Raw genomic sequence first — 72,089 nt, 5'->3', positions numbered from 1 at the left:
GTTGGTTGTTTTAAAAAAAATAAACAAATAATTTTATACCTATTAATTGAAAAATAATATAGCATAATATATCTCCTTTTAATGTTGTTGTTGTTGTTATTGTTGTTGTTGTGGTTGTTATTATTATTATTATTATTATTATTAAAAAATAAAGGGGGAAGCAAAGTTGTTGGAAATTCCGCCTTTATTCTGGTCCGCCCCTAGTCACCTAAATTGCGGCCTTTGGTTTGCCTTCATTGCAGCCTCCAATACCTTCATTGTGTTGGCTTTGACGGGGTGGACTTAGTCCCACATCGGATAGATAGCACTCTTGAGAAGAGTTTATAAAGAGGAGACACTCCTAACCTTACAAACCGGTTTTGTAAGGATGAGTTAGGCCCCAAATTTCAACAGTTATTGTATGTAAAACCAAAAAGAACATATATATCAAATGTAATTTCTAGGTGGTTGAAATGGAGAGGAGCCTCGAGTGTTTTAAGTGATACGAAAGTACCACTAAGTTGAAAGGGAAATTTTATCGAACAGAGGTAAGACCAGTGATGATGTATGGAACGAAGTGTTGGGCAGCGAAGAACTAACACGAGAATAAACTAAGCATAGCAGAGATGAGAATGTTGTGTTGGATGTGTGGCAAGACAAGATGATATAGAATTAGAAATGACAATATTAGAGAGAGAATTGAGGTACGACCTATAGTAGAAAAGATGGTGGAAAATAGGCTTACGGGGTTTCGGCACGTAGAGAAAAGAACTATAAATTCCGTAATAAGGAGAGCAAATCAGGTATAGGATAGTCAGATCACTAGAGGCATAGGAAGACCTACAAAAACTATAATATAAAATATTAGGAAAGTTTAGAAATTAATGAGTTGGATCGAAATGTGATTCATAATAGAACATTATGGCATAATCTGATCCATGTAGCCGACCCCACTTAGTGAGAAAAGGCTTGGTTGTTGTTGTTTGTTGTTGTATTGTCTCGAATAGAGGAAAAAGCAAAGTGGAAAATGAAAAACCAAAAAAACAAAGTGAAACAGCAACGTATCATAATGTCCCTTTTTAGGGTTTCTTAATGCCAAGCTGCCGCTTTCAAGGAAGCAGGTCACAGGCTGGACCCGGAAACAATTATTGTGATGGACAGAATCGAGCCATGGCGGGTATCAAACCTTCATGAACGGCGCAAGAGAAGGGTGTCGTGCCTACAATTTCACATGTTTGCTTGTCGCGCCACCTCAACCAACAATCTGTCACACACAGTATGGCTCTCAGCCATAATTTGCTTGTCACGCACATGACAATTTCACAGGTTTTATTGTCATATTGGATTATGGTGGATCCCGTCATATAGGAAAAAATTAGGCATGGTGGAGAGCCCAAAAACCGGCACGGATTTCCGCCATGGCCGATATTCGATAAAATTGGTCACGCAATCCCAACAACCATGCTTGTGATCACGGTCTTTTGCAATGTGAAAGATTGTAAGAATTTAAGATCATACATCGATCACGATTTTAGCTACCATGATTATTAGGATAATAAGATCTAACACCAAAACACTAAACCCTAGCATTAAAAGTTGAAGTAATCAGCTTCCTTAATTTAGGCTTATAAAACAGTTGGAAACATTGCTTCTCTCAAACAAAATCACCAAATGATAATTCCAAAATCATTGCAGCACAAATGTCAAACATATGTATAAACAATCAAAACTATGGTGTTAGTGACAGCTAAATCTATCCACAAAATGAGGATTAGCAATCTCCTAAGAACATTTTAGGGTAAAAAAGCTTAGTATAACATTTCATATCCACTCAGCATTTCATTTTCTCTAAACCCTTCAATCCAAACATTCCCTAATGCAAAATTAAGCATCTTAGATCTTATTATCCCAAATCAAGCCAAAAAAGGGAATCACCAATCTCCTAAGAACATCTTAGGGTAACATTTCATTCCACTCAACATACCACTTCCTCTAAACCCATCAATCCATACAGACCCTAAAGCAAAATTTAATCAAAAAACAAACAAAAAGAAGAATCATGTACCACAGTTAGGATAATAAGATCTAACGCCACAACATTAAACCCTAGTGTTCAACGGTAAAGTAATCAATTTCCTCAATTTTAAAAATGGAATTGGCGTTAGTGACAGCTAAATATATCCAAAATAAAATTATTAACACCTTTAAAGGTAATATGGAAAATGCTAATGAGTGCCCCGGGGCACTCTTTAAACACCTTTAAAGGTAAGTTTCTATGAAAATTTGTGTATTAAATGCATTGAAAATTGAATTATTTGACGTTTTTAAAGAATATTTTCATAATATAGAATGCTTCAAGAGTGCCCCAGAGCCTTATAATACTTCATCTCCACTAAACCAATGAATCCAAACATGCCTTAAACCCAAATTTCAAACAAAAAATCTTCATTCAAAACAACAACAGCAGATTGAGGCATCAAATTATTTCGGCACATTAATTTGCATCATCATCAACAACATAATAATTCACTTCCATTAAACCCACTAATCCAAACATACCCTAAACCAAAATTCAGTAAAAAAAAAACAAACAAAAAGCAAGACTCTTGAAGCATCGAATTATTCACACACCTCCATGAATTTGCATCAAAAATAGCAACAATAATCATGATGAAAGAGAAAGATAATAAATTGCACGAAACAAACAACAATTAAGCATGAAATTGATTGATTGGGAAGAAAAGGGGGAAACGAACCGTAGTCAGGGCGGGGACGTTTGTGCAGGCCGGAATGGGGGAGAAGAGACTGCTGGCGGTTCCAGTAGCCATCTGCCATGGCGAGTAGAAACCCTAATTTGAAAATTTGGGAAATCGGAGAAACCCTAATTTGATGTTGGTGGTGGTGACGACTGATGGTGGTTTGCTGTTGTGCCACTGATGCTTACTTCACTCGAGGACTTGCTGCTAACACCACCTCAATTGGATCTCTTGATCAGAGGATTTACGTCGGTATATTTATCTTACAATCAAACTTCGGATTAATATAGTTACTTGCCAATTGATGGGATAAAAAAAGTTATCTTTAGTTTTAGTCACTTAATTTTTTTTGTTTGGAGTAAACCTTCTTTTATAGAGCGTTTTAGATAGGTCGATGATTTTATGAATATTTTAAAAAGATTTTTAATTTTGTCAAATTATACTTTAAATAGGTCGATGTTGTTATAAATACTTCAAAAAGGTTATTAATTTCGTCAAATTATATTTTAAATAGATCGATAACGTTATGAATATTTCAAAAAAAGTTTTTAATTTCTTCAAGCTATACGTATATTATTTGAACATTTTAACCATTTGAAAGATATGTTGATCTTCCCTCAAAAAAAAAAGATATGTTGGTCTTTGATGAATGGCTAAAGTGTATAAAGTTGGTAACTTAAATAATGTTTGTAAGCTAAGTGACTAAAGTGCAAGGGAAAAAAATTAAGAGTCCAAATAAAATAAAAACATTTAAGAAATTAGAGAAAAATCTAAAAGGCTCTGTTTGATAAAAATAAGCTATAAGCTAGTTGATAGCTGATAAGTAAGCTGATAGCTGATGATTGATAGCTGATAGTTTATAGCTGAAAAACTTGTTTATTAAAAATAATGTGTTTGGTAAAATTAGTTGTTGAAGTGGCTGATAAGTATAAAATGACATAAAAGAACATGTTTTTTTTTTTTTAATATACATATAGACACACACATTTTTTTTTGTAATGTATTTATTTTTTAATATTTTTAATTATAGTTAAATATGTTTTTGGTCCCTATAAATATTCAAACTTTTGGTCTTAGTCTCCATAAAAAAATTCTTCGACCTTTAACCCTAAAAAAATATTCACCGACCATTTTAATCTCTGCTTTATGAATCCTAAAAATAAGAGAAAGGTGGAAACAAAATGTGAGCTAGAATATATAAAATTTTACAACGTACAATAGATTAGTTATTTTTTCCTTTAAAAAAAAATAGGCTAGTTATTTTTTTTGTGGTGTACGGCAGGTTAGTTATAGCAAAATATAAAGCATTTCCTTAAAAAAAAAAAAAATATATATATATATATATATAGTACTCCTTAAAAAAAAACAACGTGGCATTTTTTTTAAGGGACAAAATGGGGCAGTTATAAAGATGAATATGGATAGTTGTTTAATTAAAAAATAATTAATTTAAATTAATAGGGTTAAAGTTGGAAGAAAATATAAAAAGCTACCAGCTATAAGCTAAAAAGCTACTTGAAATAGCTTTTCAAAAAACGCTATAAGCTCATGAAAAAAGTTTGTTACCAAACACGCCACGTTTTCATCTAACAAATTTATAAGCTAATCCAACAAGCTATAAGCTAACTTTTTTGTGTTACCAAACACAGCCTTAATTTAAGAAAAATATTTAAGTTATATTTTTCGTGAAGGCAGTGATGATTGTGCTGATAAACCTGTGAATCATGGACACTCGATTCAATGTGTTGGTGGTCAGTTTCTTGAGCCTTTCTCTATATACCATTTTGGTTGGCCTATCTATCGATTTCCCCGATTTTTTTTTCTTTTTGCTTTGAGGGTCAGGTCCCTCTCCTGTGTACACACTTTTCCTCTTTTTAATATTTTATGAAGTCGGCAACAGAGAACATGGATTTTCAGAGGTGCCAACCTAGTTGGAATGTTTGAAAGATTCTAAGAAGCATATCCCCCTTGATTCAACCAAAATAAAAATATAATTTAACTTTCACTAGTTTTATCTACAAAAATGCATTTTAAATTAACTTCATGAAATTGTAAGCACTAGCAGAAAGACGGTTATTGTATTGTGTCAATATTAAATTTATGTGATGACACTGTTTATTGATGCAGGGTGACATTATTTATTGATGCGGTATCTAACTCTACTCTCATGGTCAACATGGCTTTTCTTTAAAATTAAAAATTAAAAACATCAAAAAGTTGAAAACTTGAATTACAACTCTCTCTTTCTCTCTCATTTATTGGATAATTTTGAGTCTAATGTCAATAATTATGTCACATCACCATGAGGTTTAGAGAAAATTGGGAGGGGATTATTAAATTAAAAAGAGAGAAAATATAAATTAACGTAGTGAAAAACAAAAGAAAGAGGACCTGTAACCAAAAAAAAAAAAAAAAAAAGAGGACTTGATTTGGATTTTCTACTAATTAAGGGAAAAAAAGACAAGCATAGAAAATTTATACTAGTTCAAAGTTAATCTGATAACTAATTCAATCCTTTTAATCCGAAGAATTTCTACTAAATGGTCTCAATGACCAACAACTGTCAAGGTACACTCAAACCTTTAAAAATCACGTCATTATTAGGGGAAGTTATTTTTCTTTTTTTTTAATTGCAAAATATATTATAAATAGGGGATTAGATCCCAAGTATTACACCGAAAAGAAAATAAAAATACACCAAAAAATTAACAACAATCAATTTTTCAACACCACCAACGGAGATAAAAAAAGCAGTCGATGATGATAAGTTGCATCAAACGATCAGAATCGCCCACCACTCAACTTCCGATAAGTCAGAGGAGTCACCAAAAAAGTCTAAAAGAACTTGCATAAAAAAAGTAGTCCCCGATCTCGAATCAAAAGTGATCGGACCATCAGACTCTGACACAAATTAATAAGGCACCCATCAACTCACGACCCACCAGAGAAGACACCTAAACTTGTCCAAACTCGGCCCACCATTATCCCGATGCCAAATTCGAAGACGGAGAAAAGGTGGAACAGTGGCGCAAATCAAACCAGCTCGAACAAAAACAAATCAAAACAAGCCACAAGCTCAACCACCACAAGCACTGCCCCGAACACCTTACCAGCGCCACCCTCAGGACCACTGTACCAACTGTACTAGCTAAAAGTACAATAATCGTATTAGGGTTTGTATTGTATTGCTCATGCTTGAGAAGGCTCTCAAGGGTTGTATTTATAGCCATATATGGGCCTGATTTATGGTTACTTGGTCAGCAGGTAATGAGGTTATTTAGGTAATTAGGCGGCTTCTAGAAGCAGCCTAAGGCGCCGTCCTGAAGGGAACGCGTTTTGGGCCTAAAAGCTCATCTGAAGAGCGTTTTAGGCTTTAATAAGGGCGTTGAGGCCTTAAAGAGGGCCTAAGAGTGCTTCTGAGGGTCTCTTAGGCTTTTAGGAATATTATGACGGTCCACCGTCTTTCTACATGGAAGAGAAAAATCTTAAATCATCCAGAGACTGGATCCACCACAACTGCACGGCCCTTTACAGACCTAAAGGACACCGTCGACCAAAGACCGACGACAAAGGGGATAAGATTTATAAAAGTTTGTGAAATACAAGTGTTTATCTCTCTATAAGATAATATAAAACTGAAGTTCAAAATTCAAGTAAGTAACTTTCAAAAGAAAGAGCATAGAAGTTAAAACACGTTCCTTGGCTCTTCGAACATATTCTCAAAACTTGATAGGTTGCACAATGCATTTTGTTATTTGAGAATTTTAGCAAGCCTTGTAAGAACTTTTGAAGTGAGCAACATTTCTTTAGTGATGCAAGTCTTCTAGTCATAGTCTTGAGAAATATTCCTTTAGGGCACAAATATGACTATTGTTGGTACATTGCATGCATATGCATATGGTTTTGCCAATTATTGTATGATTCACATGAGTCCTTGTGTGATTTACAGAGTGTGTTCCTAATATGCCAAAATGTCCTCGTACTATTTTACCATTAATAATTAATATCTCTAAACTAGAGGCATTGAGTGTACGACGGTCCAAATGTATATTGTTAGTATGGTCATTATAATATGCTCGTTTTTACAAGAATGAGATTAATTAGAAACATAACAATCTGGTCTCGTGAGCATAGCTCAGTTGGTAGGACAATGCATTATTATATGCAGGGGTCGGAATTCGAACCCCGGACACGCCACTTATTCACCTTATAAGGTGAATTCTAGCCACTAGACTACCTGACTAAAAAAAAAACATAACAATCCGATGGTCTGCCTTAGTGCCTTTGTTCCTTCAAAATGTTGATCTATACACTCAAACAAACACTTCCTTCAAAACGGTCTGCCTTTTCTTCAAATGTATATTTGTTTTCTCACCTTCCCAAACTTCTCGCTTGTTCGATTTCTGATTCTAGAATCTAAACAATGGAGGGTTTATAAAGAGTTTTCTTTTAATGTTTTTACGTACCACTCAGATTATATAATCTAAAATGTCATAGGACGCGCTAGAAACAAGTATGGTGAAATTAGTAGGGGTGGGCAAAAAAGTTGAACTGAACTAAGAAAGAAACCGAACCATTACTAACAATTCTGAAACTGAACTAAACAATTCGGTTCGGTTCAGTTCAATTTTGTTCGAAACAGTTTGGTTCGGTTCAAAACAGTTCGGTTTTGTTTTAAAAGTTCTAAAATTTAATTTTGTTTGTTTTTATATATATTTTTTCAATGGTGCCAATAATTACAATTCGGTTCAGTTTAAAACAGTTCAGTTCGATTCAAAATGTAAACAATTTGATTTGGTTTAGTTATTTTGAATTTCGCAAACAGTTCAGTTTAGTTCGGTTAAGTTTTCATCCCGAACCAAACCATACCCACCCCTACAAATTAGAAACTCTCTTATTCATTCTGTGGTTCTAGACATGTAGTTTTTGGTCTTTATGAATTTTTAAATTTAATTCCTACAAAAACTATATTCAATTTTAGTTGTTATTTAGCTTTTATAGAGAATAAATGCAGAAGACTAAACAAATTTTATTTTATATTTTTATAAAAATTAATAAAACTAAGAATTAAAATTGAATTAATTTTTTTGTATGGATTAAATTAAAAATTCGTAATCTTACAAAGATCAAGAATTTTGGAGGTTTAATCATTCTTGAATTAATGGTGCAATGAAAGAAATTGCATAGAAGAAAGAAAGACCTAAGTTTCTTTTCTTTTTTTTTTTTTACAAAAGCCAAAGTACTTAATAAACTAACACTCTAGATAGTTACACTTCACGTGTTCTTACCACTTCAATGTTTGAACTTTGAGTTCAACTTTGTTTCCATTCTTCCATAAACTAGAACATAGATTTTTCCTACATTTACAACATAAAATCTAACCTATCCTCTCATGCATCAATCATATCTGTCTCAATGTCCATACACAACGTGGGGACCAAATTTACATGTCTCAAAGTGTTAGATATGATTTCACCAAAAATACAATAAAATAAAAATGTTAGATATGTAATTTCATGGGACCCTATCTACTATACCCAACTATTAATTATGTCATGAAAACCTTACGTTATATGGTCTATCCACTCACTCATGCAGTACACGCCTCATTCATCAATTCTCTGTTGTTATGTGTGGACCGAGTAGTAGGGTTGGATTCAAGCTTTCAATTTTAATGTATAAAGTAGTTTTAATATTAATATAATGGGAATGTTTCCCCCCATCTCCTTTCTCACCATTTATTTCAAAATATGCTCTTTCTTTTTAACACCTTAGGGTTTGTTTGGTTGTGCGTCAGAGATAATAGGTTTTGATAGAATTGATTTTGTGGAATTGATTTGGTTAAAAGTAATTATAATTGTAAGTTATTTGTATTTGAATATGTAAAAGTTAGTTGATCTGTAAATTTTTGTATGAAAATCAATTCTAAAATCAAAAGCTGCAAATTTCAGCTTCAAATAAAATCATTTCTGAAAGGTGAATCAACTCTGCATGACACTAATCAAACATGTTAGAATCAATTTTACACCTTCAAAATCAATTTTGATCCCTCTAAAAGGGGAACAACCAAACATACACTAAGTAAATATACAACATACAAAATGATTTAAACATATCATAGTGTCACAAAATATTATTTGTTAAAAAATACATATAAATATTAGATTTGGATTTGTAATCAAACATTGGATACATGACGGTACATCATCATAGACATGGAAGCTAGCATGAGATGAGGCTACATGTGCTAATTCATGAGCCACTTCATTAGCTTGCCTCATATTGAATTGAACATGAGAATTCTGAAAACTATCGATAAACAACTGCCTACAAGCAGACATAATCAACCAAATTCACTATAATCAACTATTTTTGACTTAAAATAATCTACGACTCCTTTAGAATTAAGAGCAAAAATCACATTATCATTGAAGCATAACCATCCATTGCAACCCCGTGTGAATCGTACAATCTAGATGTTAGGGCATGTTTTGATTATAAAAAATAATAACGAGTTTAAAAATTGGACAATCTCATTCAATCCAATCACTAATAACATGATGATTTGGAGAATCAAACATTAGACTCTAAGAGAAGTACATTTTAAGATCACGGTTAAAACCAACTAGGTTAGCCTAAATGAGTTATGAATTTATGAAAGTTAAATTAACTTAACTAATTAGAATTCATAATTTGTTCACAGACATCATTATTTTTATCATACTATGAGTACGAAATTTTCACTAAATCTTACGTTGTTTGTCAGTTAGACCAATCTTGATGTTTATAGATAGTAAATTGGATTATAGTTGAGCATAAAAAGAGCATTTTATCTAGAGTGCACAGAGCTTTTAATATAGTAATAAATTTCAATCTTGCAGTAAGACTTTGCACTATAGTTTTAGACTTTCTTTACTCATCCATTATTTTCCATGCTGGCCCACAAACTCACCTAACCAAACGACAACTTCCATTTTTTGCTCTCAAGATACTATTGCACAACAAATATTTTAAATAAGAAGGTACAATTTCTCTCCTTTTTCTTCATTTTCTAATTTCTAACTCATTAACTTGGCAATATCCTCTTGTCTGCTATGTGTATTCATCATCACTTTTATGACTATGAAGTTATTGGGAAAAATCCAAATTACACATCGGATAGATGAAACTCTTGATAACAGTGAGACACTCATCACCTTACAAGTCGGTTTTGTAAGGATAAGTTAGGCCCCAAATTTCAGCATGATATCAGAGCATGTCGAATTCAAGGGCCACCTACCTATTCACGCACAAGCCCAAAGAGTGTTGGGCGTGAAAGGATGTATTGGGAAAAACCTAAGTCCCACATCAGATAGATGAGACTATTGATAAGATTGAGACACTCCTCATCTTACAAGCTGATTTTGTAAGGATGAGTTAGGCCCCAAATTTCAACCGAAGACACTCTCTAATGCTTGAAAATTGATACCATATAGTTGAAATATCTAAAATAATGTGTTTGAAATTTGGACCTTCTTATCTTTATATAATGATGACTTATGACGACATAGATTAAACATATTCTAATTGAAGAAAATCTTGATCGTCTGTGACTCGTTCAAGGCATGTCGGTTTATCAATGATATTAGAAATTCATCGTTAATAGTCTTTCAACAACTTTAAAACACAAATAGTGATAAATGATGAACTTTTTTGGTTTGCGATTCTTCCTCAATTGAGAATCCTTGTGCCAAAAAAAAAAACTTGCAAATGATAATAAGAGACAATATGTAATTATTTTGAGATATTAAAAATCATAGTTTTTATATAATGTGATGATCAATTAAAATTTAAAATACCGCCCGTAAAACCTACCAGTATCTCAACTGACAATGTCAAAATCGTTAGGTTGAACACCTTCATCCGAGTTTAAACGTGAGATCTTGTAACGCATGTATAAGCTTCGGTGGTCATTACCACTTCATCTATAGACGAAAATAAATATCCAAAACACCAAGATTGAAATTAGGGTACCCTAAGTGCATAAAATCATTATCCTAATGACCCATTTAAGTCCTCTTAAACAGGCTTTCCTTGTCTCTATAGACAAAAGAACTATTGACTCATGTTGTCTCATTTAATGGTAGAAGCCAAAAAAAAACATTACACACAAATTTGATTCCTACCTCCAAATCTTAAATCGCATGATCTTGCATTTATTTTCCCCGTGTGTTCCGCATACACTCTTCCTTCATTACCGGTATCCTTTAAATTCTTCCAATAATTTATAACTGTCACAAAAATTAAGTCACTCACTCTTACCCCTAAAAAGCACCCTATAACTTCTACTTTGCATCATTCATTGTTCTTTTCACACAACCCTCTTCTCTCTCTTTCTCTCACTTTTTTTCTCTTCATCCTATCTTTCTCTTCTTGTGGTATTTTCTTAGGGTAAAAGGCTTGCTCACTTGGCAACAATCTGCATTTGCAGTGAAACTAGGAATACCAGCTTCTTAAAATCACTTTGAACTTGCATAAGGACGCAAGAATATATCACCAGACACCAATCCAAACAAGCCATTAGTTGTGCTAAATGGGTAGGAAGTATCTTCATGTATTGCTAATTCTACTTTTTTTGCTTATATATTTTGTTGGTCCTAGCAATTGTGCTAGACACACTCAAGCTTTATATGTGAAGGCTAAGTCTCAAGGTTTACATCAAAGTTTCTTAGACTCAAAGCCAAAAGCAATGTCAAGGCCACCTTCAGGTCCTTCAAGGGAGCATAATGGTATTGAATTACACAACTCAAAGGGGAAACCATAGAGAATTATCATACTTCTTTCTACCAACATAGAAAATGTACATGTAATTAGTGTTTTTCTTTTTGTCCTCAATCTTGATTAATTTTGGTTTAAATTTTTGTGTATTATTTTCCCTTCATTTTGGGATACTTTTGAGGCACTTTTAAGGGAAGAAACAGTTACATAAGCAGCTCAAAGGAAACACATGAAAATCAAGAATTGCTACTAGCATACTACATAGCATGCATGATATACATGTGTATTGTATTATCCGGGATGATGATTTTAATTTGTCGAAAAACATGGTCGATACGGTTGAAATTGCAGTTGTGTTACTATTGCGGAAAATTCAGAATCATTTATATTGCAACTGCGGTTGTAGACCGCAATTTAAATCCATGTCAAGGATTTATCCCCATGACTAGTAGTTGTAGGGCTAATTCGAGAAGTTCGAGTATTAGGTAAGAGGCAAATACTCACCCAATAGATTTAGTTTATTTTTCACCACCATGATTAATCGAACGAAATACGCGTTTTAAGTGATTTATATTGCCAACATTGTGTGACACAAATGGTAGAGGCTTGAATCGTTTCACCATTTGATTCAAAGTTCGATCTTTGGTCGATACGCATGGAAAAACATGTGTTGGAAGTAGTCAGTTCTTTAAATGGATCTCAATTATCTCGAAGAATTGGCATTTACATTTGTACGTCAAAGATACCTAGTTTACCAACCAAAAAGTTGATTCATACTTGTTTGTACTGAGATGTATTGTGTGGTTTAGCTTAAACTTAGAGATGTACTTGTACATGAAAGTAAAGAGAAATTGGTGACAACTTCCGTGAATTCTGTTACGTATCTGGTCCTATTGATGCTCAAATGTATTGTAATTTGAAACTTGTAAGATTTTTGTTTGGTTAGATATACAAAGTGCATACTATTACATTAGACGGACCCGGATTCTCTGCTGCCGCATGACGGTGATGCGCGATCTGGACCATTAATTTCAGTCAACTATGAGCAATCAACAACACAAATTAATTGATGGATGGTTCAGATCAAGAGCAGGACAAAAGGCATGAGAGGCAAGAGAGGATCTGCTTCCTACATTAGACAACATTCCTTCAAAAATGAAATATAATGCAATTGCTAATTGCACGGATTTGGATCCTCTACTACCGTTCTCTACTATCCTTCCTACTACACTTCAAAAATGAAATATAATGCAATTGCTAATTGTATGGATTTGGATCCTCTATTTCCATTCTTTCCTGCCCTCGCAACTACATTTTATGTTTATCTCTCTCATCATTTCCCTCTCTCTTTCTCATTCTCATTTTAAACTTTCAGTTTATCTCTCTTCACTTTCAAAAATTACATGGTTGCAATCATGTAATAGTAGGTGATCAAATTCCCTCACGGATAATTTTTTTTTCCTTTTATTTTCTCTTTTTAATTTAAGTTATTTGTAGAAATTCAACTTTGGATTAGATGTCGATCATGTAAAATGAACGGCCCGGATCTCTTCGGACCAACATAAGCACCATTATCAAATTTTCATGAAAAGGATTTGTTAGAAATTGATTTGGATCGTTAGAAAATTACGAGGGACTAAAATGAGTCCTCACTCATAATTATGAGTTCAGATATTTTTGTCAATTTTGATTCTCCTTTGTATGACAATGTGGTGGTGTTGGGTTAGGATCTTGGACTATGCTCCTCTTAGAATCTAAAATTTGATTTTTTCGATGGACTATTTTAACTTCTTTAAAAAAAAGAGTTTTTTTTTATTTTTTTATTTTTTATCAACGTCCTAACCTAAGGTTTCTACATGTATGACAACAAGGTAGCTTAGGAGTGAGTTTCGTCCCTCTCACATGCCCTTTTCTCAACCCCAACAATCTTGCCCCAGAAAAAATCATGTAATAGCACAAGCAGATCAAACACATACAATGTCATCTAATATATAATTTTATTTTTATTTTTTTGAGGTAGGTCTTTAATATACAGATCATTACCAAATAAATATTGTGAGAAATCAACCACTTAAATCAACATTAGGTTCTTTAATTGATTAACCTCAACAGTTTTACATTTAATATTTTTCTAAGAATCGAATATAGGACCTTGAGAGTCGAGAAGAGTTGTACGTTTGATACTTTAGTTTATCCAAAACTATATATAATACGATTTAGTTTTCTTTGACTTCAATTTTTTCCAAATAATATATGACCAAGGGTCATGTCTAGTTGTCTACTACAGTTATATACTAAAAATATGCAAGACATGTTCCACATGGTCACAAGTCACAACTCACAAGACATGTCTGGTTCTTGTGAATGTTTTAACTTCTTATTTTGTTTATGTAGGTACATACAACGATTGAAGTTAATTGGTTCCTGAAAATGATAACTTTGTTGGTTTGGTTAAGCTGTCCCAACTCTCATGTAATGTCTTGATTTCAAAATCCACATGTGAACATGTGATATTATTACTAATGGTCATTTTCAAAGACAAACCCTAAGTCAAAGGTGGATTATTAATATTAATTTTCATAGATTTGATGGAGGCAAATTTCAACCTTTCAATGAAATTTAGAGGTGTTATACATGTGGCTTCATAACATAGGATGTATTAGTTTATAATGTTTTGACTTTATAAGACTCATTTTGTAGAGTTACTTTCACAATGATATTAAATTATCTAGTAATTAACCTAGACTAACTCTGGTTTGGTTGGAAGTATCTTAGAATTATTTGAAGCATGACTCATTAATTTCATGTATCATATCATATACTCTATCCTTGAATATCTTTAAGATGTCGACAGTTGAATTAACAAACAAAATTACATTGACACAATCGCTCATAATCAAACTTTTACTATATGTACCATATCTTGATGTGAATGTCCAAATCAAAAACTTGGAAACAATTATTTTCAATTAATCAAAAGTAATTAGAGTTAAAAAAAAGTAAAACTAGCATGTTTCTTTGGACGATTTATCAATCAAACTGCATCACCAAATTAGCTCTCAATCTCAATCTATCATCTAAGTAAATGATCACAAGTTGATAATTGCTTTTTTAACATTATAAACTTCCTAAAAACACAAGTAAAATATTAAAATACCCCAGCGGTAGTTAACTACCGCTAGCTTATAACTAGAAAACCGATAGGAGTTAACTACCGCTAGGTTTTTTAGTCATTTGCTTGTGTTTCCAAGACATATTGGATGTCAGAAAAGCAACGGTCAAAGTCTCACAAGTTTCTATAACTCATAAGAACCTAGCATTATTTCAATCATTCAAAGTTTCACATGAATATTAAAATTGCACCAAAAGACATCTTTACAAATATTTTGGGAACAATTTATTTTGCAGTTGTGTAATTTAAACATCAAAATATAGACACCATTTGTGACATTTTATAAATTTATCTATATCTCTCTCTTACTTTTTATCTTCTATTGGTTACACATATTTCAAAAATACACAAAAATTAAAAGACATTGTATTTGACGTCAAAACTTTGATATCAACTACTTAAACAAATCTCATGTGTACATATCAGTCATTTATAATTTTTTAACAGTAGTCTTTAATAAGCACCGATTCAAATATGATTTTTAATAGAACATTATGACGTCATTTGATCCATGTAGCCGACCCCCACTTAGTGGGATAAGGCTTGGTTGTTATTGTAGTCTTTAATAAGCACTCAATTCTTTCAATCCAGCATCTCACACGAATTTCTTAAACAGGATATATATCATTACATTCTATTTTTTAATATTAAAGATATGTGGGACATGCATATAAAGTAAGGTCTTAATTGAGACCTTCAATCCATTAAGTACTCAAAAAACATTTCCCCCAAGAGTAGTACCTATTAAGTACCAAGTCTTATGGAGATAGATACTACCATTAGAGATGGTCTCATTTCTCTTTATTTTGTTTAGAAAAGGGTTGCAATGATCAATCAATTATGCAACACCAAGTACAATATTACCTCTTTAGGGAAAAAATTGAATGAATGATATAACTATCATCATGTATACATTTGAATCCATAGAACATTCATAAGGCAATAAAATGTACAGGCAGAGAAAATAAAAAAGGTTAAATAAGTAGGGGTGGTTCCTGCACCAAAATTATGTGAACTAGTTATTTTATTTTATATACACTGCACTACAACAAATATATAAATGGCATCTGCCTAAAATAAATAAGATTGAGAAGAAAACTAGGTAGACATAACCATGATTGTTAAACTCAAGTCAACTAGTAAAATTGTCCGAGTCTGGGTCGAATCTAATATCAATTGAAGCTCCACGAGTTTATGCAGACTTCCGAATTTGATAGCTTTGAACATAATTACGCAAGAGGAAGGATTCAAGGTTTCTTCATATTAATCTGTGCTTCTCTACAACTTCCTCGTTGCGATAAAAGGGGTTAATGTATAAGTTTCCTTCCTCTACTTTACCTATGTTTGGGAAGCAGGAGAACCAGCACCCTCTGCCTTATGCGCTCCTTGGCTAGAAGACTTGTCCACGCTACGAACGTTGTATTTTTCGTATACCTTGTCTTTGTTCTCTGACCACCAATTCTCGGCTTGGTTCTCTCCAAATCTCCTCCGGCTGCAGTTACATTTACCATCAAATATGTTAGATGTAAAGTTCAACTGATACAAAACAATTAAACATCTTACTGGGAAGCAAAATATAGTTGTCAAAATGGATAAAGATAACTTGGTCGTGCGGAAAATATTTCTTACCTAAATCGCACTCGTTTCAGATCTCTTGTTCCATCATGCATGGCCACCAGTGTTATATAGACACCAGGTTCATACTGTTCAATCCATTCTGCATCAACTTGATTATTACTACTAGTAGCCAATGCAGCATTTGTCGATTTCACACCACTCTCGTCATCACGGAAATTCCCAGAATCCCTCCCTTCAACAATATCCGACAAGCTACTACTGCTTGGCTGAATCACATTGCCCCCACTCGGCAATTTCACATCTGGATGATTACTGGTCCCGTTAGAGGTTACGACACCCCGGATTTGCTGGTGGAGATTAGTTCCATAGGCTCCAGGCAAATCACGGGCTGTTCTGTTGAACAGAGAGGATTCAAGTCCTATGGAGGCCAAACTTGAGCCACTGATTGATTCCGCCCTCAAGTCCTGCTCCCCATTTGTATCCGGATAGTGGATGCCGTTCGACTCGAGACCATTTGGTAGGTAAGCTGGTCTAATGTTCTCAGCATCATAAGCTTCAGGTGGAAGCTTCTCAGCTAGATCTTTGAGCTGAAATAATGTTAATGTGTCAAACAGCCATACTATACAGTGCATGAGAGAAAAAGAACGAAACAAATGTATTCTGAATACGACAAGGGTGTTAATTACAGTCATAATTAAAATTATTCTCTCTAATTAACATTGTTGATTAAATTTCCTTTGATTCAATTTACATCCCCTTTGTGTAATGCAAGTTAATCATTCAAAACTATTCAATTTGGTATCAGAGCTTGGTCTGCATAGGTCTCAACAATAAAATGATGTAATTTTTAATATATCAGTTAACTGACTGAAACGTAAAGAAACCGAATGAAAATCAAGTTTTAAATCTATGAAACAAGATGATGAATGATAACACTATTCCTCAAGAACTGAGTTCTAAATATTTGGTTACCGATAGAAAAGATATAGACGTAACTTCCATATTTTATACATGGTTTCATCAGGATGTTAAATTTTTTATTTTTTTTGGTTCTAGGATGTTCATTCTATTCAAATGAAAATGACGAAAATATTAAAATGAAGCTGCAAATAAGAAATCATTGCATCACAATACACCATTTGAAAGACTCGAAAAGAAGAAAATTGAACAGAAAACAAACCTGAGCTGTAAGTGACTTTATAACTTGTTTTGCAGCTTTGCATTTAGTAGACTCCTCGGTAGCTAGTGCTATAGCTTCTTGAGTCTTTTTTGCTGACCTTTGAACCTCTAATTCTTGCCGTTCACATTTGTTTTTCAGGCTCTCGACCTAGCGATATCTATGATTAGACTTTTCTTGAAACTATAGAAAGTACGAAAGAATATACAACATAAATAAAAGAAATGGAATTTTGACACACAAATTTGACATCAAACTTCAACAACAATTTATATGGTTAATGTAGTTCAAATATCAATTAAATCATGTTAAGTGGATGTTATTGAATATAGTAAGGTATCGCAAGTCATTAACAATCCATTGAACAAAATTTACCACAATTTTGAACATCCTTAACCACGATCTTCAAATCAAGGCACACTAAGATATCAATGTTAATGAAGAGAAATTCAACTACTTGATGTGGCACCAAAAGGAAAACAAAAATTGTACCTGAGCATGTAACTTCTGCACTTCTTTATTCAAAAGTTCATTTGTTTTCTTCAAACTATCAGCAATATTTTTGGAAAACGAAAGACCAGACATTGTTGGAATAGGCGTAGCTGAACGAGGAGGGCTTGATCTTCTAGAGAAAGGGGATGCGGATCTAGTACTTACTCCCGACGGTGCAATCACCGGTCTTGGAGTTGTTCGTCTCAGATCAGCAGCAGTGGCGAAGACAACATCTTTCAGCTGTAGCAAAGGTGTCTGTGAGTTGCGAGCAAGCGAGAATGTATCGGATTTCTTTCCTTGTTTTGCTGCCTTATTATCTAGCTGCTTTATCAAATCCATGTTTGAAGGAATAAGAGCCTTGGACACTCTTAGCTCAGACTTGTCTAACCTGTCCTTGTTTTCACCCGAAAGACGCGGCAAAGCATTCCTCCGATTACTATTGTTAGCTTCTGCAACCTTGCTCAATTTGGCGTAACAAGAATCACACACACGGTAGTGCTTGTCAGGATTGGGAGCAAGTGCTGCTCTTAATGCTTTCTTTGAACTGCATGAATGGCAGTGCACAAGCCCACAATTATAACAATTGTGCCGCTTTCGAGTGAAACCGAATGCTTGCCTACAAGTAGAACACTGAGACTGCTCAGCACCAGAGACCCACTTATGAAGGCAAATGGCGGCAGAGTAATTTGAAGCACATGCAATATATTTCACATGTCGATCCTTCAACGCTTCAACCAAAGTTGGCGTTTTTCTATCTTCAAGATCTCCATGACCTAATCTCCCATTTGAACCTTTACCCCAAGTATAAACTTCATTTTTGGATGTTAAAACAGCCACATGATATGCACCACAAGAAATTTCTTCAACGGATTCCAACGCAATCTTATCACCAACCAAGCACGGAAGCTTTCCATCGGACTGAGGATTCCCGAGCTGACCGTAAACAGTACTTCCCATGGTAAAAACACGACCGGTTGTTGTCAGTCCTACTGTCAAACTGTGTCCACAAGCAATTTTTTTAAAATCGTAATCAATAATTGCAGGCACGCAAGTTGGATTAAGCCGTGACTCCTTGTCCCCATGCCCGAGGCGATTTTTGTCTCCGTCTCCCCAAGTAAACAATTTACCTGATGATAAACTAGCAATAGATTGTGTTGCGATAACCTCTACAACAGCTGCAGTATGCCACACTCCACATGCAACGGCTATTGTTCTCAACCCTAATAATGAGTCCACTTCTCTAGGATATGAAACATTTTCCCTATCTCCGTGTCCCAAGACACCGAAAGTTCCATCGCCGAATGTAAACAGCTTCCCAGTTGAAGTAATCAAGGCTGTGTGCCATGGACCGCAAGCAACAAAGGAAACTTGAAGCCCATCTAACGGACCTCCAATTCTCTTCGGTATCCAATGACTAGCATTAGAGCCATGACCAAGCAACCCAGCATTATGAGTACCATCACCCCATGTATATAGTTCCCCGGTCATCGTAACAGCACAGGAATGAAACTCCCCACATGCAACAAAGTCAACAGTTGTAGAAGTCAACGCTTCAACTAGACGCGGTTGAACCACATTCTTCCCAACACCATGGCCAAGACGTCCTCCTGATTCCTCGCCCCACGTAAAAACTTCACCTTGCCTAGTGACTAACGAAGCATGTCTAACACCACATGCTATATGTTGTACGTCTAAAACTACATTTGATTCCAGTGGTCTCGGGAGAAGAACATCTGCCCTTGGGCAGAAATGGACACTTTTATCTGCACCAACTTTGATGTTTTCGCAGATAATTTCCCCCCATATATACACATCCGCAAGAGCGTCGTAGTCATCTGGTGCTGATCCATGACTAGATGTAGCACTTGAAACACTAACACGAACAGTATCAGTACCAGATCCTTTTATTTGCATATTTGTTGACTCTGATCGTGCATGTGATCTTTCGGAATTCAAGGTATTGTCAGGCCGATAGGAGTTCGGTGATGTGCTTGGAAGACTCACAGAAATGTCAGGAGAACTGATGTCTAGTGACGCACTAGCTGAACTTCCACTTGGACTATTGGATGTTAAATCTTTGCTATCCTGAAATTAATTGAGAAAAAATGGATTATAAGCAAACTTTACATCAAGATTGAGATCATAGATAAGTAGAAAAAACATGACAAGGTACACTACTAAAAATGAATTTTAACAAGTTGGTGTGTATTTACATCAAGATTGAGGCCACCATCACTCCATCCATCAATTTTGGACCGACCACCTTGACCTGAGGATATCAGTTTTTTGAGACCAGAAATCCACACATCTGCCTCAACTTTATCTTTGCAAATCTGAAAACAACACAGAAATTATTATAATGGAAAATACAGAAAATGAAAAAACAACAATAATGATGTAGTTCTTTAAAAAAAATAAAAAATAATGAGTTAACCATGGAGTCACATAAACTGTCACTAACCAAATCAAGGGACCGCTTTCCGTTATTATAAATAAGTGAAAAAGACACATAATCCTTTTCAGGACGCAGGTACCGTTGGAAAACAGCCTGCATTAAGATTAACAAATTTAAAATAGAAAAAAGAGGAGTATAAGCTTATGGAACAATTGATCTAATCACTTCATTAATTACAAAGAAGTCTATGCATGGTATGATATTAACTATATATAAGTACAGAAATCTTACAGTTCTTTGTCCAGGAATGATTCTTGAGACAGAAGATAACTTCAGTTTTTTTTCACCGCCACTTGAAATCCAGATTAAAGATGATCCATCCTGCCGTTGTAGATTAAAGATTATTGTATGCAGGGAATATAATATTTAAAACACAAATTAAAAGAATCTGCGTACTATATTACTCAAATAATTATAACATCAGAGAACATCAAAAGAACCTATCTTTCCTAGAGTATTAATGAAACACAATCAGTATGTTCGAAAGGAAACAAAATAGAGAATCCAAAAACAAATTATTAGAAAAGCTTTCATTTAACTCACAGGAGAGAGTCTAAATGGACAAAATTTTGGCTTTCCCTTACGACCATATTTAAGAAGTTGAGCACCCTTTTTCAAAGCAATCAGTGCCTGCAGGATGAAAAAATAGTATTATAAACCAGAAAAAAGGAACAAAATAATAGAGCAGAGTTAATGTAAGATAGACATTAATTAGGGCGGAGGAATGAAGAAAAGGAAGTGTTTAAGAAGCCCTTTTATATATATTGTAAATGTTGTGAAATTCCATAAACAATCCAGTAAATTACAACGTTGATTCAATCTCCATGAAAAGTATGTGTCCCTTCTTAATACTGTGACCTAATCTAAAGGTCGGAAATGTTGTACTGACTACAGATATTTCATGTAAACAAACATGTCTGACTCAATTTGACTAGATAATTATATTATTTAACTTCAACTTAGAACTAGGTGATAAAAGGTCCGGTTAGCACAATCATTTCTTCAGTTACAGGCAAGGTAGACAAACTCGAGATCCTAAGTAAGATCGGGTAGGACCCATAAGATCGTGAATCGGGGGATCGTAACACGGATCGTAAGATCCTACCAAATTTAGAAATTCATATATATTGCATATAAATTCATACATACTCACATGAAGCAACATAATTTAATAGAAAAAAAACTTTAAATAAAACTCAAATTCATTAATAGAAAAAGAAAAAAAAAACACTTAAAAACTTCAAAACAGTACTCATACAACTCCATAACAACAATAAAACTTAATCATAATTATCTTAATGGTTAATAATTTCCAAACAATTCATGTTGAAGTAATAGGTAGAAGACTGATTAAATAGTAACGTAAGAGAGGAAGTTGAGTGCTATGAATATGGAAATTGCATTGGTAAGGTTCCATGATTTATGGGTTTATTGAAAATTTCCCTAATTATTGATAGTGGCTGTATTGGGAAGATCTTCAATAATCAATGGGTTCAATGATAAGATTTGAGACCGTTTAAGAGATTAAGAAGGGTGAAAAACGTTTTTTTTTTTACTTTCTGATTAGGGAAATGCGTTTTGGCGAACCGGGCCACGAACCCGACCCGATAAACCCGGATTTTTGGCAAACGAAACACTACCCGGGCCGCAAAACGACCTGCGAACCCGGTTTTCCACCCTAACTCGGCTGGATCTACGTTACCACCGCGTCCACGTCTTTGCGCGGCGATCCAAGCCGTTCTTACCATTTTCCGATTCCGGCCACCTATGAGCACGAAGAGGTCAGGCAAGATCGTGGAACCGTACGATTCTACGGTCCAGATCGCGAGTTTGTCTACCATGGTTATAGGGAATTCAATTTGCCAAAAGTGAATACAATAACATTGATGTAAAGTTAAGTATCCCGTTTGAAACAACCCAAGATAACAATAAAATTCAGCACCAAAACGTTTTATCATTGTTCTCAAACTCTAGTTAGCTCAGAGTCACGAGTTTAAAACTCCAGATATCAAAATTGAGTTAACTTACTTACAAAACTGTTTCTGTATAAACTCGAGAAGAGTTGGTGACTTGCATAGAATCATTAGTTTGAATTTGAGGATGATTGAATGAGTTGTTAGCAGGTCCAACATAGTTTATTTACATGTATTAAATAGAATAAGGATGGACATTTAGTATTATTCAGTTGTTTTACTATGTTGGTTGGATTAGGAGAGACGAGGAGGCTCTCTAAATCTCAGAGGATTGTTTAATTTCCAGCAGTTATTTGTACATTTCTGACAGTCATCAATTATGTCTTGTTTGTAACCTAGCGTTGGTATTGTACTTCATCAATAAACATTATCCTACAGTATCATTATCCCATTACAGTATCCTATAACAGATTCCGATTACAGTGTCCTAGCTTTACGAAGTTGAAACCAGCTCAAATGAGGGGAAGGGGAACTCAGTCCCACCATTCTTCACTTTTTGATAAATTTCACCCTTATGATTTGTCAACTAATTCATTACTTTTGAACCTGTCATGATTTGTGAACTTAACTTGTAATTTATGTAGTTGTTCATCATTTTGAATCGTGTATATGTAAGTACAGTATGGTAAGCTTCATAACATTATTTTGTATTAGAGACTCTATGACTTTACGAGTAGAGTTTACAAGTCTGAGTTTCACCGGTATACATTGACTCTCAAGTGTGGCAACTTCGAATTTTATCATTATAATTTGAACATTATGATATGGCATCAAAAGACATCTATTTCCGTAACCGTGTCGTATCACACCCGTACATGTACTACGTGTTCGTGCTTCATAATTTAAAACCATGCTACTCAAATACACCTATCTGCTTTCCATTCAAACACAAACATACATGCCAGTATCTCTTTACTTAATAAAACAAAAAACAAAAAATAGGAACACTCTTCATTTGTGCTCCTCCGTACTATCCTACAGTCCTGTCAATGGCAAATAATACCGGTTTGTTCAAATTCCACTACATGATAGTGCTATAGTCGCTATTTGACAACTTTTTGTACTAAATAAAATATCACGAAGCAATAATGACTTAATAAATTCTACTAAGCTATAGCCGCTATGTAACAACACTGTTCTTCTATCCTTCAAAGCCCCCATGTATTATTCCAAACAAGCAACACACACACACATACATAATCAAAACATTCATAGCCAACAAAAAACATCAACCATTCGCGTATAACTACAAAAACTGAAACAAAAATTCCTATTTGGACACAAATTGGTAACTTACACACCTAAATGTGTGAGGCACTGTCACTATAGTCCCTCCCTGTACTTTTCTCCACAGAATTCTTTGAATGTATTAAATTACAATTACAAAAACATCAGAGTATGGGCCTATTTGGATTGACTTATTTGAGCTTATCTACTAGCATAAGCACTTGCGAGACTTTGGGGAACTCATGAAAACAGCTTATAATAAGCACTTATACTATAAGATGCAAATTAAGCTGTTTATTCAAACATGAACTATATCTTCTGATAGTGATTTGATGGGTTAAACCAACTAATTAAACCCGAGTTCGATTCCTGAATGACTTTACTTACCTCTCGGTCGAACTCCAAATTATTGGGCCCCTTCCGAGGGTTAACGCCAAAACTAGTTGAAGACAACAATCAATGACAAAACTAATTAACGGAAAAGACATCAAACTATACACACATTCAAATATGTTTTTTTATAAGTTTGCTAAATTTGAGGTTTATAGCATTGGCGTCTAACACATTCAAGGACTGAAATGACTCTTTACTCCGAACCAACAACCTTTTTGAGAAACGAAAAACACATTTGATAATCAATATCAATATAACTAACAAAAGACACATCCAAATATATTTTGGTAAATCCAAGGACTATACTTTCAGAAATTCAAGCACCCAAATGACTGCAAACTAATAACAAGAGTCCCTAGCGCCTAGCTCGACTAGAAAAGCCGACTTTGCTACACTCGACTATAGCATTAGCGTCTGACATATTCACAAACCAAAATAACTACTTACTCCAAACTAATAACCTTTCTAAAGGGTCTGTAAGACCTAACTCAACTGACAACGCTGGTATTGATAGATTGAACCCTGTCACCATCACCCAGGTTCAAACCTAAGACCTCGTAGTTGTGTGAGTTTTAGGTGGTAATTGTCACTTCGTCTACGGAAAAAAACAAAATAACCATTTAGAGAGAGAAAAGAAAAACTTACTTGCTCAATGTTACGATCAGCAGCATTCCCTAAGTTAACAAGATCTGCCATTCAATGCAAAATCTTCACCGAAACACCGCCACCGTCTCCGATCCCTAACCGGACCTCCGGTCATCATAAACAACAACTCCAACCACTTCTTCTTCTCTGCACAACCATTCAACCAAAACCTCTCTCTCTCTCTCTCTAAAAATCAAAACCCACTTTTTTTCTCTCTCTAGAACACAATGAAACGTTGAAAAATCACTCTTTTTTGGAAAAATCAAAACTTGAGAAACTTTGTTGATGATTCCAAGTCAAACCCAGTTCATGAAATTGACTTGGATTGGTGAAAAAGATGAATTTTGAACCGGGTATTGCTAAAGGGTTGTTGGGTGTGGGTTGGTGAGGAAAGGGGGTGGGAATAGGAAGAATTCCGGTGAGGAAAGGAAGCTCCGGTGAAGGGAACAAAAAAAGACAGAAAAAAAATTAAAATGAAAATGAAAAGACACAGACAGAGGTTATGAAAGAGAGATTGTAAAAAGTGTAACTAGTCAAAGTTGAAGAAAATTCTGTCCAATTTTTTTTTTTAAGAAAAAAGAACACACACAAATAAATAAATGACAAAATTAATTTTAGAATAAACTTAAAAATTTATATGAAAATGGATTAAAAGGATAAAATTGAAATTCAAAAAGATAAATGACATTTCTGTCAAAAAAAGAAGATAAATGACCAAATTATTATTTTAAATTAAGTTAAGAAACTAAACGTAAAACTGCAATTTTACCTAAATAAATAAATGGATACGAGGTACACTATTAATAGACTCTTTATTTTCTTCCTTAGTAAGGTGGTTTCAGATCAATAAATTGATATGAGGGACACTTGTTAAGAAATTATAAAAGAAAATATTTTTTTGGAAATTGGCTATTCAACTTTTTAAAGTTGAAAAGGTGTTCTTTTTAATGCAAAAGTTTATCTTTCTTTCTACTTTTAGTTTGTTAATTAATGTCTTTGGAGGCACCGATTAACAAGACATTTGTTATAAATCTGGAGACATGTGTATTACGGTCACTCTGATTTTATCATATTTATTTGTAGACATTTTATCATTGTATACTTGTATACATTTTTTTTTTTGAAGAGGCAAAAATGAAACTTATATTAACAACAAAGGCTTCGTTCCTTCCGCACAAGGAGTGCTAGAGAGGAACAACCATGATTACAACAGAGTTCAGTCAAAAGACACAGAGCAAAAGAACAAGAAACAACTAACCTATACCCAAACACAGTAAAGGGCAAGCAAACCAATTGTGAACCCCAGACACAAGAACAACGTTAGCTGCCTTCATCCACCAATATGAACGAATTTGAACCTTTTCAACCAATTGGTGAATAGAACTTTCTGTATTGTTGAAATGCTTATTATTACGTTCAGTCCACAACACCAACACACAAGCTAACCATAAAAGTTGCATAAAAGAACGGTTTTTTGTTGCAGATCCTACCAAGTAAGAAAACTGAACAAAGTTATCGTTAGTGTCAAAGGGATCAACCCCACTAACCCCAATCTAGGGTGTTCGCGGTGCAATTTGGTTCGGTTTTCAGACTAAAAGTCATATGAATCGCAAGGTAAATAAAACATGCGGTTTGTTTTGGTTCAGTTGACTTTTAAAATATAGTTTGAACCAAACCAAACCAATGTGGTTTGCGTTAGATCGGTTGGTGCAGTTTTTTTGAGACAATACAATTTTTTTTGTTTCCAACATTAAAATTAAGTTAAAAAGGTAAAACACAACATATTTTCAACTATGTTATCGACAGTGTTTATAATTTCATTCCACATTACATTTTCATTTTCACAAAACAACATAAACCAAATTAAAAATGTGGACACAAATTAAAATACTAAGATTTTATCATTCTCTAAAAGTTCAAGTGGCATATAAATACATTTTTTGACATAAAAATCAAAGAAGAAACTTAACAAGAGAAAAAATATGTCATTTTATAAAATTTTCATTGAGTTTCTATGAGTATTGGTCTAGGTTACATAAATTTAATTTGTGTTTTTATTATGTTGCGGTTTGGTTTGGTTGATAAAATGAAAACCGCAAACCAAATCAAACCATAAGGTTGAGGGAAAAAGTGATCCGAATACTTCCAAATCAAATGTGGTTTTTTGCGGTTTCAATTTGGGTTGGTTCGGTTTGCGGTTTTTCTATTGGATTGGTTTGGTTTAGAACACCCCTACCCTAATCCACGCACGAACATGCTGCCATAAGTCTCTGAATATAGGGTAGAAAACAAATAAGTGTTGAGTTGTCTCCACTTCCCCACAACTAGAAACACAAAGATGCACATCTTGAGCCAATATACCACGAGCCGCCAAATTTGTCTTTGTTAGCAACCGATTGCGAAGTAGCCTCCAAGCAAGAATAGAAACCTTTTAGCGGGACATGCCCTATATTCAGAGACTTATGGCAGCATGTTCGTGCGTGGATTAGGGTAGGGGTGTTCAAAACCAAACCAATCCAATAGAAAAACCACAAACCGAACCAACCGAAACTGAAACCGCATTTGATTTGTTTGTGCCACACTAAAGTTGAGGCCTCATCCACAATAGAATTACCACCTGAAGTCAACAAATCATAAACAGAACGAACATAATATTTTGTTGAATTGTCAAGTCGCCATCTCCATTCATCGAACTTTGTGACCTGCAAAGTAACGTTAGCAAGCATTGCCCGACACTCCCCAACTAACTCCTTCTCCCAATCCCATAATCTCCTCCGCCATTGCCACGCCTCACCACCCTCCTCCCACCCCAACACATACATATCCTCCACCGTGCAGTGTTTTATTGACACTTAAATCGTACAAGCATCTAGACCGCATCGATAAAGCGATACCACCTAACCACGGATCAGTCCAAAAATAAGTATTCCTCCCATTCCCCACCACTTTTGTAACACAGTCGCTAAACCACTCTCCTCCCACTCCCCCACCACCATCACACACGCGCACGAGCTCACACTACCAACCTGAAGCCCGCCACCCTCCTTCATTCAAAACACCATCGTCCTCATCATAACGAGTCACCAACACTCTATACCACAAACCATTTCTATCTACTAACATTTTTCAACACCATTTCTCTAATAGAGCCAAATTAAACTCTCTCATTCTTCTCACCCCCAAATCTCCTTCCTTCTTACGAACGCAAATATAATTCCAACTAATCCAGAAGATTTTCCTATGATCCTCCCACCCAAAAAAAAATCATGAAACATAGTATACTTTGTATACAATTAATTTGGGTCATGTGAGTTTGTTCCATATTCATCTTTTAAGTTTTCTTTTTAGAGGATCGTTTACATTCTTAATGATAGCAAATAGATGTATTTGATATACTTTATGAATTTAAATGAATGTTATTTTATTTTTGTAAAGAATAATCAAAAAGGTTTTTTTAGTCATTTTAGTGGTCGAGACAATGACATTAGTTTTAATTCTACAAATATTTTAAATTTAGTTTTTAGTTCTAAAAAATACATCACAAAGTTTTAGTTCTTGCTCTTCATTACAACTTTTGATATCTACTTTTAAAGTAACTTATAGGTAACTTTCATATTTTTAAATGAATTTTTATAAAAATATTTAAAATATTATTACAATCTCTCCCATAAAAATTTAGAATTTTTTAACAAAAACTAAAATAAATATAATTTTTTAAGTGCTAAAAACTTTAAAAATTTTATTTAATTTTTAACTTGAAAAAAAATAAAGATTTCTATAATTTATTATGTATGCAAAGAGTCATTCAAAATTTTAAAAAAATAAAATACTTATTTGTAGATAAGGACCAAAAGTACTAACGAAAAAATTGAAGAACCAAAATTTGCTGAAATTTTTTAAAGGAATTAAAATGAAATTTAAGATATACATAGTGACAAAAAACTTATTTAACTTATTTTTATCAAATAGTTTGACGGCTAGAAATTCACCTCTTAAAATAAATAATTAAAGAATTTAATGTTTGAACTATGATACCCCACTTATATAATATGTGTCGCTACCAATTGAGATAAACTCACTCTAACTTTAACCTTAGTTTTTAAATATTTCTATTCTAAACCTCTCTTTTCAAATTAATGTTTGAATGCAATTACTGTTACTCTCTCCGTCCCTAATTATAAGACCTTTTTGAGAATTTTTTTTGTCCCTTTTTATAAGACCCCTTTGTTATTTCCAACTAAATTAATTATTTCTTTACATACACGCCCCTATTTATTATACATCTTTTTCTTCAATCAACAATAAATAACATGTTGAAAACATAAACTAACCTTCTTTCTTAAAGAATAAAATTGTAAAAATAATAGTGATTACAAACAACTTTAATATAAATATCCACTATCTTAATTCCCGTGATTTTGGCAAAAGAGTCTTATATATAGAGACGGAGGGAGTATTAAAATATAAACTTTTTTAACCTCCTAGTTCTTGTAATAAAGGGTCATTGGTAAACTACAGTAAAAATAAAACAAATTGGGATTTTCTTTTTGGCAAAAATTTGGTATTTCTAATGTACCTCTTTGACAATTTTAATTCTAGTTCATTTATTAGCTTCTTTGACAATTTTTAACAAACGTTTATTAACTCCCCTAAAACAAACGTTTATTAATTAGTGATTAAGTCTAACTATTTGATCAAATTAAAGTACAGTTTACTTTGTACAAAAAAGGTACCGTTTTCTTGATAAAGAATGAAAGTACCTCTTAGTTGGTAGGGTTCTTTGTCTTTATTTTATTCACGTGAAACCTAACATTGTTCCCCAAGACTTGTCTCCCTTTGTAAATGGAATTGCCTTAAAATAAACATCAACAACAACAAAAAAAGAATTTTTTTTTTTAGACAAAAAAAAAAGAATTTTATTTGTTCAATTTATTGAGTGTAATACTTTCTCTATTCTTTTTTAATTGTTATTTTATATTTTATATTTTTTTATTTATCATTTTCAAAGTTTGAAATAGTTGCCAAAATTATCTTTAACAATTTATTGCAAAGAGAAAAATATCTAAAATAATAAAAAGTTCAATAATTATAGACTTTAGTGTTTCTAAAAAGAATTTGCAGTTGGGAGGGAGGCACGTAGGGTAGAATAGGATGATTGGGTAGACCCATGGGAAGGTGGCAGAGCATTTAACTTGAGATGTCATGCAATGAAACAAAGTCATGTTTTCATCAAGGTTGAAATAAATGAGAAAATGACAAAGATTCTATAATTTTTTAGGTAGAAAGGAAAAAATAAACTTAGCAAAAGAAAAAGCAACTTTATTCATGCAGAATATATTTTGCAATGCTTTTAACTTTTTTTAATTAGTATATCATCTGGTCAGTATTATAAGCAAAAATTAACATTTTAGATTTATTTATTAAATCATATATATAGTCTTTATTATAAATCACATACATCATTTAATAAATGAATTTAAAATGTTGATTTTTGCTTATAATAGTGACCGGAAGATGTAAATTACACTTCTTTCCCTGAAAGTTGTTTGAATTACATTCCCCTCCCTCAAAGTTGTTTGAATTACACTCTCCCTTTCTTATGAATTTACTTTTTTTTTTTAATTTATTAAACTATATAAATTGTTTAAGTATGTCGGGATCAAGGTAAAGCCGCTAAAACACTCTTTTTAAGTCTTCCAAAAAAAAAAATATTTTCATTACATTTTATAAGTAAAAACGCCTCATATGTAAACAAAAAAGTCTTTATATAACAAAATTTGATTTAGGTCTCACTTACTTTTGAAGATTAGTGAGATGACCCTAAAATATATGATTGGTTTCAATTTTTTTAGGTTTAGAAATGACTATAGAAGTCGTAGAATTGATTTTATCTTGTATGGATGATTAAACTTTTTTTTTTCAACGAAAAGTCTATAATACTTAAGTTAGAATTTATAACTTTTGACCTTTTTTTTTTAGCAGTATATAACTTTTGACTTTTTTTAAGCAATATATAACTTTTGACTTGTACAATTGATTTTAGCCTTAAATCTATCGTAAAATCCATTTTTACATAAATTATTTTATATTCAACTCACTTTTATCTCAAATCAATTTTATAGAATCAATCCTGTTAAAACCAATCCACTCAAACATAAATGGCTTTGCATTTCTGCGTTTTTTGTGCGGTCTGATCATGGGATTGTAGAGGCTTTGAGCTGCAACTCTGCAATTTTTTCAGCTCAGTTTAGATTTCGCGGTTGCAGTTAGATTTCGCTTGAAGCCGTAATCGGCATGGGCAGAAGGTCTCATTCTAAAGTGACTAACTAACTAACTGTTTTCTGTTATGGAGTTTGTTAGGATAGTTAAGATCAATAACTGATTCTTGTTGCAATTGTATAGATCTGTTATATAAGTACTCTACCATAATGTACAAACTAAATTTGGTAAAATACAATTTTATAGTTAAAACAGTGCTCACTTAATAATCAAATCTTTGCTCAAAAGTTCTGACGATACAGTTCCCGATAACATATTGTTCTCGACATACCTGCATCGGTTATAAGCATATAATCTAATATCAAAACAAATGAGTAATTAGCATGATAACTCTACTAATATTTGTGTGCACGCACACGCACATACGATATTTCTATGATGATGTATAAGTGATATTTAGATGTATCAAAATATGCCGATTTACAATTTGATAAAGCAATTCATGTACAATTGAGATATCTTACAATTCCTTCAAATTCGGAAGGTTCCCGAGAGTCGCTGGGAGCACACCTGTCAACTGATTGTTCTCAAGATGACTGCGAAAGGTAGGCATGCATTCATAATACTAATACTAGGCTCATACAAAAACGGTAGGGATGCATACATAAATCCTGGTTGATACATACGATATTTTCCTCGAGCAATCTCTTTGATATTTACAATGGCTTTACTAACACTAGGCTGGCCCGGAAGTACTAGCCTGAATTTTCGAGATTCATTTTGCAGAAAATCTTCTATCTCTGCAAGATAGCTGAATGCACATCCAACAGCAGGAAAACCATCTAAGTTCAACCGGTATTTTAGAAATCCACTCGTACCTACTACAGCTGTCTGCATTACTTTCACTGGTGGCATTTCGTCTCCGTTAACATCAATGGATACATTGGTCGCAATTTTCTCAGTTCCATCAGCAAAATCGACGAGGTAAATTGCTTTCTTAACAGAATCCGACTCCCAAATTCTATCAAACAGGTCATGTGGATACCTGATATGGTAGAAACATACACACTTCCAAAGTAATGCAGTTTATGGAAACTATTTATAGCTCATACAAAAACATATATGAAAACAGTTTGACATATTATCCTTTGCTATAGATATAGCTAATAAATAAGCACTTATTTGATAAGCTTAATTAAGTTGTTTGTCCAATCAGCAGGGCCTAATTTGCAATGGAAGAAGCAACAGAGAGTCGGCTCATTACCTGACCGGAGCATCACTCTTGAGGTCCTTGTACATAATAATATTCTCATTTCGGGCTCACTTTTGAGTTATTTTGGGCAAATCACATATTAATCTTGTCCCAAGCACTTCTGCGGCAAAAGTTCTCTTTACAGTTTACATTGTCCATCAAAGCATTGAGATTCTTGATTGTTGTGCTCGTCTCTAGAAACAATGTGTTCCATTGTCATCTAAATATTGTATCATGTTAATATTTTGTACAGCATTTTTTCTCTTGTTTTTGGCGAGTTTAAATTTATCTAAATCTCGCATTAGAGGTCTTCATCGCGCATTGGATGAAACATCATCGCTTACCAGAAATTCTGAAAGAGTCTGAATTGGCAGAAAATCACTAGAGCTAGTCACTATAGTGGCGCAAAAGTGAAACTGCATGGATTGAACTTTGAAGTTCCCAAACTGGAGGTGTTGAACTTGTCACATACATGAGTTGATAACGAAGAACTCTATCTGATTTCAAAGAGTTGATAACAAAGAACTACATGGATCATGTGGTAGAAAACTGCACACAACTGAGAGAGAGCAATCTGAAGAACTGCTATAAAGTGCTTCATAATGTTGTTGACTCGATGATATTATCACTGTTCCACCTCGTTATCGTTTCAACAACAAAAAGAGGGAACTCAATATGAAGGGTTATATGAGAAATATGAAGGATGGCTTACTTTCTATATGCAATTAATCCACAATAGACTTAAGATAACCAATAACAAAGTAAAAATTATTATTATTTTTTTTGTCAGGTAATCTAGTGCTAGAATTCACCTTATAAGGTGAATAAGTAGGGTGTCCGGGGTTCGAACGCCGGCCCCTGCATATAATAATGTATTGTCCTACCAACTGTCCTATGTTCCCGAGACAACAAAGTAAAAATTATACCCCTTCCCTTTTTGTTTTTTTTGACAATTGTCCTTTTTTAAAACATTTTTTTTAAAATTTTTTTAATAAAAATCTTTATACATTTTTATTTAGGCTTAATAGCAGTTTGTCCCTTAAGTATCAGAAAGTTGTGATTTTGGCCTCCTAACAAAATAAAATACAATCCAGCCCCCTAAGTACTGCCCTTTTTGCAGTTTTGGCTCTTAAGACTAATTTTGACCAAGTCAATGTTGATGTGGACGCCACGTGTGTAATTTTTTTATTTTTTAATTATTAAAAAAATAAAAAATAAAATTATGTGCTCCATACGCATTGGACAAAGAGTTCAACTCACTTTTACACAGACCATACGCTCCGCGCATACACTTATCTGTGAAAATTCAGCTATGTGCTCATTTCTCCTCTGGTACTAGCTTTGTGTTGAGTTGTTCCATGGAGACACCAACCTGAGAATCACTTTCCACCCACAAGCTAAACCAGTCCATTTCTAGAGCCTTTTTCAAAAACAAAATCATAGCAAAGTACTCAGCGACTAAATCATTATGTTTGGTTTAGCGAAGAAAGTTAAAAGGAAAGAAAGTGAAAGGATAGATAGTAGAAGGAAAGAATGGTTGAAGAAAGTGAGATGATTATTTGAGTTGTTTGGTATAAAAGAAAGTGAATAGGTTGTGAGAGGAAAGAAAGATATGTATATTTGCAAAATGACGATTATAACCTTAAAAGGTTCTAACTAAATGTGTTTATTTTAAATTAATTATACTATCTACACATTTAAATATATTTTATTAATAATTTTTAATTTACCTAATATTTGTTAAATTTTTTGTTCAAAACATCACGCTAAACAATTCAGAATCACAACTTGTCTTACAATGGTTGTTCAACAAAGTAATATAATTATTATAGCAAGGGTATTTTTGACTTTTCTTTCAAAAAGTTGGTGTTTCTTCATCTTTCTGTCCAAAATAGTGAGGAAAGGTTTTGAGTGTGGGTCCCACCTCAAAACTTTTTTTCCTCTTCTTTTTGAGTTGTTGCCAAAGGGTGGAAAACTAATCTTTCCACACACTTTCTTACCTTCTTCTATCTTTCTTTAATCTTTCTCTAGATCCAAACACAGCCTAAAGGTTGCCCTTATATCTGCAACATTAGCAAAACAAATTAAAGATCAATCGATATTGACCTTTATCCACCCCATACGAGAAGGCTTCCAATACATTGCAAAAAAAAAAAAAAAAAAAGAACCACAAAATCCTCCATAATAGAGGACATACAACCTTTGGATAGAGTACTCCTATGTCTAACCTCAGCAATGATCTTATCAATAATCCTTTAAAATATTAATGAATATGAGATATTGATAAATACTAATAGTAAAATATTACCCTTCAAATAATACAAATTTATTACTAATATTATAATAGTACTTAAATACAATAATAAGAAATTTTGGGGATGTTACATTGGAGATGTAATTAAAAAGGTGGGCCTTGTCTAAACAAGATATGAAGGAGTCCATATATCATATATACTTCTTAGACTAGTAAAGCCCATCAATGAAACTTAACCTAATTACATCAACAAGTCTTCATGTGAGCTCTTTATAAATGTGTTTTTAATATCTTTCTATCACTCATCTATATATAATACAAGTTCATACGTATCTACCTGTACGGTTGAAGTGGTTATGATATGTAAGGGGGGATATATCATTTGTGATATCATTTTAGTCAAATCAATTATATGTATGTTTGTGTTCGGTCTATATATTTTATCTTATTTTGTCATATATCGATTTTTTTATTGATTAGTTCTTTTCTCTTGTTTAATCTTGTGTTTTTTTTTACCAGATCTACGGTGAGGCAAGAAACCCAGATCGATGGGATATCCTTCCCTTCTTGATCGAATTCAAATCAATGATTTTGTTTTGGACTTCTACACATTATCGATTATGATTTGTTGCTACACACTTAGTTTTGCAATGTCCACAACAAATCTGTGACGGGTGTGATTTCTTTGATTAAATATGGAGAAAAGGTAAGCTTGGAAGAAACATAATTTTCTTTTAATTTTTAATGATTATTAAATTAATATAATAAATATATTATATTTTATTGTCAATTATTTGATTTTATTCTAATGAGTAAGATTTTATATAATTTATTTATTGGATATTATTTATTATGTTTTTCATCTTTTGCTGAGAGTGTTTTAAAAATTATGATAAATTTAAAAGGAGTAATTCTTTGGTTAAATTTGTAATTTTGTTGGTCTAATTTTGAATCGATAGTGTGCATTTCAATTTTTTGTTTTAGATCCGGTTTTATATAAAGGCAAATTCCACGAGTTTATGTTGAGATCAAACATATGAATGCGTGAATATGTAAGAAATCATTTTATGTTAGGTTTGATCGTTGGTTATTCTTGATTCCACCCAGATATTGGACGTTCTTATTTGGTTTTGAATAGTAATTTCAACTCTAATTTGAAATTTTGTACATAAATTTCTTTTCTTTTTTATTTTTCATTCCTCCAATTTAAAAATTATAAAGTTAAATTATAAAAAAATTAGTTATAGAGAAATTTTTTTTTTTAAACTTGAGACAATTATTATTTGTCATTTCTCTGCCTCATTCTTAAAGAAAAAAAAAAATCATTTCTCTGCCTCTAAATTTTGTTGTGCTAATATAACTTTCTTTGTCAATAAGAGTTGATTATTGAGTCTAATTTACATTTGATTGCTACCACTGTAGGAGCTTGAAACTTTTGATAAGAAATTCATTCGCAGAGATACAAAGACGTTGTGTGGGTTTGCAGTTGTTGATGCGAAGCTTCAACTTAATCATTTGCATAATCTATCATGAGATATTTCTCACACAAGAAGATCTCCCTATGGTTTGTCATGATTATAAAATTTTTAATTGATGTCCTTAACTTTTACAACACAATTTCTTTTGAAAAGATATTGTAGCATATGACTAGTCATCCACAAGAGAAGGAATGTTGCATTGTTTAATTACATCCATTTCATAACGATAGGCCTTGAAATATTACTAGTTATGGTTTTGGGGCCTCAAGTTCTTCGATATTATGAGATATTGGACGATTGCTTGGATATCTTGGATTCTTATGACTCAAAAATATTATGATTGTGATGTAGATGAGTATGATTATTATGATGATGAAAGTGATTATGGCATATCGTATTTTGAAGGAGGGATTGATTATGCCTTGATTTATTTTTATTTTTCAATCAAAACATGCAAAATAGCCATTTGTTCCGAGTAAGCATATACTCAAGGATCAAATTTCATTCCCTTGTTTTTTAGACATGGTTTGAACATCAAAAAAACCTTTACCATGAAATTTTAAAGTTTTTAAATGCGGGACAAATTAATTATGAATTATTTAAGAAATTCATAATTATGGGGAACGAAAATTTATAATTAATTCGTCCGCTGTTGAAAAAATCAATATTTTTTTGTAAAGACATATTTTAACCTTCTAAGTATTTTTTTTTTTTTTTTTTTGCAAAAAATCATAAATAAATTATTCTTCTATATCACTTTTTTGGATTTCGCGTATATTACAAGGTTAAAAATAGGAAGAATATTAAATTATAGGGTTAGAATATGAGTATTTTGTTTAACATGATCATTTTTCAGACTTTACGCATATTATAGGGTCAATTTGAATAATAATAATAATAATAATAATAATAATAATAATAATAATTTTGTCAAATCCTCTGCTTTTTGAAAATAAATTCGTTTACATTCCAAATAATTTCTATCAAATCCTTTTCTAGTGTCCCTATTAGAGTAGATCTTTTCGCAAACTCGAGACCTAACAACATGATGTATTTACTGCGATTTTGAAACGCAATGTCAAGGCAGACAAACACAAACAAAAAATGGGTGAGTTTTGAAAACATTTAACAGTATAAAATAATTGAGAAAAAAACTGAAAGTTGTCAAGTAAGAACCCTATCATGAAAAATCACATTTATTATAAATCAATAAGCATAAGTAACATTACAAAGAACACATAAGACCCAAAAAGTCAAGTTACCATTCAAGAATTATATGCATGTTTTCTAGACTCTAAGCATCTCTTCTATCCTCGTTACTATTCTACACTAAAGTGTTCAATTGTCTTATATCATATTTCGAAACGTCTCAACAACACCTTCAGAGTCTAAAGATTCTCCACCGTTGCCTTTCCAATACAAAACATAGCATCAACCTTTAATATGTTTCACATAATAGGATAGGAGAGTGTATATTTTAAGGAGTATAATGTAATTTAAACATCTCCGAATGAGAGTGTAATTTACTCAAACTCATCATCTGCGACAAACACATCAGGCATCGTGATCGTTACTTGACTTTGAATTCTCTCTCTTTAGTCTCCAAACAATTTCTCTTCATCAGAGACCGTCTTCGATTTTCACTTACTATCTGTACTCCAACAGTCCCTTTCCTTGATCATCACCTCTTCAAAAGGTTCACCAATCTCTCCTACCTCTATCTCTCGAGCTTCCGCGGTGACGTCGATGCACTTATCTCTCAAATTTTTAGTTTCCAATTGAACATCACAAGGCTCATTCTTTGCGACAAACCCGCAAATCTGTTCCTCATTGCTAATTGTTTCCCCAATTTGCAACAACTTAATTTGAGTCATTTTAAGGATATGTTGTAACATTACACATTTGAACTTAACCGCCTGTAAAAATGTGAAGCTAAAGCCAAGTCCACCGTCTTTCTTAGGTTTTCACTTTTCATAGATAGATATGATTATTTCGTTTGGTGTTCATACATTGAGTTTATTTGGTCGTAAAAAAAATCAAATAATTTTTGAGATTTATTTGAATGAAAAAACGGCGATCACATTGAAGTATTTTAAAAAGATAGAAATCATATATTAAATTAAAATATTAAAAAGTAAGTTGAAATTTCAAAGAAACTTTGACGATCAAATATACAGCTTTTTCTAGAAATATATAATACGAAGTGCGAAGTTTTCAATGATCAAAGAAAAAAGTATATATATTCTAGTTGCCATGCATTCCTCAGAAAATAATTAATTAATAAGCACATTAGTTCCACATGAAATAGAAAAATAAAAAATTAATGGAAGTCACGTGCAAAATAGAGGGAATTATTTATTTCTCTAAGTAGTATTGCTCAAATCAATCATTCACACTTCTCCTTTGGTCAAAACAACAAAATAGATTATTGTTGTGAATTCGAACAAATAAGAAAAAAAGATGTGAAGTAGATAACCTAACGATTTTTCTGGTTCGCCTCGCGATCTCATGAGATTTTAAGGCGCACACAACATGGATTAAAATTATAATAAAACACCTTCAAGTTTTTTTGAAGTTCTATTATTTGGAAAATGGATCCCATGAAAAGATATTTACAAATTTAACTAATTAAACGAGATTTATAAAATAATTATCCAAAGTCAGAGAGTTCATTTGAAATATGTTAAAATAACATATGCGCTTTGTCACATATCATTAAAAAATTAACCAAAAGATTGTATCATTAGCACTACTAATCTCTGCTGTCACATTATTACCAAACACGTTTTCACTTTATTCCTCTACTTATACATTTGTTTCCACATCCATCAAAGCATAAAACTTCACTGAGAAACCAATTAACAAGTATGTTACTTAACACCTTTTCTTTTTTATCCATTTAAATTTGCTACTTTTTTCTTCTTTGTGTTGCTTGCATTGCTACTAACTTTTTTTCATTATTATTGTTGTGGTATGAAATGCTTCAGGGTTTTTTTTCTTCCTTCAACTGAGTTCAATGCATGCACTTGCTACTCTTTCATTTATATTTTTTTATGGCATTTTTACTTCAATTTTGTTAACTTAAATGTTGTGATCTTAGTGGTAAGAGTTTGACAACAATGTTTCGTGATCGCAACATTGCCGAAGTTATTTGTTGGATTTTAGTCGAAATTTCTTAAAATCTTTTTGCTCTATGATTAATGTTCACACATTATGAACTATAGAAAAAGCAAATATTAGACCTTTATTTTTCTGGAATTTAGCTTTTAATGATGTTTTTGTTTTACAAAGCTTCTAAGGATGTTAACTTTTATTCAGTTTGCTTTTTATTGATGGTTGAATTTATGACTTAGTATGCTTCAAGTTTTTTGCACAAAGTTTTCATTCTAAACAAATGATTATTATGTTACAGATTATATTTTTTTTACCACAAAATAGAAAGTAAAGATAAAATGGAAGATTTTTGGAACGTGATTTGTGGCGATGATGATTCAGCTTGTTCTTTACTCGGAGGAAAACCTTTCTGTTTCAATTTGGAGGTTCTGACGAATCCTTCTTCATGCATCAACCATTTGTTGATCATTTTTCTTAATCTGTTGTTGCTAATAATGTTGACATTTGTTACGATCCAAAAGTCTTTGGTGAAGTCAATTCAAGGTCAGAATAGAGTGGAAAGTTATTCAAAGTTGCAGCTAGTTTCTGCAATAACCAATGGCTCTCTTGGTTTGTTGCATTTGTTCTTAGGCATTTGGATTTTAGAGGAGAAGTTAAGGAAAAACCTCACTGTTTTTCCTCTTACTTGGTGGCCGCTAGAGTTTTTTCACGGATTCACATGGATCTTAGTTGGTTTAACTATAAATCTTGTGCCGAAACAACTTCCAAGAACATGGTGGCGAATGTTTTCTATTCTTATATTCTTTGTTTCTGGTATTTTCTGTGCATTGTCATTATCTTATGCATTTAGTAGCAAAGAAATGTCCCTTAAGGTAGCTTTAGATGTTCTATCTTTTTTGGGAGTAATTTTGCTGCTCTTTTGCACATACAAAGTATGTAAAGATGAAGATGTCGACAAGGAAATAAATGGAAGTCTATATGCTTCTTTAAATAGCCAGATCCATGATGTTGATCCTCTTGGCCGTATAAGTGTAACCCCATTTTCCAAAGCCGGACTCCTTAGTCGGATGTCATTTTGGTGGTTGAATCCACTAATGAAAAAGGGTCAAAATAAAACACTTGAGGACGAGGACATCCCAAAGTTGCAAGAGCCGGATAGAGCAGAAGTATGTTATTCGTTATTTATAGAACAATCGAATAGAAAAAAGCAGAAGGATCCATCATCTCGATCATCGGTGTTATGGACAATCGTTTTGTGCCACCGGAGAGAGATTTTGATATCTGGATTTTTTGCATTTCTCAAGGTACTCACTCTTTCTTCTTGTCCTATAATTTTGAATGCCTTTATACTGGTGGCTGAGGGTAATCAAAGTTTCAAATTTGAAGGTTATTTTTTGGCCATCTCACTTTTGTTTATCAAGATTTTAGAGTCCCTATCTCAAAGGCAATGGTATTTTCGCTCAAGGGTTATTGGTATGAAAGTTAGATCGTTACTTACTGCATCTATTTATAGGAAACAACTGAAATTATCCAATGCTGCTAGATTGATTCACTCTAGCGGTGAGATAATGAACTATGTGAATGTGGATGCGTATAGAATCGGAGAATTTCCGTTCTGGTTTCACCAGACATGGACAACAGTCCTCCAACTATCAATTGCATTAGTAATTCTTTTTCGTGCTATTGGATTGGCAACAATTGCGTCATTGGTGGTGATAGTTTTGACCGTGTTTTTGAATGCTCCACTAGCAAAGTTACAACATAAGTATCTTAGTAAACTTCTGGTGGCCCAAGATGAAAGGTTGAAGGCTAGTTCTGAGGCTCTGGTGAATATGAAAGTGCTAAAGTTATATGCATGGGAAATGCATTTTAAAAATTCCATTGAAATCCTAAGAATTGTTGAACAAAAATTGTTATCTTCAGTGTTATTACAAAAGGCATACAGCCTTATTCTCTTTTGGTTTTCACCTACTTTGGTCTCTGCTGCTACCTTTTTGGCTTGTTACCTCTTGAAAGTTCCTCTCCATGCAAATAATGTTTTCACATTTATCACAACCGTGCGCCTTGTGCAAGATCCTATTTCAACCATCGGAGATGTTATTGGAGTGATCATTCAAGCAAAGGTTGCTTTTTCTCGGGTTGTGAAATTTCTCGAGGCACCTGAGCTTCAAACTACTAGTGTCAGAAAGAGCTGCTACGATGAGAAGTTAAAGGGCTCAATAAAAATCAAGTCTGCAGATTTTTCATGGGAATATAATATATTGAAGCCAACAATACGAAATATTAATTTAACGATTAGAGCAGGGCAAAAGATAGCTATTTGTGGAGAAGTTGGCTCAGGAAAATCAACTTTATTAGCAGCAATTCTCGGAGAAGTACCGAATACTAAGGGAAAAGTAAGCTTTTAATCCTTCTATTTTAATCCTTCGATAACATTCCTATACTTTGTTATACTTTAATTTATTATAACTAGATTAAATTGGAGTGTATTTTCATGTCTTTTATTCATTGGTGTTGAATTCTCTTTTGTAATTTACAGATTGAAGTTTATGGAAAGTTTGCTTATGTTTCTCAAACAGCTTGGATTCAAACTGGAACAATACAGGAAAATGTTCTGTTTGGATCACCTTTGGATACTCAAAGGTATGAAGAATCACTTCATAGGTCTTCACTGATGAAGGACCTTGAGTTGTTTCCGTATGGTGATCTAACCGAGATAGGAGAGAGAGGTGTTAATCTAAGTGGGGGTCAAAAGCAGCGAATTCAACTTGCTCGAGCTCTTTATCAGAATTCTGATGTATATCTCTTGGATGATCCTTTCAGTGCTGTTGATGCGCACACTGCAAAAAAATTGTTTAATGTAATCACTTCTTCCTTTCTTAAAAAACCGCGATTACATCATAAGATTCATTCTTTATTGAAAAATGACATTGAAACTTGATAGGAATACATATTGGAAGGACTCGCCGGAAAGACAGTCCTTTTTGTTACTCATCAAGTTGACTTTCTCCCATCATTTGATTCCATTTTGGTAATTTCTTGTATCTTAAGGAATGTTTGTTTGTTATATATCTTTTTTCAATCTATGGTTTGCATATCACTTCTTGTTACACAATGTTGATCTTTTCTGCCTCAATTACGGTACGAAACCTAGAGGAATGTGAATAGGGTTTTCTAGAAATTATTGTAAATCGTTTCCTTTTAATTTGCGCCCTTTGGTTCTTCTAATTTTCAATTCTTTGAACTAGCAATTATATTTTAGTGCTCAAAAAACCAGGCTCTTATACCATTCAGTGTTGTGTGCAAGGGTGTGTTAGATGTCCCACATCGGATAGAAAAGTGGAGGTTGAGCACTTTATAAGTGAGAGGATCCATAAACTCATTGCCTTAAGGTTTTGAGTAAGACTGTGGTGTCTCTCTCACTTGTGAGGTTGCTCTGGCCTGGATGTGGGTGGTCCCCTTGGCCCCCCTCGTGTCCCAACTCTGGTATTAGAGCCGCGGTTTGACGAAGGGTTCGACCGGCTCCCCCTCGTGTCCCAACAGTGGTATCAGAGCCGCGGTTTGTTGAAGGGTTCAACCGGCTCCTTGTATCGAAAGTCCTCCTGACCAAGGGTGTTCAGGCGGCGGGTTCCGTTGTGTGTGGAGACAACGGCGGTACAAGTATAAGTGTGTGTGGATGAAAGAGCTTCCGCTAGAGGGGGGTGAGCATGATGAATTGATGGACTCACACTTGAGGGGGAGGTTATTCTGGCCTGGATGCGGGCGATCCCTTTGGCTCCCCTCGTGTCCCAACATTCAGATCCATATAATGATTTACCTCTCTCCTTTTATCATCGCTCAGATTCAGTGTTTTTATCAGATCACTTACCATGTTTCTACTTTTTCAAGCCTCCTTGTACTATTTCAAGGCTTTTTGAAGAAAAATATTTGATTTGATCATAAATATTGATATTTGACCTTTTAATACTTATTTATTGTTCAGACATTTTTCTGTCCTTAATGTCATCTTTGACATGTGTACTCAAAATTCTTAATGAACAATTCATTTTTTCTCACCACAGTTGATGTCAGATGGGAAAATCCAACAAGCTTCTACGTATCATGATCTACTAACCTTTAGCCAAGAATTTAAGGATCTTGTTAATGCACACAAAAAGATTGGCAACCCTAATCATCTTTTAGATCTTACTTCAACACCAATACATTCAAAGTCTAGTCGAGAGATGAAACAATATTCCATAGAGAACTCGTCTAATGCTAAAAATGGTGATCAATTAATTGAGCAAGAAGAGAGAGAAAAAGGAGACACAGGATTGAAGCCTTACTTACAGTATCTGAATCAGAAAAGCGGATACATATACTACTTTGTCGGTTCTCTTTCTTATGTGATATTTGTGATCTGCCAGATATCGCAAAACTCATGGATGGCCGCTAATGTTGACAATCCTCAAGTCAGCACATTGCAATTGATTACAGTTTACTTGTTGATTGGAGTTAGTTCTATGGTTTTCATTATAATCAGAGCTCTACTTGCAGCTGCTTTGGGAATTCAATCATCGAAGGTTTTATTTGGACAATTAATAAATTCTCTTTTTCATGCACCAATGTCTTTCTATGACACCACACCATTGGGAAGGATACTTAGTAGGGTAAGCTTATTAAATTATTTTTACCATACATATGTAATCGACGAAATAATATATTTTGACTAATGTTTAATTAACTTCTTTTTTTTTTCTTTTAGGTATCATTAGATCTGAGCATTGTGGATCTTGATATCTCTTTTAACCTCACATATTGTATATCATCCAATATAACTTACTATTCAGGTCTAATAGTTTTAACATCGGTCGCTTGGCAAGTCTTGTTTGTGTGTATACCAATGGCTTATGTTATTATTCGTTTACAGGTAAACAACATATCCAATTTAAATCATACTGTCGTGATGAAATGGTGTATTCATTTTGTAATGTGCTTTTATTAACTTTTGGCATTCCTTTATATTGTAATAGAAACACTACTATGCATGTGCAAAAGAACTTATGCGGATGAATGGCACAACAAAATCGTCCGTTGCTAATCATGTAGCTGAAACTGTTGCTGGAGCTATGACAATAAGAGCTTTTGAGGAAGAAGATCGGTTTTTCAACAAGAATCTTGATTTAATTGATGTCAATGCTACTGCTTTCTTCCATAGTTTTGCCTCAAATGAATGGCTGATCCAACGGGTAGAAACAGCGTACGCCGTTGTTCTTGCCTCTGCAGCACTATCCATCGCTATGCTTCCATTAGGGACTTTATCATCTGGTGAGACTTTTCTTATATTCATGAAAATCATATGCTTTTATCATATCAATGCATTTTATATCTTATTATGCAAGTTTCTTATTTTCATCAACCATTGCTCCAGGTTTTATTGGTATGGCCCTTTCTTATGGCCTTGCATTAAACAGTGCCTTAGTATATAGCACTCAATACCGATGCATTCTAGAAAATTATATAGTATCAGTAGAAAGGATAAATCAATACTCTCATATACCAAGTGAGGCCCAAGAAGTGAGTGAAGGAAATCATCCTCCAATCAATTGGCCAGATGTCGGAAAAGTTGAAATAAAAGACTTGAAGGTAATTCGAAAATATTTTAAAAATGTGAATCGTATTGTTCAGAAAAAATGTGAGATGAAATGAAATTATAATTTCTTTGTTTATATAATTCCAGATACAATACAGGCCTAATGCACCACTTGTACTACATGGTATCAATTGCACCTTTGAAGGAGGGCACAAGATTGGTATTGTCGGTAGAACTGGCAGCGGAAAATCAACTCTGATTGGTGCTTTGTTTCGTCTTGTGGAGCCGACGGGAGGCAAAATTATAGTCGATGGAATAGACATATCATCTATTGGCCTTCATGACTTGAGGTCAAGTTTTGGTATTATACCTCAGGATCCTACCCTTTTCATCGGGACAGTTAGATATAACTTGGATCCTTTATCTCAACATTCTGATCAAGAAATATGGGAGGTAATTATAATTGATATCTAAATGTTTTAATAGTTTTCTTATCTTAGCAAATATGGATTAATAGTTACTTCCATGTGAAGGTTCTTCGAAAGTGTCAGTTACGAGAGTCTGTCAAAGATAAAGGTGGATTAGATTCCTCAGGTACTCTTTCTAGTTCAAACTTTGAATGTTGCAACTAAATTTGATGCAAGAACTTGTTTTGAGGTGAATTAAAATGTTATACAGTCGTCGAAGATGGATCGAACTGGAGCATTGGACAAAGGCAACTATTCTGTTTAGGGCGCGCTCTTTTGAGGAGAAGTAGGATATTGGTGCTAGATGAAGCAACTGCATCAATTGATAATGCGACCGATTTAATTCTTCAAAATACCATTAGAAAAGAGTTTGCAGATTGTACAGTGATAACAGTAGCGCACAGGATACCAACTGTGATGGATTGCAATATGGTTCTTTCCATAAGTGATGGTACGTTCATATCGAATGTCGAGTAAATAATTAGATTAATCCTTAAATGACACTTTCATATGATTCTTTATTTGTTTTCCTTAAATAAAATGAAATGTTTGATTATTTTACAGGAAAGTTGGCTGAGTATGATGAACCAATGAAGTTAATGAAGAAGGAAACATCGTTGTTTGGACAACTTGTAAAGGAATATTGGTCTCATTTTCAGTAGGGAAGACTGATTTTTTTTCTTTTTTGGTCAGGTATCCTAGTGGCTAGAATTCACCTTATAAGGTGAATAAGTGGGGTGTCCGGGGTTCGAACTCCGGCCCCTGCATATAATAATGCATTGTCCTACCAACTGAGCTATGCTCACGGGACAGGGAAGACTGATTTTAGTACCAACATACTTGTTATCTTTTATATATCATGATCTATACTTTTTGAATCAAATCAAAGTATAATAATGCTATACATTTCTCGTTCATCCATATGATTAAATATTCGACCAAAACTGCACAAATGTTACACGGTCAATAAGCGTGTTAAATTCGTCAAGAAATAGAAAGAATCAAAATCATCTATCAAAACCCTACAACTCCATTTCTGTTGTTGCGTCTTGTATTCCAAAAATGCCTCTGACAAACGGATTCATCACGAATCATGGACAATCATCAACATCCATTTTATTCAAAACAAACTCAAAATTCCTTCCATATTTAATATCTGAGTAAGCATCCACAACACAACAATAAGTAAGCAAATCAGGAACAACCTTTTCACTCCTCATATGCTCAACACTAAGATAAAGATCTTAAAATAACGTCATCCTCGAAAACTCCAAAGCGCGAATATTAATCTTTGTAACACCTGCACGAAAACCTAATTCAACCATCCTAGCAAACTCTTCATCTTAAAATTATCAGCACAAGAAAGCAACAAAATATTCCACAAAACATTACGTTCACTTCTCCTACCTAAACCAAAGTCTCTAACAAACTCTTTATATTCCATGAACTCTTCACATAGTGTGCTGACATCTGATGCAATCAGTACATGTTATCAGCAAAGTAGTGGTGACCCCTATCACGAGGACATTGGCGATTGTAGTTAAACCGTCCCCAACTGAAATCATCGAATGTCATATCATTCCAACCACCTCTATAATTTTTTTGAAATATTATCCATGTCTATGATCCCTAGTCCCAACAATTTGTTTTGACATTTTGACATGTAGCACAAGCATCATCACTTACATATTATGATATTGTCATTTTTTGTATACACACAGACAAAGTCAACCAGTTTCAAATAGAGCAATTTTGGTTAACATAAAACCTTTGATGAATTCAACTATACAACCAACTTGCTGTAATTTGCTTTCGTTACACAAAATCGAGCACAAGATAAGAAAGAACACTTTAAAGTGATAGAAAACAATAGTTGCAACATGTGCAAATCCCTTTTATAATTTTTTTCAACTAAGAACATTCTTCTCGTACAATCCGAAACCTCTCAGATAATTCTTCAAACCTCTAGAATTTCAGCTCGGCACCGGCAGCAAGCCAGCAACCACCTTATTGGCGAGAAGGAATGGCATTCATTTCACGCTATCGGCTACTGCCCCTTGCCTTCATTAATGTCCAATAACTACTCCAATAGTCTTCTGCATCACCACTTTCCAAACCTGCTACCAGATTGAACTCGATCCATTAATAAAAATCAGAGATGAAAAACTGAATTCGAAATTGATCCGGCACAGAATTTAGCCAAACCGACATCGCATCAGGACAGTCACGACGAGCATGTAATGATGTTTCCACTTCCTCGCTACACCTGCTACAAAAAGGAGCTCCAAGATGCATAAAATTCTTCTGATAGTTAGCGAGAATCCTGCCATGATACCATTGCAATATGAAACATTGAACTCTCTCTTGCACCTACAACAAAAGAGCTAAAACAGAGCTAAATTTGATGTGGCTAGAACCAAAAAATAGTTAAAACAATACAACCATAGAATAGCAATTTCAAACTCAATGAGAGGCAATAGTGCCGATATCTGAACAATATAAAAATATTTTTTAAATCAGTGTATACTACATAATTCATTCATCTCCTTTTTGAAAGCTTCCACGCACGACATGTGTGTTCCTGAAACACGAGCCGGCCAGCGCTTAGAAATTTATATATTCATGAATCATGATATTGTAGGATTTGTAGTAATGATTCCCTTACCATTAATCCACACGAGCATTTTCTATTCTTGAAATGGTGAAACCTTTTGTTATCTCTAACAATTGATTCCCGCCCTACAATCCTAGACATGATCTTGATGGCATTGTGACAGTCAACTTAGACACGAACCTTTTTGATAATCCTAAGAGGTGTTCTAGGAGGAGTACTAATAAGAGCCATATGCAATTGCAAGACGCTCACTGTGGTAGAGCAAGGCCTGCTCCTTTGCTTTCTGATCAATGTCATGAAGAACATATCTGGCGTCTTTCATGCTACGCCTTCAACTTTTCATCATCCTTGTAAAGAGTAGGATTCTTATACTCTCAATGATTTTGGTCCTGCCATCCATCATGCTAATTGCAGTATACTTTTTGGTAGGTGGGCTAGGGATCTTGTAGACAACGGCCTTTGATGGATCAAGACTAACAATCAACTCCTCAACATGGTCTTCAAGATCAACATGTCCATGAATTTGAGCATAACCCTTGAGGGTCTACAATACTGTCACAATGGGCTCAAATGGCAGTTTCTCAATAAACTCCTCAGCTTCTATGAGGTATCCAGATTCCCCGAGAACATCCAAAAGCCCCATGTATTTGTAAGTATATTTCTTCACAAGAAAGTGACTATTTAATCCATAGTTCCAGGATAAATGTGTGCATGTGCAGTAGACATGTATAATACAAATTCAGATGCAGAAACTTATACCAAAATCAACCAATTATATGTTTAAGTTAATAAATTCAATTATTAATGAACAACATATCATAGTATTCTCTTTCAGCTTATGAAGCACGAACACATACACTAGACACGACAGACACCTACACGTCGACACGGATAATAATTTGAGATAATGACATAATTCAGTTTAATCATAGGTGTCGTGTCGGATACCGACACACCTAATCCGAATGTTCGTGCTCCATAGCTTTCCGCCCAAGTAAACCTGATAAAGAAGATTTTCAATTTGAGTAGCTAGCTAGCTCATCCTCTGCCGAGTAGGGTCAATTTTTTTTTTTTTACATTTACACTTCCAAAGTGGAAACTCGACCATCATTTTGGCATAAGAATGGATTGCATCTTCTAAACCAAGTTTAATGTGATATTTTTACTGTTTGATATGCTAAAACAAATGACAAACTGAAATACAGTAGTTTCTTTCAATCCTAATGTAGAATATAAGCAAAAGGATAAATCAATTCATATTCCAGTAATTTTGAATATTTGGTTAGGAAGTACGAGATTAAAGTTTCTTTCAACTTAATAGCACCCACATCATCTTCTTGAGATCCATAGATTATCTTCTCTGATTCTATATTAACAGCCGCAGCCTGACATCATTGACTAACTCAAGAAAAGGATCTACCTGTGAATTTCCAACTGTTGTGTCCAAGTGTGAGTTGTATGTTAAACACTTTATAAATGAGAAGACCGGGAGCATGTAGGATTCCAAGGTAAAAAGAGACCTATGATTATAAACCTCTATAACGGCCACACATAGAATGAACATGTCACAAACTTAGCCAGCAGAAACAATATTTAACCCAACAAGTGTAAAACAAAATAATAAAAATTACAGCATACATTTTTTTTTCTAAACCAGGAGCTTGGACAAGCATCAAAGCGAAGCAACGACATCCCAACTATGTTGGCATCCAATGAACCTCCATCCTATGCCGCCAAACTCAAATTATTAAAAAAAGAGAAAAATATATACAAGAGAGGGGGAACTAAGCCAAAACCCTCCAAGAGTAAAAAAAGAAAATGAAAACTGAAAAAAATAACAGCCTAAGCAAACCTGTATACCACAACGATCCATAAAGAAGTCAACCTTTAAGTCGGGAGGCAACACCAACAACCGGACCGCAACCTAGATCGAATGATCCATAGAAGCCAACTTAAAACAATGGGAGTGACCTCAGAACCCCAAAGAGCCCAAAGATCAATAAATTACCTCAGGAATTTGAACAATATTGTGTAACACTAATACTATGACAATACAAAGAAGGAACTTGCGCAAAACTAATCAGCATATATGTTTTGTGCAAGTGTGAGTTATATGTCCTGCATCAGATAGAAAGTGGAGTTTGAACACTTTATAATAGAAAGGACTCATAAAACCATGGCCTTAAGGTTTTGGGTAAGAGTGTGGCGTCTCTCTCACTTGTGTGGTTGTTCTAGCCTCGATGCGAACGGTCTCCTAAGCTCCCCTCATGACCCACAGTGGTATCAGAGTCCCGGTTTGATGAAGAGTACGACTGAGGCAGCCGATCCGTTGCGGAGAAACTTGCAACAGTGGTGCAAGCTCCTTGTGTCGGTCCGTTGCGGAGATAGCAACAACGGCGATACAAGCAAGTAAGAGCGCTTGAGGGGGGAGCACAATACATAGATAAACGTACATACACCATTTTAGAATAACAAGCCATGAAATTCTCTAAATCAATAATGTGGATTTGTACCCATTTAAAGTAACCAGAGGTTAACATTTTTTTGTAAAAGTCTACTAACTATGTCACTTGGAATAAAGTTGGTTATATTTTGTGAGTGAATTTTTTAGAATTCGCACTTTACCGAAAGGATGATCGTCAAGTTGAAATTGCTAAAGGATGTGTGCAGCGCAAGCATTTTCGGTATTCATGGTGGATTTCAAATCGAACACGATGATCGGAGATTTGAAAATCTACTAAACTATATAGGACAATCTTTGTCCTTTTTTTTTTCCCATTTTGCCCTTATGGAAAGGCATTTTCGTAAATTAGTAATTTCTCCTTTTCACCTATATATATGTGTAGTTGTGCCATTTCAATTTCAGTTGTTCCCACTACTTCATAACTTCATTGATATCGTTCACTTGAGTCCGGTTCCGTTTCATCTCATCCTAACTTTCTGGGTCCGCTTCATTGTTCTTCAGAGGTTGTTGTTGGTTCATCGTTTTGCATGTCTCTGTTTTATAACTTTTTTTTAGTTTTTTTTTTTGCTTTGGTTATGTTCTGAACCTGTTTTTCATCTTCTTATTCAGGTTTCTTTGGGATCAAGCATCAAGGTTTCTGTTTTGTTTTTAATTGTTTTGCATGTGCTTTTTTTGTTCGATTTTTTTTTTTTTTTGTGTTTTTGTTCTGTTTTTTAATGGTTGTTGATGTCTTTGCTTTTGATTGTAGTTTCATTTTTTTTTTTTTCAGTATAGTTTTCTTTTCTTTCCTGCGGTTTGTTCTTATGCAAGTAGAAAGTTTTTTGAGTTTGGTTTGATCATCAGCATGTTGTTTCTTTGTGTTCTGTTTTTGGTTTTTTGTTGTTTTGTTTTTTTAATGAGTGTTGGTTAATGTTTTTTAAAATTGACTTATATTTTTTGGGTTTTTTTTTTTTTTTTAAATTTGATTTTGGTTGCATGTTTGAGACAATTGCAAGATGTTGAGACAAAAGTAATAAGCTGTGATTAAGTTGCAAATAAACAAATTATAAGCCATTTGAATCAGTGTTTGTGATCAATTGATGTTAAAGATGACCATAGATATCATTTGCTTGATCCAGGGGCGTCCTTGAGGGGGTGCAAACAGCTCAAACGAGCTGGGCCTTCCTCAAGGATGGGCCTCAAAAAAATATTAAAGCCCAGTTAATAAGTAATAAAATCAACTAGCGTGATTATTTTATAGAGTTTGCTGAAGTGGCGTAGTGGTTTAAAAGCAAGTTGGGATCATGGATCTTGGGTTCAACACTTTCACCTATGATTTTCCTTTTTTCTTCTTTTCTTTTCCTTTTTGTTTCTTTAATTAATATTTTTACTAATCAAAACATACTATAATTTTTTTTCTTCTTCTTTTGTTAGAACACATCTTGTAATTTTTTGTCCACGATTATTGTATAAGGTAGTTAAAATCTAACAACAAATATTATAAATTTTTTATTTGAAAGAACAAACATAATAATTATTCTCTAAAAAACAGTATAAACCTTTTATTATCGGCTTTGTACAAACTAAGGAAATATATAACATAGAAAATCAATATAGATATTCGCTTAAATTGTAGTTTTATATTATTGATATTTTATGTGTTAGTTACAATAAAGGCTTTTATTTTTTATCTTTACGGTTCTTATTTTAAATTTAAATAGATAATTTCTCTTTTAAAAATTTACGTTTTTATTTTTTTAAGGGCCTATTTTAACATGAGAGCCGAGCCTCCGAATACTTAGGGACGGCCCTGGCTTGATCATTAAGTAATTTTAAGAATTTGGTTGCTGTTTGTGTTATTTTTGTTTGCTATTGAATCATGATTTTGTTATTTCCTTTTGAAACCAGTTAGATTTTTGCTAACTTCTTTGGAATATTGAACTGATTTCATTAGGTGCAGGACTCATAAATATGGCTACGTGTGAAATTTGAATGATAATAACCTTTGGTTCTCCCATCATTGCATCATTCCATAAAATAAGTTTGCATACATTGAACTGATATAAACTTCTGATGCAAAATTTGCAATGGATGATGCGATTGGATCACTTTGGTTGCATGAAATTGATTGATTTGAATTGTTAAAATCTGATGCTTAAGATTGGTGACTTTGAGAGCAAGTAACTGAACACATATTTGTTACACCGGTACTTTCGATCTTTGGTTAGCTTTTCCATTAACATCAGATTGATTGAGGTGATTCTTACTTGAAAGTTTGTTAATATGGTGTTGGTTAACTTTGTCTTATACATTGACGTTATTCTTAGTTGAAAATTTCGTAAGCGCGTTACCGCAGGACCTGTTGGTTTATATGTTTATCGTTTTGACACTGTAATGAATTTTTGCATTTTTGTTGTGTCCGTTTTGCTGTATTTTTGTACAGAATTCTCGATGTTTAGGGGATTTGGCTTTATCAAAGATTTGAAAAAGGACGTAGATGTTTGTAAAGTTGGTTTTAGAGTTTCTTGACTTATGGACTGTCACTGCTAGCAATGGTCGTCAGCATCTCGAACTTATAATCAATGATGGAAAGGTTAGGGAAATTACCTTGAATTTGCTGAGTGGTCATTTTTTTATTGTTTCTTTTTGTTGTTTGATTTTGTTGATTTGAATTGAAATGTATCTTTTCTTTTTCTCTGTGAATTTAGGGTGACAGAGCTCATGCGATAACTCGACAGGCCGACTTTCAGCGTTTGAAGTCATCAATCGAAGAAAACCAGACCTATGTTTTGCACAATTATCTTGTGTTCGATAATGATGTTTTGTTTAAGCCTGTGGATTATCCATTTAAGTTGGTATTTGGTGCTGGTACAAAGGTCACAAGGAGTGATAACCTCACTGATATTCCTTCTCATGAGTTTAGATTTAAGTCATTTAAGGAGATTGGAGAAGGGGTATTTAAAGCTGATGTTTTATATGGTATATTTTTGCTTTGTTATTGTCTAAATTACTTCTCTTTCTTTTTTCGATCTTGAGATTACTGATTATTCCCTAATTTTTTTTAAGAAATCATTGGTGTTATCCATGAGATTGGTAAGACAACAATGATTGGTGATGGGAAAAAACCTTGCACTAATATTGTGCTGAGAGATGAGAGGTATGACTTTCTGATTTTTTGATGCTAGATTATAGGTCGTTTTGTTATTGCATTAATTTTGTATTAATTTGAAAGTGTCCATGATGATGCAGTGGAAATTTGGTGGATGTGACCTTATGGGATAGATATTCTGTGCAACTGATGACATTTCTTACTGAGTGGAAAGATAGAGGGTCATTTGTTTTGATACTAACTCACGCTCAATGCAAGCTTGCGGGTTATTGTTTTGCACATTTGTAATTTTTGTTGTTTTTTGATGTGTGCCATTTTGTTTTTGTTAATTATTTTCTAGATAATGGTAAGCCAAATCTTTGCAACAATTGGTCGGGTTCTAAGTTGCTTATTAATTTAAAGCATCCAGTTGTTGAGGCGTTTAGATCTAGGTAAGCTTCTTTTCTTATGTGAATGATGTTTATAGCATCTTGTAGTCAATCTTGTTTGATTTAGTAGTTCTATTGCATTCTTTTTTTTTTCTTCAAGATGATGGTTTTTTATTTTAAAGATTCTTAAATTATTTTTTTCTTGCATAGAAATTATGTGTTTGATAAGTAAATTTTATTTTGTCGAATATATTGTCGTTGGTTTTTTTATTTTTTTTATGTTGTTTTTTAATATTTTTTAGGCTTAAATATGTATTTCATCCTTGCAATTAGGAGTCGTTTAAAAATTTGTCCCTGTATTCGCTAATCCTTGCAAACTAGTCTTGCAATCATTAATCATTTAAAATTTCGTCCTTTGACCAACTTAATTACTGTCATGTCACTAATTCGATGACGTGACAATCACTACCACACATGAAATTCCAATTTTGCCCTTAAGAAGAGGACAAAATATTGAAGAAAGAATTGGAAACACAGGGGTAAAATTGGAATTTCATATATGACAGTGATTGCCACATCATCAAATTAGTGACATGGCAGTGATTAAGTGGGGAGAGGGACGAAATTTTAAATGATTAAACAATGCAGGGGTAAATTGCCATGATTAGCGATTACAGGGAGCAATTTTTAAACGACCCCTAATTGCAAGGATGAAATACAAATTTAAGACTATTTTTTATGTACTTTGTAGTCTTCAAGCTCAAGGCCATAGCTTTGATCAGAGCTTATGTCAGGTTTCATCCTCTTCTCAACGTGTCAACTATGATGAGTTTTCGAATCTCTCTGGTGTTAAATCTATTGCTGAGTTTAGAGATTTCGATAAGGTAAGTTTTATTTAAAGATGAGTATATTTTTACATGTTTGATTAATAATAATTTTTTTTTAATTTGATTTTTTTGATTTATGTTAGGATACCTTTTGCATTATTGTTGCGAAGACACTTAAGTTCAATCCTAATCGATATGGATGGTATTATGAAACCTGCACTAAGTGTACCAAAGCTTCAAGGTCGGGTGGTGCGAGTTACAAATGCTCATGTGGGAGGAAGTTGAGGTTCCTCTGACTAGGTTGTCCGTATAATTTTTTTTGTTATTAACTGATGATTTTTTGTTCAATGTATTTGAGTAATATTTATAAATGTATTTGTTCTATTAGGTATAAGGTCGTTGTGATAATGGAGTATCGTGATCATAAGGCTGAATTTTTATTCTGAGACAAGGAATGCTTTCAAATTCTTGAAATTGCTGCTTATACTCTTAGAAAGACAATGCAACAGGTCAATCTATTTGTATTATTTAGTCTTAGTTCTTCTTTTAATGTTGTTTATAGGTTTTATAAATTTTGATATTGTGTTTGTTTATGAAGGCTGGTGAGGATGATCCTCATATATATCCTGAAGTTCTAGACAAGTTGCTTAAGATTGAATTTGCATTGCGTGTAAAGTATCAGCCGTATTATCATCAGGCATCTGTGAATGAGTTTTCACGTGATGAAATTGTTATTAAGAATATTAAGGCTCGTCTTCATCCTGATGAGATACGGCCAGAGGTGCAGAAGGTTAACCAGGTTCGTTACGGTTGCCTTTTGTGTAATTGCATCTATTATTGTTTGGTCTATTTATTCATTTTCGGCTTTTGTTTCGTTAATGACTGCGTTGTTATTGAGTATTGTTCGTAATAATACAACCCTTCCATCTGATCCTGAAAAAATGAGTGGTCCTGGTGAATGTTCGAGAGTTATTCTTCTTCCTCAAACAGTGAAAGTTGAGAATGTTGTTTCTTCTGCTGAATGTTTGAACTCAGATCCCACTGTTACGGTATGTCCAATTTATTCTTTGAAGTGATTTTAATTTATGCATAGAATAGCAGACAAATAGACGTGTAAGTTATTTAAGTGAGGATAGGATGAGGTTTCTTGACGAAGGGGTCCCGAATCAAGAAGGTGCAAACATTACATCATAACTTCTATTAAAATATAAGATATCATAAATAAGAGATTAATTGTTGTATTCATGAATCAAAATAAAATCTCAATCAATTCATCGACTTTTTCTCTCAGATGTTGATCTTGTGATAACCTAAATTCATTATTTTGGTATCTTACTTCAATGCTGTGAATATGATATAAGAGTTGGTTTGTTGGAGTTTTGTAATTTATGATAGCTATTTGGTTTGTATCAGGTTGGAAGTTGTGGTGTTGCGAATTGTTTGTCTGTTGGGAAATGTGAATGTCATCCAGCCAAACGCATGAAGAAGGAGTGGTCCGTTTTATGTTTGGCTTTCTTTTTGAAGAATTGCCACTGTATTTAGCAAAGTAGTGTGATCCATGGTCTATAATGATTTTAAGATTCGTGGGGTGGCTGGAGCTTCTTTATGATTATTTACTTAATAATAACGTTTATAGGGAGAGCAAGAAGCAGCCATCAAGCAGATGAGAAAGAACTTAGTAATTAAAGCAAAGCCGGTACCAAGTTTCTACTATGAGGCTCCTCCGCCTAAGGCTGAACTCGGGATGGTATGTGTCTATTCTTGATCTCGGGTTGCAAAACAAAAAGAGTATTTGGCAAAATACATAACAAAATTGGATTATATTTTATGATCGTAGCTTTTTGGATATCATTATTATGTTATCATATAATTTTTTGGTCTATTACTGATCCTGATTGGATATTGTATTCTTTCTTGAGCATATTTGAAATTTCTTTGTGAAATCCTCTATGATCTTCAGCTGTATGTGCATAGATCCAAAGTGTACTAACTTTATAATATGGAATCACTGTTTGATGGAATCTAAGCTGTCATGTGAAGTCTTTTCCAGGGTTATCTCAAATTATAATAACAATCAATTTGATTTTTTTGTGAATATTTAATGGCTAGGAGATCATAGAGTATTCTTATTGTCTGTATAATGGGCCCGTTATGAAGTTAATGTGAAGTCTGATGTTAGATTATCTTTCTTGGCCTCTCTGTGGTGTTATGTTGTTAGTTTGATTATAGTTTAAAGATCATGAATTAATCTCTCTTTCTTTCTCTGATTGTCTATGCTTTGTTATTTTGTTTGTAACCCTTTCCCCATCTCACATAAATAAGGAAGAATAAATTTTGGCCAAGAACCTATTCATTGTATGGTTTTGGTTGAACCATTATTGGTTTCCAAAAGAGAATTTGATTCCATTATTTGCAGATTTTGACAGAGATAATCTGAAGCTGAATATGTATAACCTACAACGTTTGAATTGAAATATTATTGTGAAACTAAATTCTACTTCAATGAATCTCTGTTGTTTTTCCATTGATTGCATGTAATTAATGTTATCATCACATTTTAGATTGTAATTTTTCTCACTCTCTATTCATATCTTTTAGTGTCTTTCCTAATACTTTATACTCACTAAAACCTGCAAACAATTGAATACACAATTTGTTAAAAACCGTTTTAGTTCAATAAGCATAAATTTTCCATCATGACAAAGAAAGGGGAAAAGGAATTATCTACTAACTATTTATAAAAATTTTGCAGGGCTGTTTTACAATTTTGCAAATAACACTTTATCGACCAAGAAAAGGCTATCTTTGAGAAAGTAAAACCATCGATGTTTGTTTATATAAAATTCAAAATTTGATTGTAGGAATTTTGGATGATGCCATTTGGTTTCTCTACATGAGAGAAGAAATGGTGTGAATTTGTAGAACCTGTTACAGGGAATCAACTGAATTTTTGCGAATTTTTGCACTGAAGTATAACATGGTGATTATAAGCCCATTTCTTGAGAGGGATATGAACCACGAAGAGGTTATTTGGAACACTGCCGTTGTGATTGGGAATCACGACAATATAATTGGGATACACAGGAAGGTAAATTCTCTAAACTTTCTACTTCCACTTCTAATGGAATAGACCGTCTTTCAGCTATCTGATAAACATACAAAAATTTGCACAACCATCTAACAAGAGTCAGAGACTTCACTGAGAGTACATATTATATGGAAGGAAATACAGGTCACCCTGTATTTGAAACAGAATTTGGAAAGATTGCCATTAATATGTTATGGTAGACACCATCCTTTAAACTGTTAAACTTTTGGCTTGAATGACGACGAAATTGTTCTCAACCCTTGTGCCACTGTTGGTGAACTCACTGAAGCAATATGGCCAATAGAGGTCAGTTGTTTTATATTGATGGAAGACATGTTAAACTCTTATATGGTATTTCTTAATGTTTATAAATTATTCTAGCATGCATGTAGGCCGATATTCCATATTTCTCTAAACCGTCTTTGAAGTACTTGCTTCAATGTTGATTTGCTTTTCTAAAAAGGGACAAATTGAAATGTATTGTTTTGAGTAAGTAAACTCATAAAAGCAATTAGATTTAGAGGGATATGCTACTGTCATTAAGTTGGTTTCATTTGGAATATGTTTGATTTGGTCAAATAAATTTAACAACACATGCTATGCCCATGTTTGATTAGTTTACATTTATTTTTTTCTCTCCCATTAAGCCACTGTAAATTTTTTTAATACACTTCTGTCATTGCTATGACACTAGAGCTGTTAAAATGGACCGCCCGAAAGCCCGAATAAAATGTAGGGCCTGGCCGATAAATAGCAGCCCAAATTTTTTCAGGGCTTTTTAACCCGGCCCGAAAAAGCCCGAAGTCCGTTAGGGCTAAGGGCAGCCTGCAGAAAAAAAAAACGTTATTTTTTACACTGGACTGGACGGACAACCCAAATAATTATGTTCATTTGGTATTTAAGTCATTTGCTCTTCTAAAAATTGTATATAATTATGTTCATTTGTTTTGTTACTTTTAATTTTTTTTTTACCGAAATTTTGTTACTTCTAATTAAAATGAAGGAAAAACAAAAATCAAAGTGGTCGTGTTTCATCATTGTTTCTTAACTCTTGTTCTCCTATGATGTTAAAAATGTTATGCATTTATTCCCCGCTTTTGAAACCCTTTTGCTTCTGGTTGCATTGTGATTTCCTTTCCTCACTGTCAACTTAGTTTAGTACCCTTTATCTTTCTTTCTTTTTTTAATTTATTTTTACATGTGTTGGCTAATTAATTAATTATATCATATATGTGGATCTTGCAAGACAATATAGTGACTATGTTGTTCCCTAAAAAAATTATATATAGTAACTATACTGATTAGCAAATAAATTTAATAAATATACTTGTTCAATTATGTTAATGTTACTATGTTAGTATGTATAATTGTTATTCTCTTGGACCAAACTTAATTTATGTTTTGTTCACTATAAATTTTGTGTACATTTATGTTATTATGTTTTAAGTCCTTAAATAATGAAAAAAAAAAAAAAAGGGCCTGAGCTGGCCCGTTAGCCCGTAAAGGGCTAGGCTCGGGCTCTATTTTTCTAGCCCATATTCAAACCGGGCTTTTTAGCCCGACCCTTAAAAGCCCTTGGCCTGGCCCGGCCGGGCCTAAACGGACCGGGCCGCCCGTTTTGACAGCTCTATATGACACTACTATGTAGCTCTACATTTTCTCTTAAATTTGTGTTCAATAACCAATCTGATGTTTTGGTCTTTGGTTCTGATATAGAGTTTGTGTACTGTGGCAGGTTAATCATGCCCTTTTGGAAGAAATATAGCAAATTAATCGCCGAATTATTGACACAGTAGTAGACATAAGTAATGAAGATGTTGATTCAACTACAACTATTACTGACTGGGACTACATGTATGGACTCCCAGATTAAAATCTCAATATGCTTCACTACATGTATGGACTCCCAGATTTTGCAACTGTTTTTTTTATGTTTTTTTTTTTTTTTTTTAATAATAGTTTTTATTAGCCTTATTTGTGTTTTATCACCTTACAATCACCTATTCAGCCTCTGCACTTGCTGGTTCCTCCAAACTATCCTAATTCTTCTCCCATATTCATAGACAAGTTTCCAGTTGAATCCCGGTGAGATAATGGAACATTTTAGCCCCACATGCTTTAATTTTGCTTTCTCTGAAAGATCCTCATTACCTAATTACGTAATAGGTAATGTTTACTCCATATAATATCACTGCAGCAAGTCAAGAGAGTGGTTCGTTTTCAAATTGAAGATGATCAGATCGTTTTGGAAATGTAATTTTAAATCCTTCAAACGCAAGTACTTTAGAATCTTTGTACTCTAAGTTAACTAGCATGGTAGACCCATCTTGAATTTCGTATGTTATCGTTTATGGTTATTTGGATTTATATACATGTAATATGTATGATTTGAATCAGTTTCCTTTTAAACGAATTAACAAATATGTGTTTGCCTACAATAATCCATTCCTCTATAACAAAATTTATCGAAAAAAGATAATACAACCTGTGCGAAGCACGAGTTTGTAACTAGTATTGTTTTTAAAACATTGTTTTAAACATGATTTATATCAGTGACCATTTTACCCAACGACAATTAAATGTTGATGCCTAAAACATACCAAAAAATCATGGTTGTTGAGAGGGAGGGATCTGAGATAGTAGGTGTTTGATTTAGTGAATCCATAAGTTAAATGATACGAAAATTTTGTAACTCTAAGACTAGACTAACAATATAACTCGTGTTAAGCATGAATACCATGTTCCACACCGGATTTAGTGTTGAAGCACAGGTTATGCATTAAAACGCACCTCCAATGTTATTTAAATTTGCATTGAAGAAAAATTAATGGTTTATAAAACAGAAATCATAAAAACATTATAAATAATTATTAGTTTTTTTCTAAGGGGAGTTTAAATAATTGTTAAAGATATAATTAATGATAAAGATGACATTAATGAGTCCTATGCTTTTTACATGTCATTGACAAATATTTGTACTTTTTCTTTAAACTGTAATTACTATATTATTATTACATTTATTATTATTATTATTATTATTTGAACAAGTTGTTATTATTATTATTATTATTATTATTATTATTATTATTATATAGTTGATACATAAAAAATTCAATTCAACCGATTTTTTTAGGAATCAGTTTAAGTGATTATTAACATTTAAATAGTTATTATTATTATTATTTTTGAAATGATTAACATTTGAATAGTTGTTACTAAATATTATGCAGTGACAGACTAAAAATATGTCAAAATACTATAAATATGACATTCATTTGTCTTGTGTTTTATATGTATCATTGACAAAAATTTATATTTTTATATAAATTTATACAAAATAATAGGTATCACATGCATTATTTTCATAATAAATTAAAATTACTACATTATAATTATTCTTATTCATAATTTTTTAAATTACATAAAATACTCAATTTAACTAATTTATTACCATTGGGATAGTTTTTTTTAGGGATAACATTGGGATAGCTGTAACCAAATACTATAAATAGTGGTGGACTAAAAATATGTCAAAATATTACAAATTGATAAAGATAAAGATGATGTTAACCTGTCCGTTTTTTTTTATGTACATAATTAATTAGTGACTAGATGTTCCCCCATGTATGAATTGTACCACAATATAATTTAGTTACTCGTTCATTAATGACTAATATTTATTCCATGTTTCTTATAGTCATTATTCCAAATGATATAATAATTAATAATTAATAGCAATAAAAAAAATGATTCTATAATATGATATTAAGATTAACAAAAAAAAAAACAGAGGCAAACTATTTAAAAAAAAAAATAACTTTAAAATATGTAATTTTCTGAAAAGAAAAAACCTATAATGCTCATTCTATAAGAATAAAACATTGAAAAAAGGGAAAGATATTTAATAGGGGTTATAATTATACTTAAAAAAAGATCGGATGTAATACGGGTTAGAAATTACACTCACTTTCATTTACATATAATATTTATTATCATATGACATGCATGACTCTTTAAGCTATATTTAATACATGAAGAATAAAAGATATTTTGGTTATATAATGCATGTAGTTGATAGTGTTTTTTGTTATTAACATGCATGACTTTAAGGGTCATATTTTCTACATTTGCTTAAGAGAATATTTAATAGATGAAGACGAAAAGAGAATGAGTAGTGTATGATTTATAATTTATTTAATATTAATTTTTTTTTAATTTAAACTTAATGATATATTTATTATTTTTATCTTTTAAATTTTATATTCATAAAAAGAAAATCTAAATTAAAAGTAAAATTTTTATCTTACTTGTATAGATGGAATACATAGTTTGGGGTGACTTTTTCACTTTCAATTATACCCTTAAAAAAAATTATAAGAATTCTATATTGTTGTTGGGTGTCATTGAAAAAAATAAAAATTTATATTATATTTACTATACTGTTGATGTCATTGAAAAAAAGAAAAATTATTACACTATAAAAATGCAAAATATCTATATGTATAATTTTAATCAAAATTTCATAAAAACTACTGTATTACTTATTAAAGATGTTGACAGACAGATAGTCAATGCTAGTATGCATAGATCACGATTCCATCAATTGCTATCATAGGTATCTTAATTTTTTTGACTTCACGTTGAATTGAGTTTTCTTGTTTCTTCCTTCCAAGTGACACTATATATATATTTTAACATAAGGTATTAATTATGGGTTTCCTCTACTTATTTTGAGATTGTCACGGTTGTTTATTTCTTGATCAAAATTCGAATCAGTACTGTGTGGTTCTGTTCTGCACTCTCATTAGCTTCGTTACAGTGAGTTTTTAAAAGGACAGATATGGATTATTGGGATCTCCAAAATTGTCGAGAAAAATGAGTATCATAGCATGGAACTGCCGAGACCTAGGAACCTGAGCGTAGTTCCAAAAATAAAATTTTTAATCTGTTGCTATAAGCCGGACGCCCTTTTCTTAAGTGAGACGTAGTCCACTCAAATAAAACAGATGAATTTCGTTATTTGCTCGGCTTTGACAATTGTTTTTCTGTTAGTAGTAATGGTCGAAGTGGTGGTTTAGCACTATTTTGACGAAACTCTTTTGTTTGTTTACTTAATTATTTTGCTAATCACATCAATGTAGAGGTTAATGACATGAATAAAGGAAAATGGCAACTAACTGGATATTATGGTTTTCCCGAGGGTAGAAGAAGACGTGCTTCATGGGATTTCTTTAGAAATGTTGCGAACAATACCTCTCTTCCTTGGTGTATTTTAGGTGACTTTAATGATATTTTTAATGCTCGTGAAAAGAGGGGAGGTGCTATACGTCCTAGATGGCTTATTAATGGGTTTAGGCAAGCGATGTCCGATGCAGGGGTAACAGGAGTTTATATGAAAGGTTATCCATATACTTGGTTTAAGAGTTTAGGCACGCCTAGAGCTGTTGAGGTCAAGCTAGATAGAGCACTTGCCAATGCAGATTGGTTTCGCATGGTTCCTAATGTCATGGTTGAGAATTTAGTGGCACCATCATCCGACCATTATCCACTTTTTTTTAAAAAGAAGGAACTTGCGCAAAAGTAATCAACATATATATTTTGTGCAAGTGTGAGTTATATGTCTCGCATCAGATAGAAAAATGGAGTTTGAACACTTTATAATAGAAAGGACTCATAAACCTATGACCTTAAGGTTTTGGGTAAGAGTGTGGCGTCTCTCTCACTTGTGTGGTTGTTCTAGCCTCGATGTGAACGGTCCCCTAAGCTCCCCTCATGACCTAACAGTGGTATCAGAGTCCCGATTCGATGAAGAGTACGACCAAGGCAGCTGATCCGTTGCGGAGAAACTAGCAACAGTGGTGCAAGCTCCTTGTGTCGGTCCGTTGCGAAGAAAGCAACAATAGTGTTACAAGCAAGTAAGAGCGCTTGAGGGGGGAGCACAATACATAGATAAACGTACATACACCATTTTAGAATAACAAGCCATGAAATTCTCTAAATCAATAATGTGGATTTGTACCCGTGTAAAAGTAATAACATTCTTTTGTAATAGTCTATTAACTATGTCACTCTAGAATAAAGTTGGTTATATTTTGTTATAACACGTTTTAAATAATTTGCCATACAAACAATATTGAGGAATTGTCCGTTTAAAGTAAATCAGACACTACAAAAAAACGCGAGAATTCTGGCGGTTTTTTAAACCGTCACTATTCACGGTACATTTTGGCAGTTTTAATAAACGCCGGTATTATCTGCGTATTACGGCGGTTTTACATGCCACTATCGACAATAATTTCCTTAACAATTTATATTGTACAATACGTCGGTTTAAACTGCCGGTATGTACAATTATTTGATTTTAGATTGGCGCACTCTTTTTTAGATTGGTGCACTAACATTTGTTTCCCCCTTTTTCCTTTAATCCTTTATATTACCCCCCCTTTTTTTTAAGCTACATTTTTATTGCCCTTATCTCTCTCAAACCATTTCTCTTTCTCTTTCTCAGATTCAGCCTCACCGTGGCACCGTCACTCTATCGTTCCATTTGTCACAAACCTTTCACAAACCCTTTCTATGTTTCTCACATAAACCCCAATCATAGATCTGCTCTCAGTTTTCGGATCTGACGGTGGCGATGATTTGCGTTTTAGGATATGACAACGGCGAGGGTTTATCTCTTTGGAATCTCTCTCCTCAGTCGCCGTCGGAGGAGGACAGGTAACTACCTCGATCTTCTCTTCTTTCATTCAAATCGATAATGCATTGTTTTTTAAAATCTAATCTCTTTTTTGTTGAGGGAAATCTTTTGTGTTGCAAAGTGTTGTTGGAAGGAGACTTTCTTCCTCGTAGATCTGGTATTATTCAGATCTTATCTATTTCGTTTTGTGTTTATTTTTGTCTCTCTTTGTTTCGAAGCCTTTCATTTTTTGTTTTTTTAAATCTAAAAAGTTTTGGTTCTATGTTTTTGGTTTTTGATGTTTTGGATAACCCTAAATGGCTTGTTTATTCTGAGTTGATAAATCCTAGCTTTGTGTGATCTCTTTTGTCGTCTAAATGCCCAAACTAACATGGGTAAATATTCTTCTAAAATTGATTCCCCAATTCAACTATTTATAATTTATTCAAGTTGTTGGCGTGTTTAGTTGCCCTGTTATTTTATTTTTTCTCTTTTGTAGCCTTTGTTGACAAATGGGTCTTTTCCTTTTGATGTCTATACATAGAGAGTGCATCTGAAAAGGAAATTTTCCTCATTATTGTTAATCTTCAAGTGAGTTCTTTTAACAACGACTATGAATGAATCAATATAGAACTTCAAATGTTTAGAGTTTTGAAGTAGATGGATTGCCGTTGATTTGGATAATGTTTTGTCTTCTATTTTTTCATGAACATTTTCACCTGTTTTTCTTGTGTTGAACTGAACTATTAGGTGACTATGTTTTATTATTTCAGCCATTGTTTCTAGTGAAAAGTGAGGTCCATCATTTGGTTGAGATCATTTAGGTATTGGTTTATTTACCTCTTCTTGGAAGTTGTTTTATGTTGGATTTTTTATCTGCTATCTGATTATAATGAACTATAGGTATGGGAACAAAACTACCTCTAGTGAATAAGTGAAGTGCAGGAAACCAAATTTACATTAAAGGTATAAGGTTAGTAATTTGTTTTAATTGATGGAGAATGGGTGTCTTTTTGATTTACATGAAACTTGGGTTGATGAAAAATGGTGGCCTTGTTTGATTTATATAAAACTTGTGTTAATGGCAAAGTTTCCTTGTCTGGTTAATTTAATCTCAGGTTATGCTTGAAGGCTAACACCTATATATGTGAAAATTTGCAGGCATACTCTTAAAGCTGCATATTTTGTGGCTGAACAAATATGGATTCTTGTGAGCGAAGGTCCTAGAGATAGAAAATGCAAGTGATTTGAGTTTAAGTTCATTATTCTTAAAGGTATATCATCCAATGGTAATCTCTCCATTTTAAAGTGTTTTGTTAAAACAAGTCTATGATTTCACTCTTATGTTGACGATTACAAAATCTTGGGGAATAACATCAATTTTTTACCCTTGAGTAAGATGATGACTTGAGACTTACGTTTTCTAATATTTTCAATTGTGAAGCTTTCTTGCACTATTCTTTGTTTAGAAAGTCAAGCAACAAAAATTCAAGCACAACAGGGTTACATGTTTTTAGAAAGACAATGTTTTAAGCATGTTTGTGATTAGAATTAAAATATTGAACGTGTTATAACATTCTATATTATTGGTACTTAGTTTTTTTTCTTTCCGTCTTTGCTATAGCTTGTGGGTGGGGCTTAATTTGTTCTAATTATGCAGGATTTTGGTTCTTTTGCAGCTACAGTGTTGGATTTATATGTGCTTGATGAATGTGTGTTTGGTGTACTATGCTACAGCAGGGTCTGGTTGTTGTAGTCTATGTTGGTTGACAGTGTTGCAGCTCTGATATAAGGGCTCTTTTGCTGCTGAGAGATCTGGTTTACTCCTAAATATTTGCATGTTGTTCTTTCTTAAGCTCCAGCCCGCTATCGGTGGTATGGATACACGAAGATATGTGCCTGCATTTTGGTTGTTTGTGAACTGGATTGCACATCCATATATGTTTCTTGTATTGTTTTTTTTGGGAATTTTATACTGCTTGAGTTATGAGCGTTGTTATTCCCTTTGTATGTTCTGTTTTTGCAGCCAGTTTATAATCTGTGCTCCTGTTTGTGTGTAATCAATTTTATTGGTTGTTAAAAAAACATTACAAGGTAGTATAATTTGTTGAACTATTTATGTTACACTATGTAATATTACAATCTGTGTTTGAAAAATAATTTATATTAGTATTAGGAATTGTTATTTCAATGCAATTTTTTTTATTTAATAAGATGACCATAACGGCGGTTCTAACTACCACTATATTCAATTTTTTTTCCTGAAATAAATATATATTATGGCGGTTCAAACTGCCACTATGTGCAATTTTAATTTTATGGAATAATGTATATTATGACGGTTGAAACCGCCGCTTTACACAAAAAACTAGCCGCCGCATTATTCAATATGTATTCTGGCGGCTTATATGGCGGTTTGTACTAAACTGCCGTTTTAATCTTTGTGGCAGGAAAAATTTTGGCAGTTTTGTGAACCGCCAGTTTGGTACATAGTGGCGGCTAAAACCGTCGAAATAAGCGAAATTTGACCGCCAAAATAAACGCGTTTTTTTGTAGTGAGAGGTTGAGCTATTTGCGACGCTCGTGCTAGCGTAAAAGACTGCATAAAGCCCTGCAGCTAGTGGCCCATAAACTTGTAGAACCGGGAGTAAATTTTCTAGAATTTGCACTTTACTGAAAGGATGACCGTCAAGTTGAAATTGCTAAAGGATGTGTGCAGCGCAAGCATTTTCGATATTCATGGTGGATTTCAAATCGAACGCGATGATCGTGATTTGAAAATATTGTTTTTGTTTTTAAAATATTGTTTTAAACGTGACTTATATAAGTGACCATTTTACCCCAACGAAAATTAAATGTTGATGCCTGAAACATACCAAAAAATCATGGTTGTTTAGAGGGAGGGATCTGAGAAGGCATAATAGTAGGTGTTTGATTTAGTGAATCCATAAGTTAAATGATACGAAAGTTTTGTAACTCTAAAACTTGACTAACAATATAACTCGTGTTACGCATGAATGCTATGTTCCACACTGGGTTTATTGTTGAAGCACAGGTTATGCATTAAAACGCATCTCCAATGTTATTTAAATTTGCATTGAAGAAAAATTAATGATTTATAAAACAGTAATCATAAAAACATTGAAATAATTATTAGTTTTTTACTAAGGGGAGTTTAAATAATTGTTATTAAATATTATTGAGTGATAGGTTAAAAATATGTAAAAATATCACAAAAAAGATATAATTAATGATAAAGATGACGTTAATGAGTCCTATGCTTTTTATATGTCATTGACAAATATTTGTATTTTTTCTATAAATTGTAATTACTATATTATTATTACATTTATTATTATTATATAGTTGATACATAAAAAGTTCAATTCAACCGATTTTTTTAGGAATCAGTTTAAGTGATTATTAACATTTAAATAGTTCTTTTTTTTTTTTTGAAATGATTAACATTTAAATAGTCGTTACTAAATATTATGTAGTGACAGACTCAAAATATGTCAAAATACTATAAATATGACATTCATTTGTCTTCTGTTTTATATGTATCATTGACATTTATACATATATGATACATATAAAACACAATTTATACAAAATAAATAGGTATCATATGCATTATTTTCATAACAAATTAAAATTACTACATTATAATTATTCTTATTCATAATTTTTTAAATTACATAAAATTCTCAATTTAACTAATTTATTACCATTGGGATAGTTTTTTTTAGGGATAACTGTAACCAAATATTAAATAATGATGGACTAAAAATATGTCAAAATATTACAAATTGATAAAGATGATGTTGATGTGTCGGTTTTTTTCATGTACATAATTAATTAGTGACTAGATGTTTTTTTTTTTTTTTGAACAAAGTGACTAGATGTTGACCCGTGTATGAATTGCACCACAATATAATTTAGTTACTCGTTCATTAATGAGTAATATTTATTCCGTGTTTCTTATGGTCATTATTCCAAATGATATAATAATTAATAGCAATAAAAAAATGATTCTATAATATGATATTAAGATTAACAAAAAAAACAGAGGCAAACTATTAAAAAAAAAAAACTTTAAAATATGTAATTTTCTGAAACGAAAATACCTATAATGCTCATTCTGTAAAAGATATGTAATAGGGGTTATAATTATACTTAAAAAAAGATCGGATGTAATACGGGTTAGAAATTACACTCACTTTCATTTACATATAATATTTATTATCATATGACATGTATGAATCTTTAAACTATATTTAATACATGAAGAATGAAAAGGATATTTTGGTTATATAATGCATGTAGTTGGTAGTGTTTTTTGTTATTAACATGCATGACTTTAAGGGTCATATTTTTTACATTTGCTTAAGAGAATATTTAATAGATGAAGACAAAAAGAGAATGAGTAGTGTATGATTTATAATTTTTTTAATATTAATTTTTTTAATTTAAACTTAATGATATATTTATTATTTTTATCTTTTAAAATTTATATTCATAACAAAAGAAATTATAAATTAAAAGTAAAATTCTTATCTTACTTGTAGAAATGGAATCATGGTTTGGGGTGACTTTTTCACTTTCAATTATACCCTTAAAAAAAAATTATAAAAATTTTATATTGTTGTTGGTGTCATTGAAAAAAAATATATAATTTATTACACTATAGATTTATTACGAAATATATAATAATTTTTTGCCTTCACGTTGAATTGAGTTTTCTTGTTTCTTCCTTCCAAGTGACACTATATATATATATATATATATATATATATTTTAACATAAGGTATTAATTATGGGTTTCCTCTACTTATTTTAAGATTGTCACGGTTGTTATTTGTTGATCAAAATTCGAATCAGTACTGTGTGGTTCTGTTCTGCACTCTCATTTGCTTTGTTACAGTGAGTTTTTAAAAGGACAGATATGGATTATTGGGATCACCAAAATTAAGATTTTTAGTCCGTTGCTATAAGTCGGACGCCCTTTTCTTATGTGAGACGTTAGTCCACTCAAATAAAACAGATGAATTTCGTTATTTGCTCGGCTTTGACAATTGTTTTTCTGTTAGTAGTAATGGTCGAAGTGGTGGTTTAACATTATTTTGACGAAACTCTTTTGTTTGTACAGTACTTAATTATTCTTCTAATCACATCAATAATGTAGAGTTTAATGATCTAAATAAAGGAAAATGGCAACTAACTGGATATTATGGTTTTCCCGAGGGTAGAAGAAGAGGCGCTTCATGGGATTTCTTTAGAAATGTTTCGAACAATACCTCTCTTCCTCGTCTTTATTATGAGAAGAAGATGAAGACAAGGGTAAAAATGTCATTTCACAAATGGATGACGAGGGTATTTTTGTCCATTCCCATGCCATTTTGCTAATTTGATGACCTGACAGTGATTAAGTTGGTCAAAGGTCGAAATTTTAAATGATTAAAACAATACAAGGGTAAATTGCCAGAATTAGCGATTACATGACTAATTTTTAAATGATGCCTAATTGCAAAGATGAAACGCATCATTAAACCTAATTATTAAAGGCAGTACTTGGCAAAAAAAAAAAGCAACAACTCCTACCAAAAACTGTTAGGAGGCATACATAAACTAATATACATTTTTTTAGTACATAACCATGATTTAGACCAGCTATTTGATTGTGACTGTCCATAATATCAAGGATCAAAATGTGTATATATATATAAACAATTGCTCAATAACCAGCAAAAACATTGGTTATTACCTTACACTTATCTCCCATATTTCATGAGATATTAAGTGATTGCATGGCCTATAGTGTATAATAAGAGACTTTTTAGGAAGTTATAAATTTAATTTTTTTAAATTGTTATTTATTTTGAACGAGTAATGCTTGTAGGAATTTAATTTGTTTCAATTGTTATTTATTTTAAATTGTTATTTATTCTAATGCATAATGCATCAGAACTTCGACCATCATCACTACCACCACTGTCGTGATCGTCGCCTTCGCACTTCACCGTGTAGATAACAGTATTGCTTGAATGGATTCGTAACAAACTAACAATTAACAGACAGTGGCAATAGCTTGGCTGATCTACCATTTGCAAGAGTAGATGATGTTAAGCCAATACGCATTTACGAAATAACATGCTTTTTGGAAGGCCATAAATTATTAAAATTGGGTTAAAATAAAAATACAATGGAAATCCTCCAACATCACTACCAGTGTATATAACATATTAAAAAATAAAAATATGCATCATGATCAATGGCTTAGCCGGATGGACCACAAAAATAAATTATAACATATACACAAAAAATAGCATGAAGTACAAATGTTTTTTGAAGAGAGTTTGTAAATTGAGAGGCGAAAGCACTAAGGACAAGTTGACCATCCAAAAATTTAATTACATATCTGCAAAACTTAAAATAATTATTTATGCATTTTGAGTGACTTAAAAGTGTGATAATAATACGTAGTGAGAAGAAAAAAAGGGCGAACCATAAAGATAAAGTAATTTTATATTAAAGTCAAAGATATTTTAGCAATTTCCCTTATAATATTTTTTTTCTTTTGGGTGGGCCGTGGCCCATCAATAATGTGGCTCTGCCATTGATCAAGACTCATTTAATAAATTTTTAGAATGAGCAATGTTAAAAGTCTCACATTGAATGATATCTTAAAGTGTTATAAGTTAGAATAAGGAGATGATCATGACGATTTTGTAAGAGTTAAGTTAGACCAACTCAAATTCTAAGAAGCATGTTAGATTAATACAAACATCCTACCTATTATATATCATTGATATTCATTTCACGTTCCATATCTATGATTTGTGAAAAACTTGTATTGTTTGTTTTATTATTATACTGTCACATATTCATTCAATATGATTTGTCAACTGTTTTGAGGTAAACATCACTATGATTTGTTCTTATCCTTATTCATCCTTCAATCACACTCTACTTTCACGTTTCCATACATACGGTATATATTAAGGATATGTTAACAAAAAACTGAAAACTGATCTAGTTGGATAGATTGAACCGTTATCTAATACTCCCTCCCTTTCAAAATGAGTGTCGTTTTAGAAGAAAAATAATTGTTTCCAAATGAATGTCACTTTCAGTTTCCAATGCAATAATAATTTTTTTTTTTCAATTGTACCCTTCAATTGATACTATGTTACACTACTTCTAAAGTATTATTTCACATGATGTACAATACATAATATATGCAGTCTTGCCCTACTTTTTTTTTTATACAAGAGGCTATTTCTAGGACTTGAACCCGTGACCTTTCAGTCTCATGATAACAACTTTATCAGTTGCACCAAGGTTACCCTCTCGATTGTAAATACATAAGTACTTGTAAACTTTCTCTAAATTGAATAACAATTATTTCCTTGAACTAGACCTCATTATAACCCTCAAAAGACCGTAGTGATCAATATTTGATGCTTTTACATATGTATGTTTGGTCTACACATAACTTGATGACGTTGTTAAATCATTGCTGGATGTGAGTCTCAATCCACATATGAGCGTAATTTTTACTTTTTACATTTGAGTAATGTGTTGGTAACTTGGTATGATTCAAAGTTAGCCATGCTATTGACCTGAAATGAATGAAATGTTATTTGCAAATAGGATTGTTTCACATTCATGTTTTCCTTCTAGAATAGTTGTGAATGTGAACCTTGCACGAACAATCTAAATTGAATCATAAAAACCTTGTGAAATCTCTTTTTTCTTTCATTCTTGATTGGGTGACACTATTTTTTGAAGACTTTTGTTTAAGGACAAACTAAGTTTTAGGTTTAGAGAGGTGCTAATTGTCAAATCAAGGTTATTTTTATTAGTACTTATTGACTTGTTTTACATTTAATTTTACGGAAACACCGAATTTATTGTAATTATATGCTAGAAATGCTACTATTATCTATTTCCCATGCCTTTTTTTATGGGTTTTTTACTTGATTACGACAAAGCAAAGAA

The 72,089-nt window shown here is 32.9% G+C and overlaps 3 protein-coding genes, 1 long non-coding RNA gene and 1 pseudogene across 6 annotated transcripts in view; 2 read left to right on the top strand and 3 right to left on the bottom strand.

Annotated features, from left to right (window-relative positions):
• The window catches only part of LOC25496067 (RNA-binding protein 1), a 6,982-nt gene extending 3,989 nt beyond the window's left edge, over window positions 1-2,993 (bottom strand). Inside the window, exon 1 of the mRNA NM_001401707.1 lies at window positions 2,736-2,993. Coding sequence (NP_001388636.1) covers window positions 2,736-2,814 — 79 coding nt within the window. The 5' untranslated portion in view covers window positions 2,815-2,993. The remainder of the gene's footprint in view (window positions 1-2,735) is intronic.
• Window positions 2,994-15,531: 12,538 nt separating this feature from the next.
• Window positions 15,532-25,124, bottom strand: LOC25496065 (PH, RCC1 and FYVE domains-containing protein 1). Its single transcript, XM_013596336.3, has 9 exons — window positions 24,605-25,124; window positions 20,910-20,996; window positions 20,598-20,687; window positions 20,373-20,459; window positions 20,125-20,244; window positions 17,912-19,996; window positions 17,423-17,569; window positions 16,294-16,829; window positions 15,532-16,156 (listed from the first exon to the last, which is right to left on the bottom strand). Exons 1-9 carry the CDS (start codon window positions 24,653-24,655, stop codon window positions 16,003-16,005), a joined length of 3,357 nt encoding a protein of 1,118 aa, XP_013451790.1. The 5' UTR covers window positions 24,656-25,124; the 3' UTR covers window positions 15,532-16,002.
• Window positions 25,125-38,591: 13,467 nt separating this feature from the next.
• Window positions 38,592-45,875, top strand: LOC25496061 (ABC transporter C family member 10). Its single transcript, XM_013596332.3, has 12 exons — window positions 38,592-38,672; window positions 39,220-41,317; window positions 41,461-41,781; window positions 41,866-41,952; window positions 42,983-43,570; window positions 43,666-43,830; window positions 43,934-44,228; window positions 44,332-44,546; window positions 44,641-44,946; window positions 45,027-45,087; window positions 45,172-45,411; window positions 45,525-45,875. Exons 2-12 carry the CDS (start codon window positions 39,260-39,262, stop codon window positions 45,620-45,622), a joined length of 4,434 nt encoding a protein of 1,477 aa, XP_013451786.1. The 5' UTR covers window positions 38,592-38,672; window positions 39,220-39,259; the 3' UTR covers window positions 45,623-45,875.
• A 1,227-nt stretch (window positions 45,876-47,102) lies between these two features.
• On the bottom strand, window positions 47,103-48,217 carry LOC25496060 (pentatricopeptide repeat-containing protein At2g15690, mitochondrial-like; annotated as a pseudogene).
• A 15,563-nt stretch (window positions 48,218-63,780) lies between these two features.
• Window positions 63,781-66,267, top strand: LOC25496057 (uncharacterized). Of its 3 annotated transcripts, XR_003013243.2 has the most exons (6): window positions 63,781-64,129; window positions 64,231-64,266; window positions 64,862-64,912; window positions 64,992-65,061; window positions 65,250-65,362; window positions 65,749-66,267. It is a non-coding gene; the product is annotated as an uncharacterized lncRNA (long non-coding RNA). The 3 variants fall into 3 exon arrangements; XR_005642188.1 differs by lacking the exon at window positions 64,231-64,266 and having other exon boundaries at window positions 63,782-64,129; XR_003013242.2 differs by having other exon boundaries at window positions 63,784-64,266.
• Window positions 66,268-72,089: the final 5,822 nt, after the last annotated feature.

This window comes from Medicago truncatula, chromosome 6, assembly GCF_003473485.1.
Source record: "Medicago truncatula cultivar Jemalong A17 chromosome 6, MtrunA17r5.0-ANR, whole genome shotgun sequence".
In the NCBI taxonomy this organism is placed as follows: Eukaryota; Viridiplantae; Streptophyta; class Magnoliopsida; order Fabales; family Fabaceae; genus Medicago; species Medicago truncatula.
The sequence above is the reverse complement of the archived record's forward strand: the minus strand, read 5'-3'. Positions and strand labels throughout refer to the sequence as shown.

Excerpts from the sequence above, each read along its gene's own strand:
- LOC25496065 (XM_013596336.3), bottom strand. The coding sequence starts at position 24,655 with ATGGCAGATCTTGTTAACTTAGGGAATGCTGCTGATCGTAACATTGAG. Across the intron at positions 20,688-20,909 it reads GTCCATTTAGACTCTCTCCT|GATGGATCATCTTTAATCTG; the intron begins GTGAGTTAAATG and ends CTACAACGGCAG. Across the intron at positions 16,157-16,293 it reads CTGAAACGAGTGCGATTTAG|CCGGAGGAGATTTGGAGAGA; the intron begins GTAAGAAATATT and ends ATGTAACTGCAG.
- LOC25496061 (XM_013596332.3), top strand. The coding sequence starts at position 39,260 with ATGGAAGATTTTTGGAACGTGATTTGTGGCGATGATGATTCAGCTTGT. Across the intron at positions 43,831-43,933 it reads ATGTTATTATTCGTTTACAG|AAACACTACTATGCATGTGC; the intron begins GTAAACAACATA and ends ATATTGTAATAG. Across the intron at positions 45,412-45,524 it reads GGTTCTTTCCATAAGTGATG|GAAAGTTGGCTGAGTATGAT; the intron begins GTACGTTCATAT and ends ATTATTTTACAG.